Genomic DNA, 72,089 nt, shown 5'->3' with positions numbered 1-72,089 from the left:
ATTTTGATCATCTTATCTTTGCTCTTTGTATACGATTGTATAACAGACATTGGAACAGAAATCTATTTTATTATGATTACAGAGAATAAATACATGAATAAAATACAGATATTTTAGTGCAGCAACCCAGTGCAGTTTTTATTTATCAAAGCTATTTTTCAAAATTAAAGCTGTAGTTTTTGTTGTCCCCTCTTGGCTCCAGGTGGAGAAGATAAAAGCTGAGCAGAGTAAGCTCCCGCCGACCCCTCTGCTGGGCCGTAAGGTGTTTTTGGACCCTCAGGACTCGTCTCCAGCCCGCAGCAGCCCCTCCTCCCTCCTCAGACAGACCATCTATGAACAGGGGGAGCCTCGCGGCGAGCGAGTCACCCAGCCTTCTCCCTCATCCGTCGCTCGCAGGCTGGGCTCCACTGTGGCCAACTACACGCCCATCATGAACGGGGCGGCCACTTACCGTATCCAGGAGGCCAGGAACGCCGGGCTGCTGGGGGTGGCTGCGGGTCTGGGAACCACAGCGGAGCCGAAATCCACTCAGATCAAAGCCCAGATCCAGATCCCCATCATGCAGCAGAAGATGGAGCACATGCATGAGGCAGTGCGCCCCCTACTGGAAAGGGAGAGGGATCGTCAGCAGGAGAACGTGATGGCGGAGGTGGTGATGCTCCAGGAGCCCGGAGGAGGCAGAGAGAGGCTAAACAGCGGGCCGCTGGGCAGCGGGAGCAGCAGGTCAGAGCTTCAGGTGGAGCAGCATCCTCCTCCGAGGGAGTCTCGCCTGGAGCGGCAGCTGTCCAACGAGCAGCTGATCCAGGCGCGGAGGGATGAGCTCCCCCAGGAGGTGTGGAGGGAAAAGGAGGAGCGCGCCCAGAGACGGCTGGAGAGACAGACGTCCAGCGAGCAGGAGGGTCCGGCTCATGCGTACGAGGCCCGCCGGAGAGACAGACACCGACTGGAGCGGCAGGAGAGCAGCGAGCACGATGGCAGGGAGCAGTCGGACCGACGCTCCGGAGGAGGGTGAGACAGCAGAGTGGATAATCCCACTGCGGACATTGTAGTTTTAACTGTAAAGTTTTCTGAAAAGGCCAAATCACTTGAATAGAATATGATAGAATCTGCGAAGTCCATTGTTTTTAATGATTCGGGAGTGAATTACCGTCCATAATTCATCAAACTTGTCAACATCATTTACAAGCGTATGCAAAAGTTTGAACATCCCCAATCAAATTACTTGTTTTGTTGATTTTCTTAGTGGAAATAAGTCCATCCTCTACAGAGTTTAACATTAAAATATTAAATGTGCCAAAATGTTTGCATGTCACATTACATGTTTTATTTTTTTTCCCCCAATATGTTAAATTCAACAAATAAAATTCTGCATTAAAATGTGCAGAAATGTGTTCATGTCATTTAACCAGGGGTGCCAAAACATACCACTGTAAATAAAATTATGAACTTTTATAATGATCATATGATCCTCACAGTCACTCTGACAGACTGTAATACACTACAGGAAGTGTAGGGGGCGATATGGCTTCTACTGTTTCATTTAAAAAGCCTCTATAATGTTCATATGATCCACACAGTCACTCTGACAGACTGTAATACACTATAGGAAGTGTAGGGGGCGATATGGCTTCTACTGTTTCATTTAAAAAGCTCTATAATGTTCATATGATCCACACAGTCATTCTGACAGACTGTAATACACTACAGGAAGTGTAGGGGGCGATTTGGCTTCTACTGTTTCATTTAAAAAACCTCTATAATGTTCATATGATCCACACAGTCACTCTGACAGACTGTAATACACTACAGGAAGTGTAGGGGGCGATATGGCTTCTACTGTTTCATTTAAAAAGCTCTATAATGTTCATATGATCCACACAGTCATTCTGACAGACTGTAATACACTACAGGAAGGTTAGGGGGCGATATTTTTTCTGTTCTTTCACTTAAAAAGCATTCCATTTTAACAAGAGTTGATAAGCTTAACTTAAAACCCTACTTAAAAAGAAAAAATAACCTCCAAACAGCAGCATAATAGCTCTTCACCTTCCTTTGTTGTCTTGACCTCGCTTGACCTTTAGAAGTAAATTTTGTGATTATTGTATTATTCAGTTCTCCTATTGACCATTGCATTTATTTAGTTAGTTATTTTTGAAATTCTTTGTCTTTTGGTCTTATTATTGTTATTCTAATTGCATATTTTAAGTTTTGTTTTGGGGCTCAATGGGGTAAACATTAAAAAAAACATCATTTGTTAATTCATTGTTATGTATTTTGTTGGCAGAGACAAAAAGTCCACCTTAGCTGAGATTGTGGAGCAACTGCAAGAGAGAGAAGCCGCACAAGTGAGTCCACCTTAAATGTCCACAAAATTCAACATTTTTAAAACCTTAAGGGCCCAAATCATGGAGAACCACGTTTAATGTGATCTGTAGATGTTTCCATTCACTCTTAAGTCCATTCAGTCCATATATGGAAACTAAGCTGAAGCAAACAGCCTGTTTTGAATTCGCAAGAACTGATGCAGTTATATAAATCCACCTGTTCAACCTGCAGCAGTTTAGCCCCGCCCACTCACACTAAAGTTATAAGGAGTGTTCCAGCCTGAGGCGCAGTGCAGGACCGCCAGTTAGAACAGAGCTGAGTACAGTACTGTACAAAAGTTTAGGCACCTGAGAAAATTACTTTTAAAAGGCTGTTTGTCTGGCAGTGAAGAAGTAAACATATATAATAAAATGTACTAAAACAATTATAAAATATAATATGCAGTACAAAAACAAGTAAGTAAAATCGTATAAATATTATGAAGATGAAAATGCAGTTGGGGGATGTCACGTTCAGTGAATTAGCCGAGTGACTAAACACTGTAAACAATAACATACGTTAATAGTTGTGCAATATGCCAGGGTGTATAAACAAAGTGGCGGTGCAGTATGTAATATGTATGATTATACACATTGCATAAAATAATATATGGGCCCTTTAACACTGTGACCCGCCCTTTCAGGCTCGTGGAGAGATCCCCCGCCTCCCGAACGGCTTTCCGGAGAAGTCGTCTCGGCCTGACCGGCCCCGAGCCCGAGACCGACCCAAACCCCGGCGGAGACCGCGGCCCAAAGAGGCGACGGCGGGAGAAACGCGGCGGTCTCGATCAGCTCCAGCGCAAAGCAGCCCACCGGTACCCCAACCGCCTACACACACTGCCCAGCACGAGGGCTTCCTCTTCCGCAAGCTCGACATCGAGAGCCAGAAGAAGAGCTCCAACAGGTGGGGCTCAGTCTTCAAACACTGATCAGAGTCTCAGAGCATGAACCCAGCATGCCAACAGCTTCAGTCCGATCTATGCCAATCTGGAATTAGCATGATTGTTGATCCTGTTCTACGCTAACATGAAATTAGCATTCATCGATGCCTGGGATTCTTGCATAAACACGCAAAACATTTACAATCCAAACAAATTCAATGCTTTATTTAGTTATTTTTTATTCTGCCAGATCTCCAGAGAGCTTGGAGAGGCTTGAAAAGAAGCTAACAAAGAAGCTAACAAAGTAAAAGTTTGGTTACATTTTATTTATTTTCCAAAGGAGCAGCCATTTCGAGTTCAGTCCCTGTAGGCCTTAGCAATAAATGAAAAATAAGTAATATTTATAGTATTTTCATGTTCATAAAATCAGGATTATTGATTATATCGCTGCTACACAGATAGTCTGCTGCACCTTAGACCTACTTTCTGCACTATATCCTAAGCTTATAAGCCTTTTTAGCATTAAGTGATGTAATAAAAAATCTCTAAAGAACATATTTAATAATACAATATTAAGTAACTCAAAATCTTTTGGTTATAAACTTTCACCTCTTGTTTTGAGAGCTGCAAGTACATGGGTTCTTGAGCTCCTTCTGGTTTGGGTTCATGACTGTTCTTTCTATTTAAATGATGCGCACAATAGCGACTTGCATACTAACAGCTCGCCTTGTGGAGAAACTTCAGACTGCTAAACGGACACGAGTAGATGAGTTCTAAAGCTACGTCCATGTGCTTTTCATAAAACAAGGTCTTTTCTGCTGTTATAGTAGAGACGATAACAGAATTCAGCTGTAGATGCCTGTCAGGAATTATGAAGTAGTATTTGATTCTTTGATCATCTGAACCATCAGGGCATTTAAACTGTTCAGAACATGCTGAGAATCAGGCAGTATGTGGCAGTCTGGGAAACCCAGAGACCGTGGGGTTTACTGTGACCTAACAGCTTATTAATGCCCTGTAAAAAAATCAATTAATTAACAGTAAAAAGGAATAAAACATTACATGTTCATATTATTTAAACCTAAAAGTAGGTTTGTGATATCGTGTGCAGTATACCATTGTCTGATCACTGAATGATACACCACATTACCTGCTGAGCTTAAACCAGAGAAAATAAATAGGCTTCCTGGTCAAACTTTGTTCCTAGTATGGTTTGGTAACATTTGGTTTGAGTTAGTAGTTCTTGCTATGGTTTGGTAATTTTGGTATGGTTTGGTAGTTTTTGGTATGGTTTGGTAGATCTTGGTATGGTTTAGTAATTCTTGGTATAGTTTGGTAGTTTGGGGTATGGTTTGGTAGTGTTTGGTATGGTTTGGTAGTTTTTGTATGGCTTGGTAGCATTTGGTATGAGTTAGTAGTTCTTGCTATGGTTTGGTAGTTTTGGTGTGGATTGGTAGTTTTTGGTATGGTTTGGTAGATCTTTGTGTGGTTTGAAAGTATTTAGTAGTAGTTAGTAGTTCTTGGCATGGTTTGGTAGTTTTGGTATGGTTTGGTAGATCTTGGTATGGTTTAGTAATTCTTGGTATAGTTTGGTAGTTTGGGGTATGGTTTGGTAGTGTTTGGTAGTAGTTAGTAGTTCTCGGTATGGTTTGGTAGTTTTTGGTATGGTTTGGTAGTTTTTGTATGGCTTGGTAGCATTTGGTATGAGTTAGTAGTTCTTGCTATGGTTTGGTAGTTTTGGTGTGGATTGGTAGTTTTTGGTATGGTTTGGTAGATCTTTGTGTGGTTTGATAGTATTTGGTAGTAGTTAGTAGTTCTTGGTATGGTTTGGTAGTTTTTGGTATGGTTTGGTAGTGTTTGGTAGTAGTTAGTAGTTCTTGGTATGGTTTGGTAGATCTTGGTATGGTTTAGTAATTCTTGGTATGGTTTGGTAGTTTTTGGTATGGTTTGGTAGTGTTTGGTAGTAGTTAGTAGTTCTTGGTATGGTTTGGTAGATCTTGGTATGGTTTAGTAATTCTTGGTATGGTTTGGTAGTTTTTGGTATGGTTTGGTAGTAGTTAGTAGTTCTTGGTATGGTTTGGTAGATCTTGGTATGGTTTAGTAATTCTTGGTATGGTTTGGTAGTTTTTGGTATTGTTTGGTAGTGTTTGACTTTGACTAAAGACTGTGCCAGCCTTTAGCCTTTCAGCTTCGTAGCATTGGAGGAGGAGACCTAGCTAACGGGTTAAAATCTGTATAAAAGTGTAAAAAATAAAAAAATGATTTGCTTTCCTGGGTTAAATTTTTTATAAACTTCTTTAACCTGCAAATTAAATAACTTGCCATTAGCGCAGCTTGCATCTTGCATGACGACATTTTAGCCACCGCTAGCCTTCTTGGTGGACTTGGCTGTGGCAGAAGACCAAGAGCTGCTGTTTCCGAGGCCTGTAAGTACCGCATCACGCGCCACGTTCATGGCTTTGCTTCACTCAGCTTCCGTCAGCCATTACGGTGGAGAACAGCTGCCCTCCATAGCGCCCCCTCAGGCCAATTCACATACCGACTCATTTCACGAATGAGTTCTAGACACAATTCTAAAGCAGTGGCTGTCTTTCCTTTATGCATGCACATGTAGAGTGATGTACATGTGCACCGAATGCTGTTTATGAATGTCTGCATTAGTATCAGCATCACTACTGGCTAGAAATTAACCAGAATCTTGCTCTCGTCTCTTCCATGTTCCCTCTACGTTCCTGGCTGCTCTCCTGCCTCTCCACAAAGGTAAGCCACAGACGTCCGGCGCTGTATTTAAACGGTAATGATCTCCGCAGCTGGTCAGGTTCAGTCCTGCGGGACTGCTCTTCGCTGTTTAGCAGGTGAGTGGCAGTTAGGTGGAAGCTCTGGTGCTCATTGTGGTCTTTGTTCTCTCCCACATTACAGCAGATCTTGGGTGAACCTGTACTGCGTGTTGAATAAGGGTGAGCTTGGTTTCTACAAGGACTCCAAGAACATCACCACACCCTACAACAACGAGCCGCTTCTTAGCCTCAGCGGCTGCGCCTGCGACATCACCAACGGGTACAAGAAGAAGAAAAATGTCTTCACACTCAAGTAAGAACTGAAAGACAAGCAACAGAGCGGAACTGTGAATCTGACAGTGTTAGCATACATTGTAATAACATTAGCTGCCTAGCTGGGTCACGTAACCAGAAATGAGGCAGACTTACCTTACATGATAATAACATTAGAAACCTGTCTAGATAACATTACCAGAAATTAGACAGTCCTGCCAAACAGGCTAATAGAAGTAGTTACCTAACAAGGTAACATTACCAGAAATGAGGCAGTGCTAGCCTGTATGTTAATAACATTAGCTACCTATCTAGGTAACGTTACTGGAAACGAGGCAGTGCTAGCCTATATGTTAATAACATCAGCTACCTATCTAGGTAACGTTACCGGAAACGAGGCAGCGCTAGCCTGTATGTTAATAACATTAGCTACCTAGCTAGGTAACGTTACCGGAAACGAGGCAGCGCTAGCCTGTATGTTAATAACATTAGCTACCTAGCTAGGTAACGTAACCAGAAACGAGGCAGCACTAGCATGTATGTTAATAACATTAACTACCTAGCTAGGTAACGTTACCGGAAACGAGGCAGCACTAGCCTGTATGTTAATAACATTATCTACCTAGCTAGGTAACGTTACCCAAAACGAGGCAGTGCTAGCCTGTATGTTAATAACATTAGCTACCTATCTAGGTAATGTTACCGGAAACAAGGCAGCGCTAGCATGTATGTTAATAACATTAGCTACCTAACAAGGTAACGTTACCAGAAACGAGGCAGCGCTAGCATGTATGTTAATAACATTAGCTACCTAGCTAGGTAACGTTACTGGAAACGAGGCAGTGCTAGCCTATATGTTAATAACATTAGCTACCTAGCTAGGTAACGTTACCGGAAACGAGGCAGCGCTAGCCTGTATGTTAATAACATTAGCTACCTAGCTAGGTAACGTAACCAGAAACGAGGCAGCACTAGCCTGTATGTTAATAACATTAACTACCTAGCTAGGTAACGTTACCCAAAACGAGGCAGCGCTAGCCTGTATGTTAATAACATTAGCTACCTAGCTAGGTAACGTTACCCAAAACGAGGCAGTGCTAGCCTGTATGTTAATAACATTAGCTACCTATCTAGGTAACGTTACCGGAAACGGGGCAGCGCTAGCATGTATGTTAATAACATTAGCTACCTATCAAGGTAACGTTACCAGAAACGAGGCAGCGCTAGCCTGTATGTTAATAACATTAGCTACCTAGCTAGGTAACGTTACCAGAAACGAGGCAGCGCTAGCATGTATGTTAATAACATTAGCTACCTAGCTAGGTAACGTTACTGGAAACGAGGCAGCGCTGGCCTGTATGTTAATAATATCCCAGGTAGCAGCATATATCGGTCTGCTGGCTTGATAAGGTCGGCACCCCACCGACTGTTTGCCACTGCTGGTCTCCCCTCGGACCACCCGGATTACTGCCCTGCATACAAGCTCTAACTAGTTTTTAATCTCCTCAAACAGATTTTAAACACACAGAGACTTTTATTTTAGAAAATAAACTAAGACAAATATTACAAACAACTGAGAGGAAAAAAAACTGACTAGGTCTGATATAAAATGATTTTACAGAAAATGTTGTTGCTGAAACTGTGCTGGATTAAATTAATGTACTGAACTATTTTATAGTAGTAAGTATAACTAAGTATATCTAAAGAAAAGAAGGAAGGAAAATTGAGTAAACTGGACTGCGAGTGGAAAATGAGTGATGATGGGAGGAATTTTGTCTAATACTCTGCTTAAACACTGGTGGATCGCCCTGAAAACACTGAGCAAAACGCCAGTGGGCCGATAGCTTTGCTATCAGAGGGTCAACACTGGTCCACTATCCTCTTGCTATCACAGATTAGCTACCTAACTAGGCAGCATTACTAGAAATTAGACGGTCCTACCTTACATATTAAAAACATTAGCTACTGAGCTAGGTGACGTTACCAGAAGTGAACAGAACTGCGGCCCTCTAAATGTGTCTTTAACAAATATTAAATAAACACACGTTACTTGCCGTCGCCCTCTAGAGGTGACTGCACCTGTTCTTTGTTTTCAGGATCCCTGATACGTATGAGGAGTTTGAGTTTGATGTATTCGATGGTAATAACTGACTTTACTTTCTTATAATCCAGAACTAAAGATGGGAGCGAGTTCCTGTTCCATGCTAAAGATGAGGTAAGATTTCACACTTCTTCAGACTGACATGACTAACCTAACAGAATCTGCGGTGTGGATGATGTAGATGTGAACATAATTCAGCGTAATTTACATTGTGTGCTGGGCTCGGGTGATAAAATAACAATAATGATTGAAAATTCACATTTTTTTATTTCGTTAATGCACACAATGAGTTTTTTCCTATAAAACGTTTGAGCCATTCTGCTCCTCAAAGTCTTTTAAACTTTGAACAGTTGCTACTTCTGTACGTTAGGTGGCGCTGTGTGTTACTTCCTAGACAGGGAAGGAGATGTCTAGCCATTCACTCACAACCAGTGGAACAGTTAGCAAGTTTGCTAGCTAGTTAACTAGCGTTACTATTTTCAGTTAGCAGAGTTAGCAAGTTTTGCTATTTTTGGTTAGCAGAGCTAGCTAGCGTTAGCAGATTTAGGTAGTTTTAGCTATTTAGGGTTTCAGTTAGCAGAGTTAGCTAGTATATAATTTCATTTAGCAGTGTGAGCTAGTGTTACTATTTTCACTTAGCAGAGTTAGCTAAGCGTTAGCTTCAGTTACCAGTTAGCTAGTGTTAGCTTTTCAGTTAGCAGATTTAGTTAGCCTTAGTTGTTGTCAATTACCAGTGTTAGCTATTTTCAGTTAGAGTTATAATCCAAGTTCTCAGTTTATAATCAGAGTTCTTAGTGTATAATTAGAGTTTTTGGTGTACAATCTGAGTTCTCAGTGTATAATCTGAGTTCTCAGTTAATAATGAGAGTTCTCATTGTATAATCAGAGTTCCCAGTATATAATCAGAGTTCTCATGATATCAGAATTCTCAGTATATAGTCAGTTCTTAGTTTATAATAGAGTTCTCAGTATATAATCACAGTTCAAGTATATAATGAGAGTTTAAAGTATATAATCAGAGTTTTCCAAATATAATCACAGTTATCAGATTATGAGCAGTTCTCAGTATATAATTTGTTTTTGATAGTTTTTGATATATATCAGAGTTCTCAGTGTAAAGTCAGAGTCCTTAGTGTATAATCAGGGTTCTCAGTATATAATGAGAGTTCTCCATATATAATCACAGTTATCAGATTATAAGCAGTTCTCAGTAGATAATCAGAGTTCTCAGTTAAAAATCATTTTCGGTATTTAATCCAAGTTCTCAGTATATAATCAAAATTCTCTGCATATAATCAGAGTTCTCAGTGTATAATCAGTTCTCAGTATATAATCAGACTTCTCAGTGTATAATCAGTTCTCAGTATATAATTAGAGTTCTCAGTGTATAATCAGAGTTCTCAGTGTGTAATCAGTTCTCAGCGTATAATCAGTTCTCAGTATATAATCAGAGTTCTCAGTGTATAATCAGTTCTCAGTATATAATTAGAGTTCTCAGTGTATAATTAGAGTTCTCAGTGTATAATTAGAGTTCTCAGTATAAAATCAGAGTTCTCAGTGTATAATCAGTTCTCAGTATATAATCAGAGTTCTCAGTGTATAATCAGTTGTCAGTATATAATCAGAGTTCTCAGTGTATAATCAGAGTTCTCAGTATATAATCAGAGTTCTCAGTGTATAATCAGTTCTCAGTATATAATTAGAGTTCTCAGTGTATAATTAGAGTTCTCAGTATATAATCAGAGTTCTCAGTGTATAATCAGTTCTCAGTATATAATCAGAGTTCTCAGTGTATAATCAGTTGTCAGTATATAATCAGAGTTCTCAGTGTATAATCAGTTCTCAGTATATAAGTAGAGTTCTCAGTGTATAATCAGAGTTCTCAGTGTATAATCAGTTCTCAGTATATAATCTTCTTGTCCTGCAGGACGATCTGAAGGGATGGATCGCCAGTATCACCATGAGTATTAACGAACACGAGGAGATCGCCAAATGGGGGCAGCCTCATCATCCTACTACCTCATCCACCGACGAGGGCACGCGGCGGGACGGCAGCAGGGCGGGCGGCTCGGAGAGGGGCGAGAGGTCAGACCGGGCCGACCGGGGCTCTGAACGCTCAGACAAAGGCGAGAAACCAGAGAAGAAAACAGGCAAGAAGAAATGAGCATTGACTCCACAGCGCCCTCTATCCCTCCGAGCTTATAGTGTTCTAAAACAGGACCTGATAGAAATCGGGCAGCCGGACGTGACAGGACTGCGCTGACAGTACAGAGCGCACTGCGCTCTCGCTGTCCGCCGGAGAGTGGACTCAACCGGCGTTGAGCGCCCCCTGGTGGCTGCTGGAGAGAACGATACTCGGCAGCCAGCGTATGGGCCAAAGAGCGGTAGGGAGAGGTTAAAAAATAAATAAATAAATAAAAATGAAAATCGAGTTCTGAGAGATGTTACAATGACGTAGCTGATGATATTTATTTTTTAATTTGTTGAAAGACGAATCCTATACATGTAAACTGTCTATTTGTATATCGTGTGTCTCCACATCTAACCTTATCTGATCTAAAGCTGAAGAGAATGGAAATATGCCAAAATTTTCTTACAATTTCGTTTTCGTTTTCCTCAGAGGAGCATGTTTGTCTGTTTTTTTGTTTTTTTTTTTCTTTTCCAAATCTTTTGCTGTTTTTATACTATTAACTTATTTGGTTCTTCCAAGTTTTTTCGATTCTCTTCTCGACACTTTGTAGACCACAACGACACGACTGACCATATGATATTGTTAAGCATGTTAAGCAAAACTTTTAACTGGGAATCTAATGGTCTGTTCACAAATAAAGGGAAGCTTATACGCGTATGAGGGTGTGTCGTGCCTCACATGTGCTCTGCATGGTTTCCTCTTTATTTTGGAGAATTACCCATAGCATTGAAGGAGAATTCCACCCATTTTTCAAAAACAATTCTGCACAACTCAGTGTGTGAGATGTAATCAGAGTGATTCAGAGTGGTTTGGTGTGAAATGGTTCAGATGTCTTTACAGTGGTGGTGATAGGAACCAGGGATCCCATTTAGAACATGTTCTATATCTGTGTGTGTAAGAACCACCAAGAGACAATGAAAACTGAAATTTATCAAACGACGGCGATGATGAATCCTGCAGTGCTCTGCTCGTGCACAGCCAGGCTCATTTACATAATGACACGCCCCCAAAATCCATACATGGTGAAAAAGCTGAATTGAAATGTTGAGTAAAAACATTTAGTTCTTACATGTAAAAACACAGCTTTCAATTTAACACGTAGGAAATTAATTAGGAACACTTTGAACATGCAAAAATGGTTCAGTAGTAATTATTCAATCATTTAGTTTCCAAATTATTTACTTTCGGCAATTCAAGTAGTGCTAACTGGGTTTGTACACACTTAAACATTTTAAATTTATTTTAATGAGTGCTAATATTTTACTTGCTTACATTGAATTTCTGACAAATATTGTGGACTAAAAGCTCAAATATGCCAAATCATACGCATGGTGTCATCTCAATCAGTCAGATGTTCCTTTTACATCATTTTACTTCACTTTTACCATCAGACTAAATCATCTGTGTTACCTGTTTGTTCCTCTTCTATACAGTGTAAACAGTGAATGAGGGCAGAAGGTGTTTCTGAGATTTGGACTGATGAAAAATATTGTTTTATCTTTTTTTTTATTCATGCAGAGTGTTTATTTAACTGCTTGCTACCACGTTAAGTGATTGTTTAGGTTGAACTAAAAAATATTTTTACAGTGTCTGAGCACAATATTTTCCAATCATTCCATCAGTTATACTGAAATCGCTTATAATTCTCATAAATGGCTTAAACTGCAATTACACTGTTCTACCACTAGACCACGGTCAAGAGTCATTCTAAATATATGTGCATTCTCACGGTCTAGATAAAAACCAGTAAATCACATCCTGTGTGTGTTGATGTTGATGATGGAAAATAGTGGAAAATCTGAAATAATAAGTTTTCTTTGGGGACTATTTTGCCTCACAGCGCCTGCATGTATCCCTCCACCATGAATGGAGTTTAAGTTCTCTAAACTATCATAAAACAGTGTCTCAGTCATCAGGCAGTGAATTCATAACCATTTCATGTAGGAACTTTCTGTGAGGAGCTTTTAGAGGTGGACATCTGGTTCCTATCAACACCACTGTGAACAGTTCTGACTCAGTAAGTGTCTCTAGAATGGAGTTTCACACCAAACCACTCTGAACCGCTCTGTTTAAGCATTTATGCAGAAAATTTCAGAAATTGTAATTCCTTTTAATGTCCCTTTCCAGGAGATGACTAAAATAACTTGGGTGGCTGTTATATTCTGTGTAAAGTGTTTTTTTTTCAGGGACCAAAGTGTCATATCTGTGTTTCCTTAAAGGGGAATTCCACCAGATTTTTGACAGAGAGAAACTTACAGAGTCAGACTTGTTCACAGTGGTGGTGATAGGAACCAGACGTCCACCTCTAAAAGCTCCCTCACAGAAAGTTACTACATGAAATGGTTATGAATTCACTGCCTGATGACTGAGACACTATTTTATGATTAGTTTGAGAACGTTTAGGCCTTTAAATCCATTCATGGTGGAGGGATACATGCAGGGCGCTGTGAGGCAAAATAGTCCCCAAAGAAAACTTATTATTTCAGATTTTCCTCTATTTTCCATCATCAACATTCCATATAAACTCAGAAGACTCGTGTAGGTTCACTGGTGGTTCTGGATAGTAAATAAAATGTCTGTATTTGTGTTGTAGTCATGGCGACCCCTGGTTCCTATCACCACCACTGTAAAGACATCTGAACCATTTCACACCAAACCACTCTGAATCTCTCTGTTCACATCTCACACACTGAGTTATGCAGGAATTTTGAGACATTTGGTGGAATTGCACTTTAAAGTCCTTGTTTGCTCCAAATAAAAGCAGAAGTGATACTGTGTGGTTAAAGCCACTAAAATAAGGTGTATGTTTGCTCACATCATGCAGGTAATGATAACTCAGGCTTTTCTGTTGAGGCCCTCGTCTTCCTCCTGTCGTACTGATGAGTCAAATCCAACTGCAGTTTGTTTTTAAATGTGCATTTGAGTTGTTTTATGTTCCTCCACTCTGCAGTTTGAAGGCGCTGCATGAAAAGAGAATAAACAGTTTCTTAGCAAGTGCTTCGCCTGTACTTTCACTTTGTGACAGCTGGAAGCCCACACTGTCGGTCAGAAGTTTGGGGACACCATCATTTTCACTGCGAGTGTTTACAGGCATTTATTAATCGGTAACTGCAGAAAATCAGATTTTGTCGGTAATCTGATCAACACGTTTACATGCACTTGGGTAATCAGATAATGGGGAAACTCTGGGTCTATATGAGTCAGACAGTAATCAGATTTCTGCTTTACAACCAGCCAATAAACTCACAGAAGAAGTAATGTAAAAACTTTTTTTTTTAAACATTGCCACTTTACCTGGAAATATGAACAAATATCATCTAGAAGATGAAGAATATTTAAATTCTTCATTTCGTCAAGCATGTATTTGGTTTTTAGCGTCGCTCCAAAAGTGTTTTGCTGCGTCTCGCAGCGACGCTGCTCACTTACTTCCAGTACCGATGTCTGTTTTCACACATGCTCAAACTGAGAAATCCGAAAGAAATCAGGGTAAGAGTTCAAATGAAATCTGATTACTGAGCTAAAATACAGCCTCTTTATCTGAGTTTTTAATCAGATTTCAAGACCTTACTCTGAAGAAATCAGTGTGTGCTGATTACATGACTGTTTGAATAATCAGATAACTGCAGAAATCCGATTGTGATTATTGAGTGCATGTAAACTCACTCACTGCTAGTTTTCAACGAAGTAAGAAAGAACAACATACATTTATGTGTGTGATAGTTTTCCTCTAAATAAACCTGATTAGGCTTTAATATAGTCAAAGCCTAACTGACAATAAAACAAGCTCATTTGTATTAAAGGGACCAGATCCAGTGTTTTTCTTGTATTGTTTTGTTTTTGTAATTCACAAAAATACTTTCTAAACAGGCCACTTTCATGTGTGGGCTGTATGGAGTGAATCTGTAACAGTGTTTACATACTATGTCAAACTTTTATTTTAAAAGAGTGAGAAAATTATTATTATATGAGTCCTATGTTTACAAATCTGATAGTTTTCCTCTAAATAAACCTGATTAGGCTTTAATTATAGTCAAACCCTAACTGACAAAAAAACAAGCTCATTTGTATTAAAGGGCCCAGATCCAGCATTTTTCATATTTTCTTTCCCCCAGTCGACAGCGTAGAAGGCAGGAAGGCAGAGGTGTTACCCACTACACTATACCAATCATACTGGTATTGTATTATGGTATTATGTACCAAAAACATAATTCAGTTTCACATAACTCTCTTCCAACTTCTCTCTGTCCCAGAATGAAATAGGCTGTTTTTGTTACTCCAATTTCCCTTCCTTTTCTGAAATAAAAGTGTTTGATGGTAGTAGTAGTATATAAACATCATTAAAATATCAAAACAAATCCAGTCCACACAGTCCATATATGGAAAATAAGCTGCTGAAACGCCACTGTTTTTGTGATGTCACAAAAACCAGTATGTATCTGCCTATTATCCTGCAGCAGTTTGGCTCCACCCACTCACCCTGACATTATGAGTATTATAGTGTGGGCTGAAATCTTGAATGAGGCAGATCCAATCAGATCAGAGCTAATTTGCATATATCAGTCTTAAAGGCACAGTTACAAAAACGGGTCATTAAATTATGCGAATTATGGCTGTTTTTGATGCACAAACATTATAAATGAGCTTTAAATGAGGGCCCACATAACCATAAATGTATGGTTATGTGGGCCCTTTAAGACTGATGTTCTGATTGGCTGCCTTGTACTTTGCCTCAGTTAAAAAGCAGTCAGGCTGAAACACTCAGTGAGTGGGTGGGGCTAAACTGCTGTAGGCTGAATGTGCAGATATATGTAAATGCATTGGTTTTTGTGATGTCACAGAAACAGTGAATTCTAAACAGGCTGTTTTTGCAGCTTAGTTTCCATATATGGACTGTATGAACTGTATGGACAGTTCATAGTGGGGAGTGGGGAGTGAATCTGCAACTATATTTACATACTGCATCAAACTGTTATTTTAAAAAAGGGGATAAAAACTCAGTTATTCATAATATGAGTCCTTTAAAATATTTTTAAAAGCTGCTGAGTGTCCCCAGATTTGACAGCCAGTGGATTTTGTATTGATGTGATGTTTAAGAGGGTTTTTATGATGCCATACATCCTCCAAAACCGGCTGACCAGGACTGTGTTTGTGCTATGGATGGTTTTTCTATTAGAAGGTTCTATATAGGACCCAAAAGTGTTCTTCTATCATTAAAATCTTGACACCATAACAATAGAAGAACCCTTTTGGGAACCATTTCCAAAAAGATTCTGTATAGAACCATCTACAGCAAATTCTCTGAATTCTGAAGAACCCTTTCATGATACAAGAACCGTTTAATCATGCAAAGGGTTTTTTGAGTGTTTGTGGTTCTACATAGAACCGTCTTCTTTACTAAAGAACCCTTGAGGAACCGTCTTTTTAAGAGTGTAGGACACTATTTAAATGTAAATATAATCAGAGAAGCGTTTCTATCACTTGGTCTTGGTACATGATGATGTAATGTAGGGACACTGTATCACACAGTTTATATGTTTATTGTTCAGAAATGTTTTATGTGCATTAATGTAAAACACTGACGTGGTGGTGGTGTGTTAGTGTGTGTTGTGCTGGTCTGAGTGGATCATACACAGCACTGCTGCTGGAGTTTTTAAACACTGTGTCCACTCACTGTCCACTCTATTAGACACTCCTACCGTGTCGGTCCACCTTGTAGATGTAAAGTCAGAGACGATAGCTCATCTGCTGCTGCACAGTTTGTGTTGGTCAACCTCTAGTCCTACATCAGTGGTCACAGGACGCTGCCCACAGGACGCTGTTGGCTGGATATTTTTGGTTGGTGGACTATTCTCAGTCCAGCAGTGAAACTGAGGTGTTTAAAAACTCCAGCAGCACTGCTGTGTCTGATCCACTCAGACCAGCGCAACACACACTACGTCACTACACCACCACCACGTCAGTGTTACTGCAGTGCTGAGAATGACCCACCACCCAAATTGTACCTGCTCTGTGAGGGTCCATGGGGGTCCTGACCACTGAAGAACAGGGTAAAAGGGGGCTAACAAAGTATCAGAGAAACAGATGGACTACAGTCTGTAACTGTAGAACTACAAAGTGCACCTATATAGTAAGTGGAGCTGATAAAATGGACAATGAGCGTAGAAACAAGGGGGTGGTCAGAATGTTATGCCTGATCGGTGTATTTTGTGTATAGAAAACGTCTTTGCTGTGAACTGAAAACGACCTGCAGTTTGACGCACAAACGAGGGAGCAGATTTGTACAGATAAGTGCAGAGGAAGCTGAGTGGAAGTGATGTGAGGGTGCGTGACTTTTCCGCTGGTGCTTTGCTGCTCCTGCAGTGCATGAGTTTAACTCCGCCCCTTTACAGTCAGTGTACAAGTCCTGAATGAGAGAATCATGTATAAATCATACAAACACTGTGCAGTTATCGCCTTCATAAATACAACCTGTGATCCGTCAGAAGCCCTGTTTTTATTATTTCTGTTTATCTTCAGACACCATCAAACACCTTCTGAGCGTCAGACAGACGATCTGCAGCCCATTGATTTAGCTGCCGCTTATATTCAGTCAGTGATGTATCTAGAACTTCCAGAAGGCCTAGAGTGACATTTTCTATCACATAATTGAAAAATTAATCCATGAGCGCTCAGTAGCAGTAATGCTAACCAACCAGCTCTCAGTAGCGGTAATGCTAACCAATCAGCTCTCAGTAGCGGTAATACTAACCAATCAGCTCTCAGTAGTGGTAACGCTAACCAATCAGCTCTCAGTAGCAGTAACGCTAACCAATCAGCTCTCAGTAGCAGTAATGCTAACCAACCAGCTCTCAGTAGCGGCAATGCTAACCAATCAGCGCTCAGTAGCAGTAATGCTAACCAATCAGCTCTCAGTAGCAGTAATGCCAACCAATCAGCGCTCAGTAGCAGTAATGCTAACCAATCAGCACTCAGTAGCAGTAATGCTAACCAATCAGAACTCAGTAGCAGTAATGCTAACCAATCAGCTCTCAGTAGCAGTAATGCTAACCAATCAGCTTTCAGTAGCAGCAATGCTGACCAATCAGCACTCAGTAGCAGTAATGCTAACCAACCAGCACTCAGCAGCAGGAATGCTGACCAATCAGCACTCAGCAGCAGTAATGCTAACCAATCAGCACTCAGTAGCAGTAATGCAAACCAATCAGCTCTCAGTAGCAGTAATGCTAACCAATCAGCTTTCAGTAGCAGTAATGCTAACCAATCAGCACTCAGTAGCAGTAATGCTAACCAACCAGCACTCAGCAGCAGGAATGCTAACCAATCAGCACTCAGTAGCAGTAATGCTAACCAATCAGCACTCAGTAGCAGTAATGCTAACCAATCAGCTCTCAGTAGCAGTAATGCTAAACAATCAGCTCTCAGTAGCAGTAATGCTGACCAATCAGCACTCATTTAGGCATGCAAATAGTTCTTTGAGTGTTCATGGTTCTTTGTAGAAACAGTCTTTACTAAGGAACCCTTGAAGAACCATGTTTTTTAGGAGCGCATGTGCTTTGATAAATGATCTTGGACTGTTTCCGAATCGTTGAATGAAACGTCCTTTCCTGTCTGCCTTCCTTGATTATTTCTGTCCCAGTAGCATGACTGTTACTCTTTGAATCCACTGGCAGAACTGACTAGCGTGTCGATCCACATGGCTTACAGATCAGGAGCTCAGTCAGGAGAGGATGCAGCCTTGAAGTGTTTTTATTTAGTGGCTGCAGGTGTGGTGCCCAATCTCACATCCCCATCCTGATCTCACTTCCCCTGGGTTCCGGTCACAGTATTCGCAGCCGTCATTTAACAACTCTGGGAACCTCTAAATGCATAGGCAGATACACCGGTCAGGCACAACATTCTGACCACCTCCTTGTTTCTACGCTCATTGTCCATTTTATCAGCTCCACTTACTATATAGGTGCACTTTGTAGTTCTACAGTTACAGACTGTAGTCCATCTGTTTCTCTGATACTTTGTTAGCCCCCTTTTACCCTGTTCTTCAGTGGTCAGGACCCCCATGGACCCTCACAGAGCAGGTACTATTTGGGTGGTGGGTCATTCTCAGCACTGCAGTAACACTGACATGGTGGTGGTGTGTTAGTGTGTGTTGTGCTGGTCTGAGTGGATCAGACACAGCAGTACTGCTGGAGGACATATATTTTACTGAAAAAGCAGTACTAGTGAGTGAGTGCTGATTGGTTAGCATTACTGCTACTGAGTGCTGATTGGTTGGTGAGCAGAGCAGCTCATTGGCTGTGCTCACTGACGTACATGAGGCACCATTTTTGAAGTCCTATAACAGACGCAGATTAATCCAGGCTGCTCGAGCTGCTCTCTGTAGCTTATACATACATACATACATCATCTAAACCGCTTATCCTTCTGGGTCGCGGTGGGGTGTTGGAGCCTGTCCCAGCTGTCATTGGGCGGAAGGCAGGATACACCCTGGACAGGTCGCCAGTCCATCGCAGGGCAGACAGACATACACAGTCACACACACTCACACCTAGGGGCAATTCAGCATGTCGCTCTCTGTAGCTTTTATTACTTTAATAACTGATTGTGCTAATTAGTCGCCCGGACCAGCAGGAAAGTATTCAGTCTGCACCTGACGATAAAAAACGAGTTTAGCGCTCCGGTAGAAACACAATCAGACGCATCAGCAAATCCATCAATGTGTGAATCACTTCTAATCTTAATACACAGAAATAAAATAAACCCCCAAAACACAGTAAGAAGGACGATGTTGGCTTCCTATTTACCAGCTTCTTGTTCGAATTTTCCCGTTCCACCTTAAATGGTGCAGCAGTTACATTCTTGTGCCTGAAGCTGCACCATTTAAGGTGGAACGGGAAAATTCGAACAAGAGGCTGGAAAATAAGAACAACAGCTTCGTGTAAGAAGGTCTAACGCTAATCTATTATGAATATCTACCCGGATTAATGCTATAATTTACTGAGCTACAAAGCTTTAACCATCACTGTAAATAAATAACTACTACATAAAGTTAAGATCCTGAATAGACTATTAAATGAAATGAGCTTAATATAAAACCAGAGGAAAAACAATCACATCAACAGGTTCTCTGAGCTTCATTAACCACACGGCCATATCTACACAAACATCACACAGACATGAGTGTGGATCACTGCGTTCCCTCCGTTATATAATCCTATCCCTCTTTCTGAGTGTGATATTCCTGAAATAGTGTAATTTCGGACAGTATCTTTCTTAAACTGCCGCTCTGTAATGGTACTGAATGCAGTCCAGCAGCGATGTTGACCGCCCCTAAAATGGCGGTGCCGTTGACGTGCCTGGCTGGACCCAACGCGGCATCTAGGTCTGTATATCTGTGGGCGCCTCCCTCATCGCTCCGAGGCAGGAGCATCGCGACTAGTTCGACGCTCCCACACACCGAGGAGCTCATCGCGCGTTGTTTCGTTCAGATTGCTTCGTCCTAGCGAGAGTTATTACAGAATATTCGGGGCCTCTTTCGAGTGAACCTCCCTGTAGAAAAAGGACATTTAATTTATTTTAGTGAATTTTAGTGATTTTAATGACATTTTTCTACTGTCTACAATTAAAGGGACGTTTGGGCAAATTTTTAGAAACTATTTAAACTATTTTTACTTTCACCTCTGTTCATTGAGGACTCGCTCGCGGGCGCCCTCTGGTGTTTTGCAGTCATCTGGCTCTCCTCTCTGCAGTTTCTTTGGCTACAGTTCCACCCCACGGCCGCTCGGGGACGCTGTTGGACCCAGCGGCAAGCGGAAGCCTCGCCTGAAACCGGAAGACCGAAGTGAGGGCTGTGTGCTGGTCCTGTCTGTGTTTATGTCCTGATTTTGTTCGTATTTATTAAATTTACATTTAAAGCCTGGTTTTAATCAGAGCCGCTGCTTGAACATGAACATCTGACCCGAAGGCCGGGATGGCGCGAGCGGCTGGAGAAATTATTCATTTGAACGTCGGAGGAAAAAGGCGAGTTCACACCTTCTTCACCGCCATCCCTCTGTTTTCCTGTCTGTCAGACTGTTTTCACTCCTTAACCGGCCTTTTTACCCTTTAACCACTTTAAAACGCGCAGTCTGCTCCTAAAGATGATTATCAGACCCACTGTGCGCAGAAATGCGAGTCTCAGGTCCGTTTTGATTCGATATTTGTCGGTATTGTCGATATTTTTAAGCTGCTACTGCGATACGATTAATCGATAACAATCAGAACTGCCGGTGTTCTAATAAATTGTCCTATCCATCGAGTGGTCCTACTGGGCATGCGCATATAGTTACTATAGCCTAGTAAATTAACGTTTTATTGTGTTTTCTGTGTCAGTTCAGTACAGATTCTGCTTAATATTAGCACTTATTCCCTGATTTAGATGATCAAAATATCCTAGTTATTCTTTTAACGCTGGCACCGTCTTCTATTAAGGTGTCAAATTATCCTGCCTATAGATTTCAGTGCTGGCAGCATTTTCTGACCGGGTCATTCAGGCCATCAAAATATCCTACCTACAGTTTTATGTAGAGTGCTACCTAAAAATATGCGGTCTGGTAGGACGTTTTGACAAGGCAGCGCAGTTCGTCAGAACACCGGGTTCCCAGATTAAAGGAGAATTCCACCAAACTTTCAAAATCCCTCTATAGTTCTGTGTTTGTATCTGTCATTCAGAGTTGAATAGCTCCACTCCAAAGTGTTTTGCTGCATCTCGTGTCTGATCTCACACATGCTCAGACTGAAAAATCTGACTACTGAGCTAAAATCCAGCCTCTTTATCAGATTTCTTTATCAGTTTTCTAAATCGGAGTACGGTGTTTACATGACCGTTTGAATAATCGGGTAACTGCAGAAATCCGATTGTGATCGGATTATTGAGTGCATGCGTACACACTCAGTGATTCCAGCGTTGGTGAGGACGTCCAGAAGGATTGTATGGTAAAATATGGTAAAAAAAAATCCACCACTGTGAACAGATCTGACTCTGTAAGTGTCTCTAAAACGGAGCGTTTCACACCAAACCGCTCTGAATGACTCTGTTTACATCTTAACCACTTAATTATGCAGGAATTTTGAAAATTCAGTGAAATACCCCTTCAAACCCTGATTGAATGTAAACTTTCAGATTAAGATGATTTTTTTTTTGTTGTGCAAAACATTTGTAATAATGCAGCGAAAAATATATGTAGAAGATCTATAGTAGGTGAACAATTATAAGGCCTATTAATTTATGTGGTGTTTTCATTATTTTTCTGTTGAGCCGCTAATTTATATTAAAGAATTTCATGTTCATTTAAATAAATGATGAGATGCAAATTATTATTATTTCATTTTCCTTCACAAGTAAATTAATTTAAATTGTTTTTTATGGTTACCTTAATAACAGCCGTCTGTGAAGTTATCGTTGTTAATAAATGAAGTAATAATAGAAACAAGCCCAGATGGTAATTATATAATAATAATATTAGCATCAGGAAAAATGGAGCTGTACACTCTTTAAAAAGATGGTTCTTCAAGGGTTCTTTAGTAAAGGGAATGGTTCTGTTTAGAACCATGAATTCTATGTAGAACATTTCATGCTTAAATTGTTCTTTGCATGGTGAAATGGTTCTTCACATTGATGGAGAATGTGTTGTATATGGTTCTATACGGCACCAAAAAGGGTTCTACACTCTTGAAAAAGATGGTTTAACAAGGGTTCTTTAGTAAAGAAATGGTTCTGTAATAAACCGTGAGCACTCAAAGAACCCATTGCATGATTAAAGGGTTCTTTAGATTGATGGAGAATGTGCTGTAGATAATTCTATATAGAACCTTTTTGAAAAAGGTTCTATATAGCTGCCAGAAAGGGTTCTGCTGTTTTACGATGTCAAGCTTGCATACATTAGAAAAACCCTTTTTATACAGAACCTATACAGAGCCGACACGTTCTCCATCAATCTGAAGAACGGTTTCACCATGGAAAGAGCCCTTTAATCATGCAAAGCGTTCTTTGAGTGTTCTAGACGGAACCATTTTCTTTAAAGAACCATCTTTTTTAAGTGTGTAGTTTCTCTAGCAGGACCAGTCCACCCTAAAGAGCTATAAATCACATTAATCTCATCTCATCAATCAACTCCTCAGGTTCAGCACCTCCAAGCAGACTCTGACATGGGTTCCAGACTCCTTTTTCTCAAGGTTGGTGCTTTTCTAATCATTAACCTCTTCACTCAGGGAAACGTGGTTCTTTACGTTCTTCACTTTACTCTTCTTATTAACTTACCTGATCTCTGAATGTCGTCACTGCATCTGTTCTTAAATGCTGTGAGGTTTCTATGATCTCTCCAGTGGTTACTGACATGTTTCTAGGCTGTTGCTATGGTATGCCAGGTGGTTGCTAGGGGGTTACTTTGGTATCTCAGGTGGTAACTAGAGGGTTGCTATAGTATCCCAGGTGGTCGCCAGGTGGGTTGCTTTGGTATCCCAGGTGCTTGCTACGGGGTTGCTTTGGTATCCCAGGCACTTGCTACGGGGTTGCTATGGAATCCCAGGTGGTTACTAGTGGGTTGCTATGGTATCCCAGGTGGTCGCTAGGGAGGTGCTGTGGTATCCCAGGCGGTCACTTGGGGGCGGGGTGCTATGGTATCCCAGGTGGTTCCTAGGGGTGGGAGCTATGATATCCCAGGTGGTTCCTAGGGAGGTGCTGTGGTATCCCAGGCGGTCACTTGGGGGGTGCTATGGTATCCCAGGTGGTTGCTAGGGGTGGGGGACTATGGTATCCCAGGTGGTTCCTAGGGGGGTGCTATGGTATGCCAGGTGGTCGCTAGGGGTGGGGTGCTATGGTATCCCAGGTGGTTGCTGCGGGGGGGTGCTGTGGTATCCCAGGTGGTTCCTAGGGGGTTGCTATGGTATCCCAGCTGGTTGCTGGGCAGTGTGAGGTGCTATGGTATCCCAGGTGGTCGCTAGGGGGTTGAGGATTATAGTTTTTAAATGAAAATGTCTAAATAACTGAAAGCAGATTTTTTTTTGTCTTGAACTAAATTCTTAAAAAGATGATACTTCAGTGGTTCTTTAGTAAAGAAAATTGTTCTATATAGAACCATGAATACTCAAAGAACACTTTGCATGATCAAAGGCTTCTTTGTATGGTGAGAGGGTTCTTCAGATTGATGGAGAACGTGCATGAACGTGCTGTAGACAGTTCTGTATAGAACCTGTTCGAAAAGGGTTCAATATAGCACCAAAAAGGGTTCTTCTATTGTTACAAGCCTGACATCGCAACAATAGCAGAACCTTTTTTGGTGCAAAATAGAACCCTTTTCAAAAGGGTTCTATATAGAATCACCTACAGCACATTCTCCATCAATCTGAAGAACCCTTTAATGGTGCAGAGAACCCTTTAATCATGCAAAGTTCTTTGAGTGTTCGTGGTTCTATACAGAACCATTTTCTTTACTAAAGTAAAAGGTTCTTTAGTAGCAGAAGCACCATCTAGTTTAAGTATGTGTAAATGTAGATGCTGGTCTCTCACCACTAGGGGGGGCTGAATGAAAAGACTACAAGTCTGGAGTCTATTAAACTGTACTGGTATGTGAAGTTATTACTTGTTGTTCTGCTGATCCTGAACACTTTTAAGTAACTTCTGCAGACATAATTTGTTTAATGTGCCTAAAAACTGACATTTTAACATTTCCTTTTTTGTTTAGTCTCTTGAGTGGACGGATATCCACGTTAAAAGATGAAACAGGAGCGGTGAGAGTGTTTCATTTCCTCTTTTCTCATATCTAGAACGTTGGTTTCGTTTTCATTGCACCTGTATTTTTAACTCAGTGTTGTTATTGTAATTTTCCTGCTGTATTTCTGCTTTTAGATCTTCATAGATCGAGATCCTTCTCTGTTTGCCCCCATTCTGAACTTTCTGCGCACTAAAGAACTGCATCCCAGGTAACTAACTGGACATATATTGTTACCTATTCCTGCTCATTTTTCATATTTTGACAGAATATGAAAGTACCAGCTGCTCTTTTCATTGTATTACCATTTCATGATGACCAAACCTATAGAAATGATTCAAAACTACTTGGAAAAACGTCTGGTTCCATTAACTCCCATTCAAAGTTAAGAAGGTTTTTTACTTCTCCTGTAAAGTAGAGGTTTTGTACCGATAGCGACAATATGTCATAATCATACAGAGGCATAATGTGCTTAAACACTATATGGACAAAAGTATTGGGACACCTACACCTTACCCTTACAGGAGCCTCTATGAATCCCATTCTAAATCCATAGGCATTAATATGGAGTTGGTCCCCCTTTGCAGCTCTAACAGCTTCCACTCTTCTGGGAATCTTTGCCCATTCATCCAGAAGAGCATTTGAGAGGTCAGACACTGATGTTGGGCGAGAGGGTCTGGCTCACAGTCTCTGTTCTAGTTCATCCCAAAGGTGTTTGAAGAGGTTGAGGTCAGGGCTCTGTGAGGGTCAGTCAAGTTCTTCCACACCAAACTCACCCAGTCAGGCCTTTATGGAGCTGCTTTGTGCACTGGGGCTCAGCCATGCTGGAACAGGAAAGGTTCTTCCCCAAACTGTTCCACAAAGTTGGAAGTGTACAATTGTCCAAAATGTCTTGGTGCTGAAGCATTAAGATTTCCCTTCACTGGAACTAAAGGTTCTAGATCAATCCCTGAAAAACAGCCCCATATCATCATCCCTCCTCCACCAAACTCTACAGCTGGCACAGTGCAGTCAGGCAGCTAACGTTCTCCTGGAACTCGCCAAACCCAGACTCGTCCATCAGACTGACAGATAGAGAAGCGTGATTGGTCACTCCACAGAACACGTTTCCACTGATCCGGAGTCCAGCGGCGGCGCTTTACTCCACTGAGCTCATCAGTACGACCCATTCTACTGCAGTGTTTGTCTGTCAGGACTGCAAGGCTGTGTGCTTAATTTGATCCACCTGTTATAAATGAGTGTGGCAGTTAGGAAGTTTGTCCCAGTACTTTGGTCTTTGTAGTCTACATGCTTTCATGTCAGTGTTCAAAGTAACCAGTACCTATTATTGTCTTTTCTGTACTGTAAAAAAATGTAAATAATAATGAATTATATTTCTGTAGCACTTTTTATAAACACTAGGTTAAAAGAAAAACATTTTTAATGTCTTCCTATTGATTCATCTCCTGAATGTTTACCTGATCAGACGTTTTTACACAGTTATGCTTGTAGACGTAGTTTTAATGATGCTGAGGATGAGTGTTGCGATCTGAGGTGAGAATCTGCTTGTTAAATATTTAATGACTGTAATAAATGTGTCTGCACTGTTGCAGGTCTATCGATGTGCATTTATTGATGCATGAAGCTGAGTTCTATGGAATCACTCCGTTAGGTAAGACTGGTTAGAAAGTTAGAGTGAGTTTACAGCAGTGTTGCACAGCACCGATACTGATCTTATTACACAAATCGGATATCAGCCAGACGCGTCTGATACTGTACACGGGAAAGTTCCTGCATGGGGCTTTTATTCTGACGCACAGCAGCACAGCCAGTTTATTTATTTATTTATTTATTTATTTCTCCCCAATTTAGTTGTCTTCAGTTACTCCCGCTCGTTAGGACTCCCGATATGTTTAATGAGGGTGCTTTATTTTGAAAATCTTCAAATTAAGCGTCAGCTAACAAGACGAACAGCGTGATTTATGCTGGCGAATAACAAACACATCTGCAGTTTTTAAGCTTCATGAGTTGCTCAGCAAAGTTTTGAGGGTTAAGCTCACCTTTTCTTTGAATGTTTAGATTTACAGCTTTATTATTGCACTGAAAAGTTTACACTGGAATTATAATCACTGTTTATTTTGCTGTAGCATTATCCAGAAGCATATTAATAATACATCACTCGTCTTTCATCCTTATTCATTTTCATTTTTACTACTATTTTGCTCTAGTTACAGCCTCGTTTTAGACCCAGTGTGGTATACAGAATTTGAATAAAATAATAAAAACTTCTCTTGTTTATAGCTTATGCTGTTGCCAGAGTCTGAATTTAGACTGTCTTCTGATCTTAAAACATTATTAGAAAGCACAATATTTACACATGTAGGCATAATTATAAAGCGACAAAATATGACCATATTCCACTTTGATTCAGGTGTAGCAGCAGCATTCAAACACAGCATGACCTGCCTCACCTTATTTATATCGTAAAACTGCAACACAGATCACATTTGGAGCATCCGGTTCCAGTCTGTCGTCCCTAATATTGCTTCAGTCTGAACTAACCTGCGCTGCATTTGTACACAGCAGACACAACGAAACACGTTAAACAAGGTCACTGTGGAGTCCAAACTACAAATAACCCGTCTACTTCACAGCATAACAGTTTCTCACTGTATACTTTGAAGTTTAACTACATTTAAGCAGTAGAACACAGAGGGAGTGTGTTGTCGTGAAATATCATCACAGCTGTGATTTGGTCACCGTAGATCATCACAGCCGTGATGTTATTGGTGATAACACACTCCTCGAGTGTTCTATTGCTTTAATACAACAGTTAAATAAATACAGTAATAAATTAATAAACTGGGCCGTGAACGCGGCGTTTAATATGTTTTAATGTTCGCAGTTCCTTCACCAAATTATAGTTCCTTAACGAGCAGCTTGTTGCTACGTCAGAGTAACGAGCTCCGCCCACTCACTGCACAGCCGGCAGTTCGTTCTCCAGCTCCTTACACTAAATTCCCAAACTGTCATCACCACTGAGCAGCTTTTCAGTCGGCAGCTGAGACAGAAGAACAGCTAAACAACCTGGAATCAGCCAGAAATGAACCCAACACCATTCGCCAAACGTGTAGTCTGATCTTCAGAGTCTGACCAAATCAGACTGAGCCATAAAACTGCCGCAATATCAAGTTCAGCTCAGTTTTGTCAGTTTTTTCCAGATCAGTATTAATGTTGTTTTGTTCCAGCCAGTCTGTAAAGCATCTTACAGCCCATTTAGTTGGCGAATGGTGTTGGGTTCATTTCTGGCTGATTCCAGGTTGTTCAGCTGTTCTTCTGTCTCAGCTGCCGACTGAAAAGCTGCTCAGTGGTGATGACCGTTTGGGAATTTAGTGTCGTTTCATCTTCAGAGTCTGACCAAATCGGCTGTCGGTCAAATGTGATCTTAAAAGTATCCGTTTTCTGTTTGTGGCAAAGTAAGAAGTAAAACGTTCAAACGTCTTGAGCGTCTCCTACAGCTGTCAAAGTCGTTGCTTAGCAACAGCGTCTCAGCGGAGTGATACAGTGTTTGTGAAAAACCTGTGATGTTATGGTGAAATAACAGCACAGTTAGAACGCCTCTCAACCAATCAGCTTGCATGGCCGGAACTTACTTACTCCACTTACTTAATTACTTACTTTATATCTTACTCCATATCTTAATTACTCCAAATATTAACTTTAAAATTGGCACCAATATTATCATTTTCAAAAGCCAGAAACTATGCAGTTGCCAATCCTGTATATATAATCTTGAAATTTCTGCTCAGTTGATTGGATTCTGTACTGAAAGTCCTGAGTGTTTACGAGTTTGTGTGTGTGTTTGTTTGTGTTTTCTCGTCAGTGCGTAAGCTGCAGCTGTGTGATGAATTAGACCGATCGTCATGCGGCACAGTGCTGTTTAATGGCTACCTGCCCCCTCCAGGTGAGCGGTCACTCTGTACAGGAGTTCACTGTCTACACGTAGACATTCTGTACACTGCTGTTCAAAAGATCAGAATCACTTATATACACCGAGCAGCAGCTTCACCTCCTTGTTTCTACACTCACTGTCCACTTTTTCAGCTCCACTGACCGTATAGTTTCACTCTGTAGTTCTACAGTTACAGGTGGACTGACAAGGTAGGCGTGTCTAATAGAGTGGACAGTGAGTGGACACAGTGTTTAAAAACTCCAGCAGCACTGCAGGCATTATGCAAGAGGAAAAAAAAAATTGAAATTGAGAACTGTTAATAAATTTGAAAATAATCGAGATTTTACTTTTTTGCAATATCACCCGGCCCTACCCCGAGACAAACACTTTGAGTATCGCTGCTTTAAACGGGTCTAATTTTGATTATTGATGTCTCAAAAATGGGGACAGATTTATTTTTGTTTTCTTGTTCTGTTTCCAGTAATAAGTAAACTGGTTTGTGTTTGAATAAGGTTTTCCTGTGTGTGTTTTAGTTTACCCAGTGAAGCGCAGGAACAGACACAGCGTGGCGGGGCCTCAGTTTATGGGTGGTCGAGCTGGGCCGTTAGAGAGAGCGCCCGTCAGACGCAGTAACACCATGCCACCCAACCTGGGCAACGCGGGCATTCTGGGTAAAACTGCTACAGAGGAGAGAGTGACAGGTACCAGATTATGTCTCTCAAATATTCCCTTCTACTGTATTGTTGCTGTCAGATCAAAACCTCCTTTAACATTCAAAAGCTTAGAATTATTTGACAGTTTTTATTTTATATGTTACAAAGTTTAAATATTACAAAATGTTCACCAGAATCATTTTTAGATGTTTTGTTCAAAATTTCAAGAATTCTGGGAACAAGAGCTATTTAAAGGATAAATAACATATCATAATTATATGTATACATTCTTTTTTTTTTTTACAAAACATATGTTGTCCATATCCTTCTTCTGGCTGCTAAATATTCTGTACTATCTTTTTTTTTCTTATTTCAGGTCACGGTGCAGATCCTGGAATGGTTCGGATCATATGTGGACACCACAACTGGATTGCTGTGGCCTACGCTCAGTTTGTGGTCTGTTACAGGTTAGTGTCGTCCTAATGGTTCTGTACTGCTAATAACCAGAGCTCTGCTCCCACATCGTGGGAAACTGAACTTTCACAGTTTTGATGTATGTTTCTATGTCACAATGGCCAGCACATTCAGATATATCCACCTGCTCAGTCTGCAGCAGTTGAGAGGTTGAAAATTGGTCATGTAGAAATGAATTCAGACCATGTTTAACCTTTACAGCAAATGTCACAAAGGAAAATAAAATACTAGAAACTGGGGGATATGTGGGAATGTAGGCTATCGGCCTGTTAATGACTGGATGCATAAAATCAGTTCAGAAATGTTTGTAGCTATTCACAGTAAGCACAGATATAATAGTCCAAATTTTTATCATCAGCGTTTACAGCTGTAAATTTGATTAAAAAGGATTTTAATGTTCATATGATCCACACAGTCACTCTGACAGACTGTAATACACTACAGGAAGTGTAGGGGGCGATATGGCTTCTACTGTTTCATTTAAAAAGCTCTATAGTGTTCATATGATCCACACAGTCACTCTGACAGACTGTAATACACTACAGGAAGTGTAGGGGGCGATATGGCTTCTACTGTTTCATTTAAAAAGCTCTATAATGTTCATATGATCCACACAGTCACTCTGACAGACTGTAATACACTACAGGAAGGTTAGGGGGCGATATGTCTGATTTAAAGTCCTTCTCTCTGTATTTCAGGGTGAAGGAGTCGACAGGCTGGCAGCAGGTGTTTACGAGTCCCAGGCTGGACTGGCTCATCGACAGGGTGGCACTCAATGCCAAGGTCATGGGTGGGTCTCTGGGAGACAACGACAAGATGGTTGCTGTGGCATCAGGAACCGAGATAATATTATGGGCTATCTGTCCTGACGGCAACGGCAATGAGATCGGTAATTATTGGTTTTAAGTTCTTCAGGTGCTGTCAGTTAACATTTTTACACACAAGCCGTATTCGGACGGCATTAACTGTACACGGGAAAGGAATATTACCACCCAGAGTCGTAACGGGGGTAATTTTCTCTTCACTCCTTAAATGGTCAGGGCCCACAGGCAAACCCAAAGTTTCATTACACACTTCTATAACCTAAGAATAGCTCAGCCAGTTTGCACTGAAGTCCCTGTAATTACTGAATAATAAGTCCTAGCATGTAATAAGCCTGGGATTTTAAGGGGTTAAAAGGTGCTCAGTGATTTTATTCCCCTTCAGATCTCTCATGTCGGTGTGTTTATATACTATATGGACAGAAGTATTGGGACACCCCTCCTTTGTACTGAGTTCAGGTGTTTCAGTCAGACCCATTACTAACGTGTATAAAATCAAGCACACAGCCGTGCAGACTTGATAGACCAACCCTGGCAGTAGAGGGTCGCGCTGAAGATCTCAGTGACTTTAAACATGGCACTGTTATGGGATGCCGCCTCTGCCACAAGTCAGTGTGTGAATTTTCTGCCCTGCTAGATCTGCCCCAGACCACTGTAAGTGCTGTTATTGTGAAATGGAGCAACAACAGCTCAGCCATGAAGTTGTAGACCACTCAAACTCACAGGGTGGGACAACCGAGTGCTGAAGCGCAGAGTGCCTATCCTCTGTTGAATCATCACTGAGTTCTGAATTGCCTCTAGAAGCAACATCAGCAAAAGAACTGAGCATTAGGAGCTTCATGAAATAGGTTTCCATGGCCCAGCAGCACACAAACCTAAGATCACTAAGCGCAATGCAAAGCGTCGGATGGAGTGGAGTAAAGCGCCGCCACTGGACTCTGGAGCAGTGGAAACATATTCTGTGGGGTGACCAATCAGCTTCCCTATCTGTTAGTCTGATGGACGAGTCTGGGTTTGGCGAGTGCCAGGAGAACGTTACCTGCCTGACTGCACTGTGCCAGCTGTAGAGTTTGGTGGAGGAGGGATGATGATATGGGGCTGTTTTTCAGGGGTTGATCTAGAACCCTTAGTTCCAGTGAAGGGAAATCTTAATGCTTCAGCACCAAGACATTCTGGACAATTCTATGCTTCCAACTTTATGGGAACAGTTTGGGGAAGAACCTTTCCTGTTCCAGCATGACTGAGCCCCAGTGCACAAAGCAGCTCCATAAAGGCCTGACTGGGTGAGTTTGGTGTGGAAGAACTTGACTGACCCTCACAGAGCCCTGACCTCAACCCCATCACACACCTTTGGGATGAACTAGAACGGAGATTGTGAGCCAGACCCTCTCGTCCAACATCAGTGTCTGACCTCACAGATGCTCTTCTGGATGAAGGGGCAGAAATTCCCACAGACTCTCCAACATCTTGTAGAAGCTTCCCAGGAGAGTGGAAGCTGTTAGAGCTGCAAAGGGGGACCGACTCCATATTAATGCCTATGGATTTAGAATGGGACTCATAGAGGCTCCTGTAGGCGTGATGTGTGTTGTGTTTGTCATTATAAATTTCGTGCCTCAGTCACATGCTTCATATCTTTTATTCCAAGATGCTAAAAATAACACTGATATTTAATGGTAGAATTAACTTTAATGTCAAGGATTATAACAAAAATAAGACAGGAAATGTGAATGAAGGCCGTGGTTTTTAAGTTGACCTGTTTATCGGTAAAGCTGTTCTGTAGACCACACAGTGCCGTAATAGCTGCTGCTGAGTGTGCAGTCCACTCTGTACAGTCTGTACTCTAAACAGTGCTGATAGACGAGCTCCGAGGATAACCCTAATCCCCACCCCCTCCTCTCTGCGTGCTGCAGGTGTGTTCAGCCTCAACGTTCCTGTAGAGGCTCTGTTCTTCGTGGGGAATCAGCTGATTGCCACCAGCCACACGGGGAAAGTGGGGGTGTGGAACGCTGTGACCAAACACTGGCAGGTCAGTTTACTCGCTTTCTTCAGCTCAGAATAAATAGCACATACTTAAAGGACCCAAATCATGGAAAAACAAAATGTATAGATTTTTTTTAATTAAGTTTGACTCTGTTTTAGTGTGTAAACATTGTTAGTCACTCCTCAGACCATATAAGGCCCATGTGTCAAACACAAGACAGTCCTCTCTGGCTTTCAAAAGTGTTTTAATTTTCTATTAATATTAGCCCGTTTCACAGTGTGCTGCACTACAGTCCCCAGCATGCACTGCAACGTTATGCGCACTCCCGACTCTCGTACTCCAACAGCAGTCTATGGGACAGTGGTTACACCTCAGTTCCACATAATTCTGCACAATTTCACATCAGTCATATCACCAAACTCACTAACTGCATTTCAGCTGCAGTTCAACCAACATAAACACTTAATATCAGCTCAGAAACTGAGCCAAAGTCTGAATGAACTTGCAGCAAAGAAAAGATGTTGGGTGTCTTGTTCAAATACATAGGTAGGTTTAAAGGACTGAGCTTCTGGGGACATTTAAATATTGAATATTTTAAGTGTCTGTTTAATATTTCAAGCTCTACTACAAGTGCCTGTATTTTACTACTGACATTTCTGTGTATTTTGAATAAACAGTGGTCAGTTTTGTAGCACAATATTGTTTAAAAATGAAATATTTTTTTTTCTCTGGCCCACAGATTTGCTGAGAGTTTTTAATGTGTCCCCTTTAGTGGTTGAGTTTGACCCCTGATATAAGGCAGCTAGGCTGCAAAAACAACCTGTTGTTTCTCTGATGTCATGAAAACCAACACATTTACACACATCTGCCTATTCAGCCTTCAGCATTTTAGCCCCGCCCACTCACACTGAAGTTATGTGGAGTGTTTCAGCCTGGATATCTTATTGAATGAGCCATGATACAAAGCAGCCAATTGGAGCAGAGCTCATTTACATATGTCAGTCATAAAGGCACATGAACAAAAACAGTCTGTTTAATTGTAACAGATAGACATAGGTTGGAAAATGATGTACAGATGGATTATGACTGTTTTTGGTATATAAACCACACAAATTTTTATTAGTAAAGATGTCAAAAAAAAGGCCAATCAGGAAAAAATACTGTATAATAAAAAACATATCACTGCTCTCGGAACTTTACAGGACAAGGAAAAACATTCTTAACTTTTAACAGAAGTCAATGGAGAAACATTTTATTATTAATTTTATTTTATTAATTTTGGAGCATTTCTGTTGGTCTGTTCATCATAAAATGTTAACACAACATAAAGGACAACTGCCTTTTTCAAATTATGTCAAAAAATGAAAAACGACAAAAATGGAGATGTGAGGTTTTGTCCTGACAGCAGCAATATACTGTGTATCAGCTGTGTGGCACTAGTTGATATTACCAAACATCGCAATATTTTAATAAGCGTCTGTTATGCTAATTATCATTCGTTCATTTTTATTTATTCATTCACTTTGTAGTCATTCTAATCTATGATACGTGGATGGGAGTATGCAAATTTACATTTACAGCATTCAGCAGACGCTCTTATCCAGAGCGACTTACAAAAAGTGCTTTGTCTATCCAGAGAAAGTATCTTTGCTAGCTACCAATAGGTTAGAGAGAAAGACAGTCCTGAGCTCAGATACTGCTAGAATCAGAAGGTCATTATAGACACCTAGAGAAAAAGGAACAGAGTTAAACACAGAGCAATGCAATACAACACAACACAACACAACACAATACAATACAATACAACACAACACAATACAACACAACACAACACAATACAACACAACACAACACAACACAACACAATACAATACAATACAACACAATACAATACAATACAATACAACACAATACAATACAACACAACACAACACAATACAATACAACACAATACAATACAATACAATACAGTACATAAGTGCAGTACAATACATTACAATCAATACTTAATTCAGTGCTCATTTAAATGCTGTATAAACAGATGTGTCTTCAGTCTGCGTTTGAAGCCAGCGAGAGACTCTGCTGTACGGACAGACAGAGAGACAGGCAGGCAGAGAGACAGACAAGTAAACAGATAGATAGATAGATAGATAGATAGATAGATGGATAGAGGAACAGACGGACAGACAAACAGAAAGACAGACGGACAGACACGAACAGAGACAGAGATAGGCAGACAGACCAACTGACCGACAGACCGACAGACTGACAGAGAGACAGACAGGCGTGGATAAAGACACAGACACACAGACAGAGACAGACAGGCAGACATACCGATCGACCGACCGACAGACAGACAGAAAGACAGACCTAGAGCTGGGCGATATGGCAAAATGTAATACCACAATACTTCAGGAAGTTTTTACAAAAAATGTCACAATATTTATTTTTCTGACATCTGATCATTTAGAACCAACAAAATAGCACCACATGTTTAAAATACCTTCAAAATCCATAAATTTGATGATTTATATTCCACATTTCACACACTGTACCGCACTAAATCCAATTAACCAGGACTAATTAAGAGACAGCCAATGAGACAGCAAATGAGACTCGGTACCTGAGATCTGCTCTCCAGTAGAGAGTAAAGTGGACGAGCTCGTCCAGAAGTGGTGCCAGTTTGGCAGCATTTTAGTTGAAAACCAAACGAACTGATAACCACTGGATGTGAACAGTGTTACATGATGTACTTGTTATTATTATGACTAATTAAGGAATGTTAGAGGCTTTTATTGTCGTCTAAGTGTGCTCTGTCACATAACGCTTACTTATGTATTATTCACTCTGTCCTCTGTTTACACACATCACAAAACATGCCTTCTCCCCTTTGATGTATCGTGTCTGTGCTGTGTGTAAATAAGTGCACTGTGTGTATTTATGTCTGTTTATTATGTGTACACAGGTGAGTGTTTCTGCAACTGTAGCGCCCAAATTACTCCTCAGTCTGTCTGTGTTGCTGTCTGTCTAACGGCCGGTTGGTCTATCTGGAGCTGGGCAGTATGACAGGATGTATCTTATATATGTTATGGAGTATATTCTGTACATCATCAGCACTAAAAATCACTTCCCAACTCTGTTTGATTAAAGAGAGCTTAATTAGTCCTGGTTAATTGGATTTAGTGCGGTACAGTGTGTGAAATGTGGAATATAAATCATCAAATTTATGGATTTTGAAGGTATTTTAAACATGTGGTGCTGTTTTGTGGGTTCTAAATGATCAGATGTCAGAAAAATAAATATTGTGACATTTTTTGTAAAAACTTCCTGAAGTATTGTGGTATTACATTTTGCCATATCGCCCAGCTCTAGGTCTGTCTTTCTGTCTGTCTGTCGGTTGATCGGTATGTCTGCCTGTCTGTCTCTGTCTGTCTGTGTGTCTGTGTCTTTATCCACGCCTGTCTGTCTCTCTGTCTGTCTGTCGGTCTGTCGGTCAGCTGGTCTGTCTGCCTATCTCTGTCTCTGTTCGTGTCTGTCCGTCTGTCTTTCTGTTTGTCTGTCTGTCTGTTCCTCTATCTATCTATCTATCTATCTATCTATCTATCTGTTTACTTGTCTGTCTGTCTGTCTGTCTGTCTGCCTTTCTCTCTGCCTGCCTGTCTCTCTGTCTGTCTGTTTTTCTGTTTGCCTGTCCGTCTGTCCGTCTGTCTGTGTCTTTATCCACGCCTGTCTGTCTGTCTGTCTGTCGGTCAGTTGGTCTGTCTGCCTATCTCTGTTCGTGTCTGTCCGTCTGTCTTTCTGTTTGTCTGTCTGTCTGTTCCTCTATCTGTCTAACTGTCTGTCTATCTGTCTATCTATCTATCTATCTATCTATCTATTCATCTGTCTATCTGTTTCCCTGTCTCTCTGTCTGCCTGTCTGTTTTTCTGTTTGCCTGTCCGTCTGTCTGTGTCCTTATCCGCGCCTGTCTATCTCTCTTTCTGTCTGTCCATCCGTTCGTCCATCCGTCTGTCTCTCTGTCTGTCTGTCGGTCAATTGGTAATTGATCTGTCTGCCTATCTCTGTCTCTGTTCGTGTCTGTCCATCTGTCTTTCCTCTATCTATCTATCTATCTATCTATCTATCTATCTATCTATCAATCTGTCTATCTATTTATCTATCTATCCATCTGTTCATCTGTCTGTCTGCCTGCCTATCTCTCTGTCTGTCTGTCTCTCCATCTGCCTGCCTATCTCTCTGTCTGCCTGTCTCTCCGTCTGCCTGCCTATCTGCCTGTCTGTCTGTCTGTTTCTCTATCTAGCTGTAATAAGTTCAATTTATGTTGCGCCTTTCAAACCCAAGGACGCTTATCTGTCTGTCTGTCTATCTGTCTGCCTGTCTGTTCTGTTGTTTACTGACGGACACACCAGTAACAGTAAATCACAGTCTTTAACTGATCTGATTTAGGTTCAAAATAGACGTTCATAATATCTTTATTTTGTTTAATAAAGTCTTCCTGCTCTCTCTGCAGAATCAGGATGTGGTTCCCATTAACAGCTACGACACCGCCGGCTCCTTCCTCATCCTCGGCTGCAACAATGGATCTATTTATTACATAGGTCAGTACTGCTGCAGCACTGAGTGGCCACTTTATAAGAAGCTCCTACCTTGTACTCACACTCACTGGCCATTTTATTGGAAACACCCACTTTATAGGTGTAGAGTTACAGACTGAAGTCCATCTGTTGCTGTACAGTTTATCAGCCCCTCTATACCCTGTTCACCACTGGTCACATTTTTACATCTGATATCTGATAAGTTAGAACAGACCAAGTGGTGCCACATTGTAAAAATACCATCAAAACCTATGAACACTGTGGCCTGTATTGAACATTTCACTCACTGCGCTGCAGTAAACCCAGTTAAATGCTGGTGGATGTGTATTTGTGAGGTTGTGTGTGAGGGTTTATGTGTATATGTGTGGTTATGTGCGTTTGCAGACGTGCAGAAGTTTCCACTGCGAATGAAGGATAACGATCTGCTGGTGACGGAACTGTACAGAGATCCGAGCGAGGACGCCATCACGGCCCTCAGCGTCTACCTCACACCCAAAACAAGTACGAAACGCACACGCCAGTCACACACTGACCTCTCACACACAGTACTGTAGCAGTGCTATTAAAAAAACCCACACACACCAGTACTAAAGCAGTCCTGCATAATAATTCCTCACACGTACGCCGATCAGCTCTAACATTAAAACCTCACTCACTGTCCACTTTATCAGCTCTACTGACCATATAGTTTCACTTGTAGTTCTACAGTTACAGACTGTAGTCCGTCTATTTCTCTGCATACTTTGTTACCCTGTTCTTCAGTGGTCAGGACCCCCACAGTGTTTAAAAACTCCAGCAGCACTGCTGTGTCTGATCCGCTCGTACCAGCACAACACACACTAACACACCACAATCTTGCCTGGTAGCCCCATGTACGTTTATGACTGTAGTTTGATTGTACAGATCTTTGCATTGTTGTTTGGATTATGTTTCCTGTAATGAAATATCAAAGATAAATGAATTCGTTTGTGCGGTCTGTAACATCAAATAATCAAACCTGATATGACGGAGCTCACAGAAGCAGCCTGATTATCAGACATGTCAGGAAGTGACTTCCTGTGTTCTGAGTGTGGACATGCTGATAGATTTTGTGTGTGTGTGTGTGTGTGTGTGTGTGTGTGTGTGTGTGTGTGTGTGTGACAGGTGACAGTGGGAACTGGATTGAGATAGCATACGGCACCAGTTCGGGTACAGTGCGCGTGATTGTGCAGCACCCAGAGACGGTGGGCTCCGGACCCCAGCTCTTCCAGACCTTCTCTGTCCACCGCAGCCCTGTTACTAAAATCATGCTGTCAGAGAAACACCTCATCTCAGGTGCAGTAGCTCATTTGTACGTTTTTTTTCCTTTCCACATTGAAAGCTTGGGGTCACCTAGTGCATTTCGGTCTTTTCGAGGCATAATAAAAGGCATCAGTTGCGTTAGCAAAGGCTTTATTTATGCTAGCTAGTAAAAGGGGCATTGATAACAGGCTTGCAAAATAAGCATCATGATATAACCAGTATAACCAGTATAACAGTAAACTATTTCGCAAGCCTGTGTTGTCCAGCTATTATGAACTGACGTGTAGTTTCACATGCATGTGTGACAGTAATATTAAAATGAAATGTAAACATTTAAGACAATAAATAAACTTTTACTCCTGAAGTGAGAGAGCAGTCAGAGCGCGGCGCAGGAGGGAGAAGAAGAAGGAGAGACAGTACAACATGGAGGGAAAGAGAAAGAGCATCAGAAAGATTACTGAAATTCATTAGAATTAATACAAATTTCTGTAGTGTTAATTTGTTGTTTATTTCTCATCGATGGCTTTAGTGTTACATGACTTATTAAGTGTTACATGACTTAATCTATTTAGTGTCTTATAGGCCTTTCACCAGATGCACAGTTGTGCCCCTATGACTGATTGGTAAGCGGAGGGGTACGGCTGTTCCCCGTACAACAAGTGGTCTAGAAACGCTTTATATTTATATATATAACATTTTATATATATTACATAATGGTACATAGCTGCCTGTCTTACACTAATTAAACATTGTGTAAATTAATAGTTTGGCAAAAAATCTGTTTTACAGTTTTACTCTTATCATAAATGTCAATCAGCCAAGATGTGTTTAGTGTCCTGTGAGTACATCCCCAAAACTTCCCTCAACCCACTCCAACTGCATCCAGGTCTTCATTAAGGGGGTCCAGACTTGTAAATGTGGTTTAGGACACAGTATGACTTACTCTGCACGTGATGAACAGAACTGTAGCTGAACGCTGTGGGCAGACACGTAAGACCAGGGTTTGTTAACCAGTGGGCCGTGAATCACCCTGTAGTGGACTGCGGGTCTGTACTCTGTTGAGGCAGTAGTTTGTCGTGGGCCAGTAACGTCACTTTAAGTTGTAAAAATCGAAGTGGAAAAAGGATTAAGAATCAAAGAATCAAATGTTTTCAAATTATAACGTACAAACGTACTAATAAAAATGTTGCAGTAGACTAAATAAACGTCATCGGCTGCGTCATCCAGACAGTTAGAGAGCCAGAGATGGCGAAGTTTCTCAGGGCGCTTTCACACCTGCCTTGTTTGGTGCGGACATATCGGACATTTTCTTTAGTTCGGCCCGTTTTCACGTGTGTGAACACTCCACCCATATTCAGGTCTGAAACAAACAGCTGCAAAAAAGAAGGGAATTCATCAATCAAGCTTACTTTCCTTTTCTTCTTGCAGCACATCAGCGCTGTACTGTCAGTAAAATCCGCCTGTTTTAAAGTCCGACTCTTACAGAGTCTCATTTGCTCTCGTATTGTTCCTGCTGCATTAACTGCTGTAAATTAAAATAATCTAAATAGATGCGTTTGATTAAAAAAAAAACCTTAATAGACCTTATAAGCAATTATAACAAATAAATGAAAAGGACAGTGACCTGTTCCTTGCCAGATATTGAGCCCACATTCATCTGCACTATTAAAGCTCAGATTTTGCTGGTTGCTGATCTTTGTTTTCTCCATCGGTCAGCATTAAACCTGTCAGATATTCATATTTATCTGATAGAACCAGCCACTGTTGCCCTTTTATTTATGTTTATTAATGGTTTTTAAAATGGTAATTCATAATAAACTCATTTCAGACCATTCATGATCGTGTATAAGGGTAGTCTTATTGTGATATGGTAACAAATTTGGAAACCATTCCTTTAATTTAATATCAACAGTAAAAAATCACAGGAAAGCAAGGTGTCCCCAAACTTTTGACAGACAGGGTACACATGCATTTATTTACATGCGTCAGACTAATGACTCACAAACTCCTGCATGTTTGTTTGAAGCTCGCACGCTCATCGGAAACTCAAAGTGTATCTCGTCATTAAATCTGCTACACTTGTTCTGACGCCGGTGTGGTATTTATAAAACACGGGCCCGTAGGTGACGCGAGGGCTCATTGGGTTGACTCTATTTTGGGTGTGCAGTGTGTGCAGACAACAACCACGTCCGCACCTGGACCGTCACGCGTTTCCGAGGCATGATCTCCACCCAGCCCGGCTCCACCCCCCTCACCTCCTTCAAGATCCTCTCGCTGGACGACATCGACGGACACGGAGGCTGCGCTGCTGGCACTGAGATCGGTAAGCAGGCTGGAATACGGCGCATTTCCATGGAAACGGCTGTGTGTACCAGGTTCTCTTGCAGAACCTCAAAGTGAAAGTTTGATGAAAAAACTGACATACCAATTTAACCCCCCACCACCACCCACACTCCCACCACCACCCACACCCCACCACCCACACTCCCACCACCCCACCCACCCACCCCACCCACACCCCACCACCACCCACACCCCACCACTACCAGTTTTGGCCCTGAAGCTGTGAACTCAATGTAGCTAAGAAGTAATGTAGCTTACCAGTTATTATGGTGCTAATTAGATGTGTAAATCATCACACACTCGACTCAAACTGTGTAGAGTTGTCAAGTTGGGTTGCAACGATACACAAATTTCACGATACAATATGTAATTTGCAATAAGATTTAGTTTTTGCACATATCCAATTCATACACATTTAGACATGTCCAATTTTATATGTTTTTAAATATATTAATACACGTTGTTATTCTATATGCATTTATATATTTCCGTTTTCATATGCATTTTACTTTATTTATAAGTGTCCAATTTATATATATTTATGAGCACATTTAAATACGTTTTTAAAATGCATTCATTTCCGTGTCTCTCTCAGGTCCTTACGGAGAGCGTGATGAGCAGCAGGTGTTTATCCAGCGTGTGGTTCCTGACACAGATAAACTCTACGTGCGACTCTCCTCCAACGGCAAGAGGTGAGACACGTTCACTCAGCAGATTCCACACTGACCTATTACAGCTTCCTGTCCTGCTTTCAGTTCAGTTTAAGTAGGTAAAACATGTTCACACGTTCAAAATACATTCACAAGCACAGTGCCCTCCATAAAGCGTCTCCAAAGCTGACCAAAAGCCTAGAATCAGGACTAGACGCTGAAAACTCTCTAGTATCTGCACTAGCGAAGCAATTAAACACACCTGAGTCATCATAAGCACATTGGCCCAGTCATTATGGTGCCTTGAAATGGGGTGGGTTGCGTAGGTATGGAAAACGCTATAATTTCTGCACTGTAAAACTAAAATGTATTCCAGTACACTTCACTTTGATTTAAAATGGAGTACAGAGGTAAATTAAAATAATATGCCTTCGTCCCAAACGTCCTGGAGGGCACATATCTAATATACCCGGACCCTCTCCCCCTCTGCTGGCAGGGTATGTGAGGTGCGCTCGGTGGACGGCACCTCCATCACTGCGTTCGTGGTCCACGAGTGTGAGGGGTCCAGCCGCATCGGCTCCCGGCCGCGCAGATACCTCTTCAGTGGCCATGGCAACGGCAGCATCCAGATGTGGGACCTCACCACGGCGATGGAGATTGCTGGGAAAGTGGACATCAAAGGTGAGGGGCAACTGTTATAAAAGGCCGAAAACATGGAAAACTGAATTTTCTGATACTGTGTAAACACTGTTAAATTTCAAAGGTCCCCAGTCCAGAAAGCCCTATATGGGATCCAAGCTGTCAGAACCGTCAGCGTGATCGTGATTCACAACCGTAACTATGTTTTACAAATGAAATTTTACAAAAAAATATTTTTACAGACATTGCCGTTTAACTCCACCCATTACGTCTAAAGTAGTTTGGCCCCGCCCACTAGGCCTACAGCCGTTTAACCCTGCCTGTTCAGCATTCAGCAGTTAAGACCTGCCCAAAATTTTAGTGTTGCGCCGATACCAATATGGTCATGGCAGAATCTGTAACGGTAGCGTTTGGTGTGAAAAACACACTAACAGAGCTGCTTACATGAACGGCTGAGCCGCTTCTTTCAGTACCATTCGTCTGCCCCTGTGTGGTCACTCACAGTGAGTTAATGTTACTGAGGGAATGGAAGGAGCTGCCGGACTCTCCACGTAATGATAGCCTTAGCCTGGATTTAGCCTTCAGCATAGCAGCCCGCTACCCGTGCCTGTGCGCCCACTATCCCCACCTCTGTCGGTCAGCTGTATCCCTCAGCGGTGGGGTCTTGCGGCTCGTCGCTTCAACCAAGCCAGAAAAAACACTGCAATACTTAGACAGCGTGAACGATGGTGATGTTTACCGAAGTATAATAATAAATAATAATAAAAAAAGTTTTTCTAAAGCATCTAATAAATATAATCCAACTTTTATTCATGCTGAGTGTGATTTGTGATGCAGAACATAGTTTTTACCAAAATAAAATGTTTTAAAAATGTAAAACATTTATAACAGAGTTATAGATTTTTTGGACTAATGTGTATATGTATGTATGTGTGGTAGCTCTGGGAGGTCCTACAGAAGAGGAGTTGTTGGAGCTGTTGGATCAGTGTGACTTGGCATTGACCAGAACACCAGACATGAGTCCAGCTGCTTCGCTGACGCACTCCACCCGCAACTCCACCTGCAGGTAAACACTCACATAACGCTAAACCAGCGTTTAACAGTGAGCACAGAGCCGAGAGGGAGGATCGGGCTGCTGAGCGCTGCGTGTTACAGCAATGTGAATTCACAGCACTGAACACTGAACACCTCTGCATGTTTAATGCACTGTTACTGCTTATTTGCTGAGTTTAACATATAAGGCGGGGAGGGGTGTTACCAAATATTTTAATAGTGACTGTTTCGGTGGTGAAAATTACTACTAGCAAACACAGCTTTGATCATCTGTACACAAAACATCATAACATTTTTATTAAAATACAGTTAATTGCAGAAAATACAGTGGAATCTAACTGCTCACCATGTGGCCATGAGGGACAGGGATTCAGTGTCACTTCCTTCTCTAAAATGCAGGGGCGTGGCTAGAACAAGACCCCGCCCACAGACTACAACTTTGCGTTTCAGTAGTGACATGAAAACATGGGGCAGCAGTTTTGCAATTTTTTTTTTTTATTTAAAAATGAAACCTCAAATCTAAATATTTCCGTAATTTTTCCATAATTTTAAAAGAAATCAAACAAAAAAATTGCAAGTAATATTATAATATACAAGTGTAAATTTAGAGGTTAGAGTACAATAAGTGCCCTATAAATGATGATTTTGTATACATATGGACTATAACTATCTCTATTAGTGCCTTCAGTTCAATACATCGGAACATAATCCTTGTAAATATCTAAGATCTGAATACTTTATTGTTTATTTATTTTTTATGTTTGTTTGTTTCTCACTGTTGTACTAATTTTGTAGAATGGTTCATATGATTTTTTGCCATTCTTCCTACTATGTTACTGATTATTTATCACGTTTCTCTCTGTGTTTCTCTGCGACTCCAGTCTGCAGTCCCAGCTGAGTGAGAGCAGCCGTGGTGGTGTGAGTTCTGCTCGCCCTGCGATCCCCCACACAGGAAGTCTTCCCCGTCAGGTCCCTTTTCTTCCTTTCGGCAGGCCGCGGGACCTGCCGCCTCACCTGGGCCTCAGCCAGTGCTCCCTGGCCAGCAGCGCCAGCGGCAGCGGGAGTCCACACCCGGGCAGGGCCGTCCAGGAGCGGGACAAAGAGCGAGACGCTCTCCGCAGAGGCAGCTTCGTGGAGCGCTGCCAGGAGAGAGCCAAAAACTCAGACTTGGCAGGTGCAGAGGGAGGTAGGCGGAGCTTAGCTGTGTGTAGTGAGCTGGAGGCACGTTTGGGCTTCAGAGCGCACACATCAGCATCTTTATCAGCATCATCATCAGCTAGAAGACCTGCAGTGCCAAGCCCCGCCCCCTCGCCGGTCAGTCCTGTGCGGTCGCAAATGCCAGTGTCTCCGAGGCGAGGCCCGACGTCACCAGTTAATGAAGTCACACCTCCTGAGGCGGGACCTAAACCTGAAAGCCCCGCCTCCCCACCACCCACCAGCCCTAAGCCACATATGAACGAGACCAGCTTCTGATTGGCTGCTTTGGAAATGCTGCAGCACGATTGGCATCAAGTGACGAGTTAGTGGAGTCGGCGCACAGTGGGCGGGGCCTAAATCAGCCTATCCCGGCTCCCCAACCCTAAACTGCAAATAAACAAGACCAGCTTTGGATTGGCTGCTTTGAAGCACTGCTGAATGATTTACATTATCTGTAATGATTGTCAGTGACCGATTAGCGAAGCCAAGAGGCGGGGCCTACACCAAAGCTCCGCCTACCAACCAGCCCTAAACCACATGTACCTGAGACCAGCTTCTAATTAGCTGCTGTGAGTTACTGCTGAATGATTAGCATCATCTGTGGATGAGTGTCAGTGTGTTAATTACTGATTAATGAAGCCACGCCCTGGAGGTGGTGCCTGTACAAAAGCTCCACCTCTCCACAAGCCTTGACTTGTATATTATTGAGGCAAGCTTCTGATTGGCTGCTTTGGAAGTTGTGCTGCATGATTTACATATATCTGTGGAGCATGGTCAGTGATTGAATAATGAAGCCACGCCCAAGAGGCGGGGTCTGCAGCAAAAAAAAACCCGCTCCCTTCCTGCTTTGAACCACAGATAAAAGAGCTTCTGTTTGGTTGCTTATAAAGCAGTCCAGCATTTTTGACATTGTTTGTGGATTACTGTCTGTGACTGACTAAGCCACGCCCCAGGGGCAGGGCCAAAGCTCAAAAGCCCCGCCTGCACGCCACTCACCAGCCCTAAGTCAAATATGAACGAGCTTTTGATTGGCTGCTGTGGTGGTGCTGCAACATGATAGACGTTGTCACTGGATGATTGTCAAGTCACTGGTTAGTGAAGCCACGCCCTGAGGAGGGGGAAGCTCCGCCTCCCTATCAGTCCTAAACTACATATAAATAAGATCAGCTTCTGATTGGCTGCTTTGAAAGCAGTGCAGCATTGTCTCTAGATTAGTGTCAGTGGCTGATTAAGCCACACCCTAGGGGCAGGATCTATACCCCAAAGCCCCGCCTCCTCTCCACCCACCAGCCCCTAAGCAACATATGAACGAGGACCTGCCTCTGATTGGCTGCTCTGGAAGTGCTGCATCATGATGAATATTGTCACTGGATGATTGTCAATCACTGGATAGCAAAGCCACGCCCTGAGGTGGGGGAAGCTCCGCCTCTCCTCAGCTATAAACTATACATGAACGAGACTAGCTTCTGATTGCCCGCTTTACAAGTACTGCAGCATGATTGACATTGTTACTGGATGATTATTGGTCCGTGATTCGTGAAGCCACACCCCCAAGGCAGGGCCTGGAGTGAAGCTCCGCCCACACCCCCACCCTGAACTGCATATAATTTAGGTCTACTTCTGATTAACATTATCACTGGATGATTGTCAGGATGAGTAAATCCACGCCCTGAGGCGGGTTCTACGTTGAAGCCCCGCCTCCCAATCCTTTCTAAACTATTTATGAACAGGCCCAGCTTCTGATTGGCTGCTTTGGAAATGAAGAATGATGGACGTGGTCATAAATAGTCCAGAAAACATTAACAGCATTAACTACTGTTGGCCACGTTATCAGTGTTTTTAATGGGCATCAGTGGAAAGTAGCAGCGTTTAATCTGGATACCTTTATTGAAACTGCATTTAAAAAAACTTCAATTATGTCTTCCAGGACTCAGAATGATTGATGCTCAGTATTGCAGTGTATCCCTCTAACGTTGCATGTGTGATGATGTAATGAAGGATTCATTGCCTCATTTGATGCATGAGTGAAACCATGAGTTTGCGTTTCCATTTCAGCCACGATTCGACTTAAATCTCAGAATCATCATCTCAGAAAAGCCTAACAGGCTCTTCTTGCATGTATTTACAGAAATGACTGCTCTGTAAAGCGAAGACAGATATATAACGTACATAATCATGTTACACAATAAGGAAAGGTGTTGCATTAAAGGGGAATTCCACCAATCTGAAAAAATCTCAAAATTTTTGCATAATTCCAGCGTTGTGATGTAAACAAAGCCATTCAGAGTGGTTTCATGTAAATTGGCTTGTCTTAGAGAAAATTACAGACAGTGGTAAGGAACCCTTTTGTGCGCCATATAGAACCCTCTATATAGAACCGTCTATAGCACATTCATGCACGTTTCCCATCAATCTGTAGAACCCTTTCATGATGCGCAGAACCCTTAATCGTGCAGATGGTTCTTGGAGTGTTCATCGTTCCACATAGAACCATTTTCTTTACCAAAGAACCCTTGAAGAACCGTCTTTTTAAAGGTGAACCATTCAAATGTTTCATATTAATAATTGTTATTCGCAGCAATTTATACACTGCAGAATGAAGTGTTCTAAGCTACACTCCTAAACAGATGGTTCTTTAGTAAATTGAATGGTTCTGTTTAGAACCATAAGTTCTGTATAGAACCATTTCATGCTCGTCACTATATACTATGGCTTTTGAATGAATAATGACCTGTGCATAATTATAAAGCGCCTATATTACATATTAACAGTTATAAAAACGTTATAAACAACATTTAAAACACTGAACACTCTGAATCTCTCTGATTACATCACTCACTGAATTAAGGAGGAATTTTAGAAAATTAGTGGGATTCCCCTTTAATTTACATCACTGTCGACTGCGCTGAATGCTTTTGCAAACTTCTGTTGTTCATTGTTATTAATTTCATTGTTATTTTAATTTTATTAGGATAAATCTGAGGGACGCGGCTTTACTGTAGAAATGTCATCCCTTTCAGTTTTGAGCGCCGCGGCTGTGGAAGTTTGGAGAATTGTGTTCATTTTGTAACCACAATAGTTTTCAATGTGTATTAAATATTTGATATATGGAGTTTTTCATACGTCAATGCAAACAAAATCAGTGTGATGTTCAGCTTTTCTTCATTTTGATACATTTTTTGGGCTAATATATGAAATATGTAAGTTCATTGTCTTATTCTTTATAAGAATCATACTCTTTACTATAAACATCATTTTAAATGCCGCCACTGAGTGCTTTGAGTAAAGTGATATTTTAGTTTATTCTTTGTTATAAATAACTTATAAGACACTTGTAATCTAGAAAATTCTCCCAGGTGATCCTGGAATAACATAAACAGACAGTGTTTTAAATGCTGATATAACTGCTAATAATTATTATTAGTGCTTTATCATGTTCAGATCACCATCCGTTTAAACGGCATTATAGTGTATTTCACTGCTGTTGGAACAAAACCTTGTACCTCGTTTTTCAGTTTTTGACATCATTTTAAATTGTCTGTTGTTCTTTACATTGTGTGTAAATTTCATGATGAATGGTCCAAAAGAAACGACCCAAAATAACTTGGAAAAAGTTCTGGTTCCATTGACTTACATTAAAAGTAGAGTAGGTTTTTTCCTTCTCCTGTAAAGTTACCATTTTGGAGATACGAGGTTTTGTTCTGACAGCAGTGGTAGCAGCTTTGTGATGCATCATTGGAGTTTTTAAGTGTTCTTACAAAGCATTGTTAGAGTTATAAGCATATTTATAACTGTTTATGGATGCACGCTTCATAGAAGCCTTTAACAGCCCTGGATTTGTGATCAAAGTGTTTTGTAGGGAATTATACAACAGTTAGTCTCGGCCACACGAGCTGATTGGTTGAGAGGCGTTCTAACTGTGCTGTTATTTCACCGTAACATCACGTTTTTTCACAAACACTGTATCACTCCACTGAGACGCCGTTGCTAAGCAACGACTTTGACAGCTGTAGGAGACGCTCAAGACATTTGAACGTTTTTACTTCTTACTTTGCCACAAACAGAAAACGGACACTTTTAAGATCACATTTGACCGACAGCCGATTTGGTCAGACTCTGAAGATGAGACGACACTAAATTCCCAAACTGTCATCACCACTGAGCAGCTTTTCAGTCAGCAGCTGAGACAGAAGAACAGCTGAACAACCTGGAATCGGCCAGAAATGAACCCAACACCATTCGCCAAACTAAATGGGCTGTAAGATGCTTTACAGACCGGCTGGAACAAAACAACATTAATACTGATCTGGAAAAACTGACAAAACTGAGCTGAACTTGATATTGCGGCAGTTTTATGGCTCAGTCTGTACTTCAAAAGGCGAAGCTTACAGCAAACTGTGCAGCGAGTGGGCGGAGCTCGTTACTCTGACGTATCAACAAGCTGCTCATTAAGGAACTATAATTTGGTGAAGGAACTGCGAACATTAAAACATATTAAACGCTGCGTTCACGGCCCAGTTTATTAATTTATTACTGTATTTATTTAACTGTTGTATTAAAGCAATAGAACACTCGAGGAGTGTGTTATCGCCAATAACATCACGGCTGTGATGATCTACGGTGACCAAATCACAGCCGTGATGTTATTTCGCAACAACACACTCCCTCTGTGTTCTACTGCTTAAATATAAGTGTGCTTACTAAGCATTGTTAGAGTTATAAGCGTATTTATAACTGTTTATGGATGCAGCTTCATAGAAGCCTTTAACAGCCCTGGATTTGTGATCAAAGTGTTTTGGAGGGAAATAACAGCTCAGAAACCTTCGAGAGCATCAGGGGCCGAATTCACGAGTCATTAAGAGAAAACTTGTGAAGGTCATTAAGACAAACACTAAGAAGTTTATAAGAATGATCTTAAGAAAATCTTCTTTCCCAGAGGAAAGGAATTCTTTCTTAAGATCGTCTCAGAGAAATAAAGCAGATCTCAGTATTATATTAATGAAGGATCTCTGATTTCTGAGCTGTTCCTCCTGAACCTCCTCAGGAGAAAAGAGGAGATTAACACCAGCGTCTCACTGTCAGACGTTCTGGTGATGAAGGAGAAAAGCGTGAGTTCTCCCTCTGCACTGACGGACTGCTGAGAGGGTTCTGTGATCTAGAACAGAGCTGTATAAGAGAACGATGAGATCTCACAGTGTTCTTATGGAGATATTACTCAGCTGAGGCTGGGCTGAGACGAGTCAGACTCTAAAGAGTTCATCCACATGTGGGACAACATTTTGATCAAAGAGAGAAAAGCTGAGTTTTATTTCTCAGGAGCCGAATTTCAGAATCAGGAGAAAACGGCTTCAGTCTCACTCTGATTTAAACTGGACTGAACTGTGTCCAGGAGAAGAACCTGAGATCAGGAGCAGATCTCATTTAGAACATCTCATGTTCTAAATTAGATTCCCTCAGAGGAGCAAATGGAGGAAAAACATCAAGCGTATAAAAAATTAGCAAACAAAATCTGGAGGTGATGGAGGAAGAAACAGTCAACAGGAAAAATCCTCCTTAGAAAATATGATAATTGTGGGTGACGGTGGAAAGCAGGAGACGAGCACGAGGAGCAGCAGATGCAGCATCCGAGTTTGATATTTGAGTGTGTTTACACGCAATAATCTGATAACTGCAGTAATCCGATCAACACGTTTACATGCACATGAGTAATCAGATAATGGGTCTACATGAGTCAGACAGTAATCAGATTTCAGCTTTACAACCAGCCAATAAACTCACAGAAGAAGACGCGACGTAAACTTAACATAAAACTCAAACTCAAACACTTTCAGCGCCACTCCAAAAGTGTTTTGGTGCATCTTGCAACATCCACCGTCTGATCTCACCATGCTCAGACTGAGAAATCCGAAAGAAATCAGAGTAAGAGTTCACATGCACTGAGAAATCTGATTACTGAGCTAAAATCCAGCCTCTTAATCAGATTTCTAAATCGGAGTATGGTGTTCACATGACCATTTGAATAATCTGATAACTGCAGAAATCTGATTATGATCGGATTATTGAGTGCATGTATACGCACTGATTGATTTAGAAGCTCATCTCGTCAACTTTCTCAGCCTGAGACGAGTGTGAGTCTGTTTTTTTTCTTGTTCTTGGAGTAATAAAATACTTAAGGAAGTAACATCATCCTTAAGACGTTATTTGAAGAATAACAGTTTCTCATAACCTTTTTCTTAAGACAAACGCAAATTTAAGAAGATTTTCTTTTTTAAGATAATTTCGTGAATCCGGCCCCTGAATTTTAGTCTCAGTCAAAAGGCGGATAAACGGCAGATCAGACTGAATGATGCTGGAGTGTCAAACTCAACCACTAAAGGGCCGTATCAAAAAATCTAATTATTAAACTCTCATCTGTGGGGCAGAGAAAAAAAAGGTTTTATTTAATTTTTTATTAATGTTGTGCTGTAACCCACACTGAGCATTGTTCATTCAAAATACACAAAAACTTCAGCAGTAAAATATAAGCACTTGTAGTAAACCTTGAAATATTACATGAATATATGAAATAATCATAATTTAAATGTCCCCAGGTGTTTGGTCTTTCAAACCTACGTATTTGCTTGAACCAGACTCCTGGCATCCTTTCTTTGCTGCATGTTCATTAAGAGTTGGGCTCAGTTTCTGAGCTGCTGAGCTGACGTTCAGTGTTTATGTTGGTTGAGCTGCAGCTGAAATGCAGCTGGAGTGTTTGTGATATGACTGATGTGAAACTGTAGAATTGTGTAGAATTAAGATGTAACCACTGTCCCATAGATTGCTGTTGGGGTAGGAGAGTCTCAGTTCTAAGGGCACGAGGCGGAGCGGAGTAAAACCCCCTTCCCTGTGATAAAACCACTGTAACATACGGCCTCAGGTGGCTCATTGCTTTAAAACGGCAGCCAACATAAAATATAAAATACACAATTTTTACAAAATATTTAAAGTTATTATTAATAATAATCAACATAAGTATTCTGCCAAGAAATGTAGTTCTTTTAGAGTACGGTATCGTTGCCAAGCAACCATGGACCACTGAATGAGTATGGTTTGGTGGTCCATACCTCCATGTGTTTTTTTTACTTTTGTCGTAAACACAACACTGTTTAAAACAAAAACCTTCACTTTATACGTACTTTTTAGTCACCAAATCACCACTGCGAGTCTTATTTAGCACCAATCCAGCGGCGCCCTCTTCTCACACTGGGGCTGAATCTCAAACAGCTCCCTGCTCCCTACATAGTGCACTACAGAGGAGTTTAAATACTGGATCCTGCAGCCCAACAGAGCAAAATACAGCTAAGAAACAGTCATTTGGGATTCAGACGCATCCACACTCGATAAATGATGCACCTTTTGGCTGTAGAGGCTGGAATTTCTACACTTTTCTAGCTAGAACACTATTTAGGGAGTATGGAGCCGTTTGGGACTCAGCCTGGGTTGAACATTTGAAGCGTGTGTCATTCAAGTGACATGTTTTAGACTTTTCTACTGCAGTTTTACAGTGAATCACACTGTGTTTTAATTCAAGCCTGTGATATTAATGATGGAGTTGTTTAGGCTGTTTAGGACCAGAACAGTCTGTTTTGTAAAATAAAATATACTGGATATAAAAATGATACTTCTTCAGCCTCGTCTCTCACTGCGCTCCGCTGCTCTCCTCTGTAACAGGCTTGCGGTCTTTAAATAGGCCGTTTGAAATGACGGTTTGGTCAGCGTCGCTGCTTTGGCTTTTTCCTCCTGACCTGCATTAGATACACTGCATGTGTGCCGTATTACCTGCATTACCTCTGTACAGGTAACAGTGAGAGGTGGAGTCTTGCTGTTTTACAGGCGGCTGCTTTCATAACACTGATAGTTACGTCTCACTCAGCAATCAGTGAACCAGTCAGAGCTGATCTGGAGTTACTCTGCCCAGCAGAAGTTCAGCCTTTTTAATACAAATGAGCTTGTTTTCCTTTTCAGTTTGCAGCAATCAGAGCACACATAGAAATTACATTCAAATAAATATCTACTAAATAGACCATAATTCTCTTTAAACCGGCTCTAATCCTAACCCTAACCTTAACTTCAACCCAAACCCTAAACCCAACCCCTTACCCTGGTCCTAGCCCAAACCCTAAACCCAACCCCTTACCCTGGTCCTAACCCAAACCCTAAACCCAACCCCTTACCCTGCTCCAAGCCCAAACCCTAAACCCAACCCCTTACCCTGGTCCTAGCCCAAACCCTAAACCCAACCCCTTTACCCAGGTCCTAGCCCAAACCCTAAACCCAACCCCTTACCCTGGTCCTAACCCAAACCCTAAACCCAACCCCTTACCCTGGTCCTAACCCAAACCCTAAACCCAACCCCTTTACCCAGGTCCTAGCCCAAACCCTAAACCCAACCCCTTACCCAGGTCCTAACCCAAACCCTAAACCCTAAACCCAACCCCTTTACCCAGGTCCTAGCCCAAACCCTAAACCCAACCCCTTACCCAGGTCCTAGCCCAAACCCTGGTCCAAATCCTAACCCCAACCCCACCACTGTTTAGAATCAGCTGAGTTTCAACAGAAAGTTTAACAATTTGAACATCTGTAGAGAATCTATAGCAGACAATCCAAATAAAGTAAGACTGAAATATTTGAATAAAGCCAAAAGTCACACCCACTTTCTCCCCTTGGTGTGATGTCAGCACTCAAACCTTTCAGGTCTTTTGGTTCTAAGGTCCACCTTGGAACCAAAAGAGTTTCAGTATGAGCTTTTAAACAATAGTTTGGAAAAGAAAACTGACAGATTATTTAAAACCTGCTTTTTATACCAAGAAGATGCTGTGATGAGCATTAAGAGTGTTGAAAGTCACTATACCCTAAAGTAGAGGTACAAATACAATATCACGATACTTCAAAAAGGGATTTTTTTTGTTATTTAATTAATAAGTAACAGTGATGTGACGCGCTGCGGCTCTGAGCTCATTAACTGGGAGCCTAATGTGACTCATACGCTGAAATGCAGGTGGTGTTCTAGCTTTGTTGTGAGTTGAAACGTTCTTGTTGATTAACACCTGTTGTTGCAGTGTTAAATACCAGCCCTGCCCACTTTCTGATGTTTTGGGTATTTTTAGCCTGAGGCAGTACAATTCACAATTCAGCTCAGAGGGCCGTTCCAGTTTCTGTATAATTAAATGGTTAAGATGTAAACAGAGTGGTTCAGAGTGGTTTGGTGTGAAACGCTCCATTCTAGATAAACTTAGAAAGTCAGAACTGTTCACAGTGGTGGTGATAGGAACCAGACGTCCACCTCTAAAAGCTCCCTCACAGAAAGTTCCTACATGAAATGGTTATGAATTCACTGCCTGATGACTGAGACACTGTTTTATGATCGTTTAGAGAACTTAAACTCCATTCATGGTGGAGGGATACATGCAGGGTGTTGTGAGGCAAAATAGTCCCAGAAGAAAACTTATTATTTCAGATTTTCCACTATTTTCCATCATCAACATCCCATATAAACTCAGAAGACTCGTGTAGGTTCACTGGTGGTTTTGGATAGTAAATAAAATGTCTATATCTGTGTTGTAGTCATGGCGACCCCTGGTTCCTATCACCACCACTGTAAAGACATCTGAACCATTTCACACCAAACCGCTCTGAATCACTCTGTTTACATCACAAACACTGAATTATGGGGGAATTTTGAAAAGTTGGTGGAAGTCCCCTTTGTTACGTCTGCTGTTGACTGGTAAATACTTCTGCTACCATCTATTTTTTCTCTTTTTATTAAGATGTATCAGAGGGATGTGGTTTTGCTGTAGATATTTAATCACTGCCATGAAAATATTGAAAATTGTAATAATTTTTTCAATATATATTGAATATTTGATATGGAGTTGGATTTGTTTTTCACATATATCAATGCAAATTATATAAATGTAATGTTGAGCTTTCTTCATTTTGATTCATTGTGTTTAGACAAATGCTTACTAAAGTATATATAATTATCATAAAACACAAAATATACACGAGTATCATATAATACATACTGAAAATGATTGTGAACATAAGCTCACTGTCATTCATTATAAGACACATTTTAACTCATTAAATAACTGAGTAGTGTAGCTTTTTGTGGAAATGATGACGCAAGAAAAAGTAAAAAATTGCAAAAATAGTTTATTTACATATAAATAACCAAAATGCAAAGCATATTTAATAAATAAGACAATAAATAGTGAAGCTGAATAGTGGTGGCGTGACTATGATGTCATTTGACATGTTTCTGTTGCAGCAGTGTTTTTATTTTTTGGTGAGAACAAAATTATTGACCTGAATCAAACATTAACACTAATATTAATAACCTAAAAACGCCTCCAACAAAAGAATATGTAGTCATAACTTAGAAAATAACTTAATAGCTGCTACAACAAATAAATCTCACATTTGAAAATTCATTAAATAAAAAAACAATAAAATTCACTTTTATTCAAATTACAAGTTGCAGTTTGAAAAATAACAACCCCGTTTAGTGGTAGGTCAGCTCCTGGAGCGCCCTGTCCAACATATATTGGTGTTTTCCGAACCCTTCCTGAGTTGAAATGGGTGGATAAGAGCAGGCAAATGACTTTATACTGTATTGTTTGTTAAGGGTGGGCGATATGACAAAAACATCACAATAATTGTACACATTTCCCTGATGCATGATATGTATTGCAATATTTAATCACTTTGAGGTTGATAAGTTGGAACACACTTTTTTAAGAAGGAAAAAGAGAAAAAAAAATCAAACAGTTAAATAAAATGAGGTGATGTCATAATGGGCTGCCATCAAATCAGCTACTTGTTACTATGCAGTTACTACACTTTGGTTGTTGTCTACAGGCTCTCTGTAATCAGTGCTTTTTATTGATCCATGCAGTTGTTGTGTTCTAGAACATACCCATCATATACTCAGCAAATTGTGATGTAATTTATCACAATAATGTATCATATTGCCCACCCCATACTGTGGATTATGTATCTATTATTTGTTTGAACAACACCATCAACCTAATACAATATAATCTAAACAGTATTGTTAATTCTAATGCTGGTGTACTCCAGGGCTCCATACTGAGACCCATTAGATTTTCTCCATAGAGAGTTCTTCAGTCTGTCTGAATGTTTTTCAAGTAAGCGGCCTGCAGGGGGAGCCGAACATTTGAATTCAGACGTTCAGATAACTTCCACTGCCAGCTTCCTGGGCTTGGCATCATTGACCTTTGCCCTAATTCTGGCCGCCTAGCTGGACCTTTCTAAAGCTGCGTCCAAAACAGCTCCCTTTTATACATATGGTGCACTTTTTGTGTGTAGAAGACCACTGCTGTACCAGACCATTGACCAAGACCGTTGTGTCCTGTGTAGCACACTATATAGGAAGCAGGGAGCCATTTGAGGTTCAGCCTAAATCTTGGCGTCCAGCATCTCCAGGAAGAGCTTATGCATTGGGACGCGTCCCTCCATGTGCAGACGGCAGAAGCACTGGACGGCTCTCTGGGCGGTCTGTCTGAGCAGGGGGAGGGTCATCAGGAGCCGACCGGCGCGATGGGGCTCGGAGGGACGCTGGACACTCTCATAGTCCTGCAGGGCTTCGTGGAGGCCGTCCTGAAACCGCAGCACCGCGTCCCCACTCTCAACGTTCTCAGCGTCTGAAGGAAAGAAATCCGTGGTCAAGGTCACAAAGGGCGCCAATCAAATTTAGACAATTTCTCCCAAAAATTTCACCCAAACGTAGTGAATCAGCTGTGTCTGGTGTCTGAAGTTTGCTCCTTTCATTTTAGCACTGGAGCTACGAGGCTATATGTAGCTAACAGATAATAGGAGCTTATACCCCACCAATTAGCATGATGCTAACTCAGCAAACCTGAATTAGACTTGATTATGTGATAACAGTATGACAAACTGTTATTTTTTTAAAAAACCTGTGCTATACGTTATAGTTTTGTGCATTTTTCTAGATTTTTATTTATTTATTTAACATTTTTACAGAATGTTCTACACAGCATCTAAATTCATGTGTGTTAATTTCTTAAAAATGAAAAAAATATTAGAATATAATGTATAGATTATGTAGCCACAAACTTGCATAACATTAATTTCAGGGCAGTTAACATGTGAACTATACAGGGAATAGTAAGTGAGTAAATGAATGAGTGAATTATGTGACATGGGGAATTGTGACTGAGTGAACTATACAGGGCATAGTCAACGAGTAAACAAGTGAATTATGTAAATGAGTGAAGTGAACTATGTAGAGCATGTAAACGAGTGAATTATGTTGGACATAGTGAATACATGAGTGATTTGTTGAGGGCATAGTGAATGAGAGTAAATGAACAAGTGAACTATGTAGGCAATAGTGAATAATTGAACAAGTGAACTATGTAATCAATGGTAAATAATTGAATAAGTGAACTATGTAGGCAATAGTGAATAGCTGAACAAGTGAACTATGTACGCAATAGTGAGTAACTGAACAAGTGAACTATGTAGGCAATAGTGAATAACTGAACAAGTAACCTATGTACACAATAGTGAGTATTTGAACAAGTGAACTGTGTAGGGCAATAGTGAATAATTGAATAAGTGAACTATGTAGGCAATAGTGAATAACTGAAAAAGTAACCTATGTACACAATAGTGAGTATTTGAACAAGTGAACTATGTAGGCAATAGTGAATTATTGAACAAGTAACCTTTGTACGCAATAGTGAATAATTAAAGGAGTGAACTGTGCAGGCAATAGTGAACAACGTGAACAAGTGAACAATGTAGAGAATAGTGAGTAATTGAACAAGTGACCTATATACGCAATAGTGAGTAATTGAACAAGTGAACTATGTAGGGAATAGTGAATGACTGAACAAGTAACCTATGTATGCAATAGTGAATTAGGTGAACGTGTGAACTACATAGCGCTTGGTAAATAAGTGAATGAGTGAACTATACAGGGCAGAGTCAACATGTAAACTATGTAGGCAATTATGAATGCATGAACAGCTCTATTTTATAGGTAACAGTGAATTAATGAAATGGAGCACAACGTAGAACATAAATGAACCAGTGAACTGTGCAGGTTACACTGAGTGAGTGAGTGAAGCAGACAGGGCACAGCAAGCGACCGAACAAGTGAAGTGCACGCACAGTGAACGAGTGAGCGAGTGAAATGTTTGGCCAAGGTCGTGTGGGGCCCCCGGCTGTTTGGGTGAAGGCCTGTTCAGGTGTTAAACACGCTCTGTTGTGTTTGTTTGAAACCGTGTCGGATCACATTGTTTACCATATTTATCCTTTATTTCTGCTTAATGGACTGAACAGGGACGTCTGCTTGGTTACCGTCTTTAGAGCCGACACAGACGGACCTTTTTATTCAGGAGTGAAAGCAGCGTTTCCTCTGACCACGCAGCCCCTGCAGGCTGAGAGGCCAGGCTAATGGGTTTAGGGGTCCTGCGTTAGAGCCCTGGCACTGAGTGGGGGCGGGGTTGGGGCTTGGATGGATTTATTGATCCGGCTGTGGGCTGGAGCTGCTCCTCACTGTCCTGCTATTGATTGCTTTTTCTCCTGCCCACTGACTCAGAATTAGTGAGTATGATTCAGTAACGGAAAACAGATTTTGGAGGGAAAAAGAGGCCTAGGATTCCCCAGAGCCAACTGAACTGTCATATTTAAAGAGAATTCCATCTTATTTTCTTATTTGTTTATAATTCAGTGGTCATCGTTTATAGTAATAGAAACCAGATGTCCTCTAAAAAGCTCAGAATACATGTTCTGTCCATTTCTATTGGATGGTTCTCGAAGTAAGAGGTTCAGTTTGGTGTACCTGAGTTGGCGAGGGCCATGGCCTTCAGCGTGACGGCCTCCTCCTGGCTGAGGTTCAGCTGTTGGTATTTTGTGGTCAGATGTCTGAGAGGCGTGTAAAGGTCCAGCAGGCCGGCCGCTCTGGCCTGAGCTTCGTTCAGCCGCAGATTCTCCGCAAACTGCAGCTCCTGAGGACAACCCTGAGACCTCCAGACCACACACAGCAGCAGAGCCTCCATCCAGCCACTCTGCAGCAGAGCCATCTGATCCACCAGAGAGAGCGTGGAGAACCCTGAACGATGGACAGGTCAGTTAGGAAAGGGTTCAGTTTATTTTTCTTTTTATTTATTAATTTTTTTTTTATCAATCACATTATTTTTCCTTTTGTTTACACAGTTTGAAAATGCCAAATGCCTTTTACAACGTGTTCATGATGAATGGACCATATAAATGCTCCAAAATTGCTGCTCCCTTTTGCCGTGGGCTGGAGGTTAGGGAACCAGCCGTGTGACCGGAAGGTTGCCGGTTCAGTCCGGGGGGGGGATTAGATTTTGTTGGCCAAACTTTCACGTTAATGAAAGGACTGAGAAACAGTGCTTAGGTGATAGACAGCAGTGATCTTAGAGAAGTGTAAGATACCTGGGATGTGTTTGGCCCAGCCGATCATGACCAGGAGCTCCCTGTTTAAAAGGTCACATAAGGTCAGCAGGGTGTTGAGGTCAGTGTCTTGGATGGAGGGGTCCGGGGACGCCCTCAGCGGAGCCGGCTCAGACACCAGAAGCTGGGAAATGACCTTATTTCCTGGAAAACATACAAATTTGATCATTAAAAAGAATCATGACGCTCGTATTTACTCTCATCGGCCATTTTATTAGAAACACCTGCCTCATAGGTGCACTTTGTATGTTTATGGCCGGGTTTGAGACAAATTTTGATGTGAAAAAAGTCTGTATCTCTATCAGCTGCTCTACTCCAGCTCAAATTCCTGAAGATAACAGGACATTTGTGCCACAAGTTGCAAGATAAGAGTCTCTCTCACGGTGTGTGGTGGGATTTAAACCTGTGTTATCTCTCAGTGGAGCAGCATTACAGGCCTCGGTCAGCTGTGCATGACTGCAGCTCTAACAGTTCAGAGATGCCAGGCAGAGCGGAGCAGGCAGAGGACCATTTTAATGAGTGCTGGAGTCGCTCCCACCATCTCCCACCGAACCCCTGCTAGATGCAGCCTTTATTCATCTGCCACTGTAGATAGAATCCACATCTATCTATTCTAAGCAAATTTTAAAAATGTGCATAAAAACACATGAAATGTGAAAAAATGCCATAAATGTAATGATATTTACTGCCAGATGAAAAAAATGCAACGTCAGGACTGACGTCCACAGAGGTTCGGTGGGCAGCAGCAAATAATACATGCACTCTTGAAAAAATGGTTCTTCAACCATTTTCATGCTCATAGCGTTCTTTGCATCAAGAAATGGTTCTTCAGATTAAAGGAGAAGGTGTTGTATATGGGTCTAAGTAGAACCTTTTTGAAAAAGGTTCTATATGGCGCCAAACAAGGTCCTTCTATTGTTACAATGTCAACAATTGCAAGAACCTTTTTTGGTGCTATATAGAACAATATAAAACATCAATCAGAAGAACCATTTCACATGCAAAAAACCATTTAGGGATTCAGAGGGTTCTTTGAGTGTTCATGGTTCTATGTAGAATCATTGCCTTTACCAAAGAACTGTTGAAGAACCATCTTTTTAAGAGTGTAGTAAAGAGATTATAAAGGTTCTGTAAAAAAAACGCCGGTCTTGTAGTCAGAAACTGACCAATGATGAATAGAGGAGGCTGATAAACTGTACAGCAACAGATTAACTACAGTCTGAAACAGAACACCTACATAGAGGGGCTGTAAGGTGTTTCTAATAAAGTGGCCAGTGAGTGGAAGCACAAGGTGGGTGTTTCTAATAAAGTGGCCAGTGAGTGGAAGCAAAAGGTGGGTGTTTCTAATAAAGTGGCCAGTGAGTGGAAGTACAAGATGGGTGTTTCTAACAAAGTGGCCAGTGAGTGTAGGAGTGATTTAATGAGTAAAAATGGGATTTAACTGGGAAACGTTTGAGGGCACTTACGGACTGATTTGACTGGATGTATGTAAGGTGTTTTGATAAAGACGGACAGGCTGGAGTCCACTCTCCTTTTATACTTCTGCCGGCCTCCTCTCACTCGATCCATACGCACACCTGCACACATTAACACACATCATTAACACACAGTATTAACACACATCATTAACACAGTAATACTGGACTGATAAATTTGGGTTCCTTAAAACAAGCTTGATTTCTTGTAACTGAAAACCAGCCCTAAAAATGGTATTTGATGATCTAAACACAGTGAACTAGGTGTGTAAAAATGCATAGAAATAAAAGTAATAATAATAATAATAATAATAATAATAATAATAATAATCACATTCTCAGTCTGTTTTCTGTTTTTGAATGTAAACAAGTTTTAAATCCCCGGTTTATTATATCCAAGAGCTTATTATGCAGTAACTACATGTGCTACAAGGCAAACGCTATAGACGTGTGTAACTGACGTTTAGGCCATTTAAGGGGATAAAAGTAATTCTGAGTTGTACCAAAATAATCCAATCCAATCAAATTGTGAATCATTTGAACTGTTTGAATCACTGAATCGTTTCTTAACGAGCCTTAATCAAACTGATCTGCTGTGAGATTTACTCTGTAATGGTCTAATGATAAAGTCTAATGACCAGCTCACCCTCTCTCATCATGCCGGCCCGCAGACACTTCTGGAAGCGGCAGGCCTGACACGCTTTCCTCCGTCTCTTCGTGATCTCACACTCGTTCACCACCGGGCAGCTGTACTCGATATTTCCTGGAACATCAGCACACAGACTAATAAATACAAATCAATAAGCAAAAAATAATCGATACAAACTGCAAAAACAATAAATACAAACACTCTGAAAAATCTGAACTTTCTTTGATCACATCTTACAGAGAGACAGAAGGACAGAGAGATAGACACATAGACAGATTGACAGACAGACAGACAGACAGATAGACAAGCAGACAGACAGACAGACAGAACTGTAGGCTAGGCTGAAAGTGCAGAAGACACTAACCACTCCAGTCTGTTCAGTTCAGTCTCTGTAATATTGATTTGGACATTAATGTTCATATCAAAGCTGTTAAACTGTCCAGGCCGTATAAATCAAAGCTGGATTAAAACCGTATTGTTGCGCTTTAGTCTGACAAGCTGAGCTTTCACACAGAAATCCATAGAGAGCCAGACAGTGTCTGTATTGATTTAACAACGTCGCATAGCTTCATAACCACAGCCACGTTAAACAAACACAGCAGCTTCCAAGACAAAGAGTATTGATGAGTGTCCATCACCCATTACTGCCCACACACACAGTCCAGGCTGTTGTTTTTGGGAGGGGGGGTTTTTAATCAATGAACTCTGCTCTAATAAAAAGAGTCCCAGTCGGAGAATCTCTGGGATTCAGGCTTTACTTTCCAGCTGCAGCGCTTCATCAATATATTGATAACCTCCTCATATAGTATTAAGACTTTAATAAGCCTGATCTGCCCGCGGGCAGTGCCAACAACATAGACACCCTAAGCGTCCACTTCGGTTTTGGGTAACAAAGAGCAGATTTATTCGTTGGGTTTTCCAATAGCTGTTAATTTTACCTCAGAATAACCTGATCAGAATCAGTTAAACGAGCCCCGTCAATATTTACACACCATCACTGCGCTCATCACACACAGACTCCAATAAACGACCGTCAGTAACTCTACCAGGGTACAGTCTTTAAGAGTAGAGGGTCCTAAATGGTTTTGCCTTGGATGTAACGTTCTAGATAACCCTTTTTTGCGTTTATTTTGTACTGGGGGAAAAGTCGAAACAGGTTCTATATAATACCCAAATGTTTCTATGACCTGTAACAATAACCGAACCCTTTTTGGTAGAAATGTAAATATATTAGAAAATATATTATATATTATATATTATATATTAAGAAACATAAAATAATTAAAAAAAAATGTTCTTTCAAGAAATATATACAACGTTCTTCGTCATGCAAAGAACCATTCAAGCATTTAAATGGTTCTGTGAGTTGTTATGGTTCTACATGTACATTCTTAAAGGTTCTATGACTTGTAACAATACTGGAACCCTGGTGATATATAGAACCATTTTTTAAAAGAACCAGTTAACCAGGCCAAGAGTCATTTTTGTATTTAAACGGTTCTATAATATGTTGTCACAGTTCCATACATACACACTGTCTTTACTTGAATAACTATGTTTTAAAGGTATAAGAAGGAATTAACATTCCAATTGAATTTTATTATATATATATATATTTTATTTATATACTTATATATTATATATTCTACTTATTTAATAGTATTTAATAATTTATTTATAATTTATTTATTTATTTATTTTTGCTGTCACACAAAAACTTTTTAGCTACTTTTTTTTTTGGTTTTTGACATAATTTGAAAGTGTCTGTTGTTCTTTACATTGTGTGTGAATTTCATGATGAATGAACCAAAAGAAACGACCCAAAATTACTTGGAAAAAAGTCTGGTTCCATAGACTTACATTAAAAGTAGAGTATGTTTCTTCTTTCTTCTGTAAAGTTACCCTTTTTGGGATATAAAGTTGTGTTCCGACAACACTAAAATATATGTATTTGTATGTATATGTATGTGTGTATATATATATATAAATACATAGATAGACACACATATATACTTGAGTCAGTTATTTGACTGTAACACACTGAGTCTTCACACGAAAATCAATCCCAGCTCGGCTCCAGGCTGGCAGGACACTGTTAGCTGAAGTGTTTGAATACAGTATTGATCACTTCATTAATTAGGACCGGCGCTTTTCTCAAATAGCCTGAACCCCCCTCATTCACCCCAATGCACACTTGTACAGAGTCTCAGCCCACTCACACCGCCTTCTATTGAAATTTCAGTTTTCGGTGTGCTAGTCCTCAGTTAAGCAGGAATAAATCCGTACAGCAGCTCTGGGCTGTGCTCAGTGTGTCTCTGTAGAGGGTGTGTTCACTTATTCACACTTAGAGAATCATGGAGTTTGACCGGGAGTGTTCACTGAGGACGTTTGGTTTGGCCTGCCAGAAAACTCACCCCCTCTTAAGAGATAATTCATTGAAAATTTACCCCTAAGAGAACAAACCTGTTTGAATACTGCATATATTATATATACACATATATTACATACATATATATAAGTTATATGCATATGTATAAGTTCTTATTTCCCTCATAAATATGTATAACAGACAATCAAACACAAACAATCAAAATGCTGCTCGTCACTATGGGAGTGAAAGAATTGATTCAATTATGATTCTTTTAGGAAATGATTCAGTGATTCATGAGTTGATTCGATTACTCTGGAAAGATTCAGAGCTAATTTTAACGTAATACACAAAACTGTTTAACTGAAGTGTTTTAAGAGACTGAAACACATTTTAAACCTGAAACTGTATTAAACATACCTGCTTTCTTTGTTTCTATACTATTTGTATGCTGTTTTTCACTAAAGACAAAAAGTTTGTGCACCCCTGATTCAGAACAATGTTACTTGGTTACTGAACAGTAAAACACTGTCTGCAGATTTTTAGCAGAAAATGATTCAATCAGCTTAATACAAACCCGATCACTGCAGTGATGAAGTGCCTTATTTATCACATACACTCTTAAAAAAGATGGTTCTTTAGTAAAGACAGTGGTTCTATATAGAACCATGAACACTCAAAGAACCATTTGCATGCTAAAATGGTTCTCTGCATGGTGAAATGGTTCTTCAGATTGGTGGAGAATGTGTTGTGTATGGTTGTATACAGCACCAAAAAGGGTTCTGCTATTGTTGCAAGCTTGACATCGTTACAATAGCAGAACCTTTTTGGTGCTGTATAGAACCCTGACAGTGGCTCTGTATAGAACCATGAGCACTCAAAGAAACATTTGCGAAACCATTCTCTATCAATCTAACGAATGGTTTGTTAGATTGATGGAGAATGTGTTTTATATGGTTCTATATAGCACCAAAAAGGGTTCTAATATAGTTGTGATGTCAAGGTTGTTACAACAGCAGAACCCTTTTTGGTGCTATATAGAACCATATAAAACACATTCTCCATCAATCTAACAAACCATTCGTTAGATTGATAGAGAATGGTTTCGCAAATGTTTCTTTGAGGAACCATTTTTAAAAAGGTTCTATTCAGAACCATATACAACATATTCTCCATCAGTCTGAAGAACCGTTTCACCATGCAAAGAACCATTTATGCATGCAAACGGTTCTTTGAGTGTTCATGGTTCTATATAGAACCACTCTTTACTAAAGAACCCTTGAAGAACCATCTTTAGTTGCTGTGTTTTCTGTGCAGTCACCTTGGATGGTCCTCTTGAAGAACGCCTTGCAGGCTTCGCAGGACGCGACTCCGTAGTGGTAGCCGGACGCGAAGTCCCCGCAGACCAGGCAGAGGCGTTTGGGTCCGGGGTTCAGGTTGGGGATGTAGTCTCGGCTGAGGACGGAGTGCGTTTGGGCAGCGACCTGCAGGCCAGGGTGTTCCTCGGCGCCGTAGTGGGCGGGGTTAAAGGTGGCCGTGCTGCTGGAGCTGGGCGAGTCCGGGTCCAGAGAGTGACCCTGAGAGAACAGGCTGTATGCGCTGCTGTCCGATGTGCTGCTGGGGCTGAATGGAGCCGTGAAGGGGGGGCTGAGGGGGTCCACCTTCACCCCCTGTTCCCGTGGGGATGGGGGGTCATCAGTGGACGAGGGGTCCAACAGACTGTCAGTCAAACACATGCAGAACACTGTTAGCTACTGCGGGAGTGAATCTCTGACCTGATTCTGTAGGACATGATTCAGTGATTCACTACTGAGTTGATTCGCTTATTTTGGTATGATTCGGAATTATTTATTAAATTTCTAACATGAAACACTATTTAATACTATTTAATACTAATTTAATACTATTATTTCCGCATAGAGACATAGTCTTATGCAAAGGTTTGTGCACCCCAGCCATATTATATATATAAAATTCTTTTTTCCCCCTACTTTTTGTACAGCGTACTTGCGTTTGCTATATACATTTAACTTAAATATGGCATATTTATGCTAATTATAGTACATAGTTGCTATTTTTTATGTTTAAATTTTTTCCTAATATGATTCCAGCAAATACATAACAATTGTGCATTCTTTGTAGCGGATGTGCACTTACTTACAAAACATGACGAACTTTTGCATAAGACTGTAAAACACGAACCGTTTGGTGTATATATTGGTGTATATTTTTATGCATCATCAAATGTAATCAAACAGACATTTTCCTTTTTTTGTAGCATTAAACAACATTAGCTGTAGCTTAATTAGACATTGAAACACAAGCGAACACAATGCTAATCTGCTGTAGTTACTGTCGTCTGAAAACAAAACAATCAAACTTTTAAAACTTTAGTGCGCAGCTTTCACTCTGGTGGCAGTTTTAAATGGAAATTTAAATGCATGAGACTATTTATGTTTATCTGTAAAAATGCAAACATCCTAAACTTAAGTGAACTTTGTGATGTGCATTAAAGAAGGAAATCATGAAACAGAGTAAATTGGTGGACATTCAAATGCACAATAACATAAACGTAGATTGCCTCTTTATTATTTTGAACTATACTGCAACCTACAAACATTAATAATTTAGAGGGATTTTCTAATTTGAGTGTATTGTTTTCAGTTCCAATGCAAGTTTAAAATCAACATTTACAAAATCAAACACTTTTGGTTGATATTAAATGCATAGTATTTATTGTAACTTAAAGAAACTTTTTAATTAAATGTAATCTTTTAGTTCTGGTGGTAATTTGCAAATAACTTTTCCATAATCATTAGATTTGGCAGATGCATAACAGAATTATTTATGAATTTATTTAATTATTTACTTTACATTCCACATTACATAACGGTGGTTATAGCTGAATAAGATGTACAGTCGTATATTGTGCTCCTCTGCTCAATGTTGTTGTTGAGTGTTAATAAGTTACACATCCTCTACAGAGACACACTTCTGCACATTTTAATACACAATGACTGTTTATTTGCTGAATTTAACATATTGGGGAGAAAAATAAAACAAATTAATGTGCAAAAGTTATGGCACAGTTTATATTTTATGTTTTGTCCCAATATGTTAAACCCAGCAAATAAATAGAACCTGAAATAAAATTAAATTTTGCAGAGAAATGCCACATTTATGTGTTTTCCTTTAGAAAATCAACCTTTTGGGGGCGCACAAACTTTTGCACATGACTGCATATGGCACACATATGTGTCATTCTTTCTTATTGATTGATAAATTACTGATACAGTGTACAGTGACCCTTTCTCACTCACTGACAGCACTAAATGGTCTAAATCGACAAATCTATGACCGTTATTATTAATCACTGTAAGTGTCTCAGTGTCGTACCTGTTTTGCTGGTTCAGGAAGTGAAAGTCGTCACTCAAGCAAAACTCCTTCAGCTCCATCATCCAGATTCCACGAAGAGAGCTCGGAGGTGAGAGGAGAACGAAGACAGGAGAGAAAGGAGAGAGAGAGACAGAGAGACAGAGAGGAGTGCTGACACACTAAAGCCGGCCCGCTGGAGCCTCAGGGCTATTTAACCACTGAACTCTGAGGGAGGCGGAGTCTGGAGCTCTAATCCTCACACAGGTGGGTGAAACCTTCTCCTGCTGGACCAAATCCTCCCACGGTGAGACTCGGCTCAGTCACTTCATCACTGATCTCCTCATAAAACAGGAACATCCTGCATCCTTTTACTGCAGGGGTGCGCAAACTTTTAATCACAGGGGGCCAAAGTGTAAAGCTTGTGGTGCATCAAATAGACAAAACAGTATACAAACAAAGAAGGAAGGCAGGTTTTAAATTTAGTTTTTATGAATGTATTTTATAACATTACACTACTTTTTTGCTACTGAAATACTCAAAAACATCACTTTAAAATGTAAATCAGTATTAAGTATAGTATAGTATAGAATAGTATAGTACAGTATAGTATAGTATAGCATAGAATAGTATAGTATAGTATAGTATAGCATAGTATAGTATAGTATAGTATAGAATAGTATAGTATAGCATAGAATAGTATAGTACAGTATAGTATAGTATAGTATAGCATAGAATAGTATAGTATAGTATAGTATAGAATAGAATAGTATAGTACAGTATAGTATAGTATAGCATAGAATAGTATAGTATAGTATAGTATAGTATAGCATAGTATAGTATAGTATAGTATAGAATAGTATAGTATAGCATAGAATAGTATAGTACAGTATAGTATAGTATAGCATAGAATAGTATAGTATAGTATAGTATAGAATAGTATAGTATAGCATAGAATAGTATAGTATAGTATAGAATAGTATAGTATAGTATAGCATAGTATAGCATAGTATAGCATAGAATAGTATAGTATAGTATAGAATAGTATATATAATATATACAATAGTATAGTATGTAGTAAAATATGTTTGTTCTCTGATTGGTTCATGAGGGTACAGGCCAAATCAAACACCCTCATATGCAGCCCTGCTTTACTGCATGGTGTTGCCATAAAGCAACAATTACTCCTTATAATGTTTGGCCTGATTACAAAATAAAAGTCCTGGTTGTTTCTTATCCTTTGGGATACTGAAGGCTTCATGTGGAATATGATGGACTTTCATCTGATCAAAGGCCTTCTTGTTGCAGTTTGTACTGCTTTTTCCCACACTATCACACGATGTTCTCAAACTGTGTATAGTTCAATATTTATAAACATTAATATTCATAGTTCAATAAGAACAGAAACACTGTGGGAATTTAACATCTCTTTTTCATAAATTAAACCAGTTTAGCTGCTATAAGTTTGATACAACACAATAAAATGTAGTTAATGCAGTTGTTGCCATGTGGAAATGCGATCTGAAATTAGAGTAAATGTATACACTGCAAATTTTATCAACATATTTATCTTCATATGTCTTTCTATATTCTTAAAATATTAATGCATATATGGTGGTTATGCATGTTTTTGTATGGTTGGATGATGAATGTACTAATGTGACACAAGCTGTTGCCATATGGCAACAAAGAAGCAAAGTACCCCACTTAAAATAAATAAATAAATAAATAAATAAATAAATAAGTATTTCTCAAAATTATGCAATTTAGCAACAAGAAAACATTTTGTTTCAATTAAAAATGTTTAAATAATTTATTTAAAAACTAACCGTTATTTGGGACAAATTTATAGTATTAATACACACAATTAACCTGCCCATATTTTTATTTTGAATAATGTGCTTTAAAAGGCCTAATTCTGCACTATTAGTACTCTCTCTAGTTGTATGTATGTGTGTGTGTGTGTGTTTGTGTGTGTGTGTGTGTGTGTGTGTGTGTTTGTCTGTGTGTGTGTGTGTGTGTGTGTGTGTGTTGTGTGTGTGTGTGTTTGTCTGTGTGTGTGTGTGTGTGTGTGTGTGTTTGTGTGTGTGTGTGTGTGTGTGTGTGTGTGTGTGTTTGTGTGTGTGTGTGCTGTGAGGATAATTACAGTTTTAGTTAAACAGGTATGTTGTGTGTAAATAGATACATTTCCAGAACCTGCTGTGTTGAATCTACTAAAATAAACCGGTCCGATCAGCAGCGGTGCAGCACTTCCCCCGACCCGCTTACAGCGCTGTTTACGCTCAAAACAGACAAGTTTCTGCACTGGAAACAACGGCCACCCTGCACAATAACACACACTGCTACACTGACTGACCGCAGAGCAGCCACCTCAGTTTAATCAGTCATACTACAAATAATCAGTTACACTGTATATACATGATCAGCTATACTGTATATACTGTTATACTGTGTATGTATAATCAGGTAAATTGCATATAATCAGTAACACTATATAATCATTATACTGTATATACTGAGGTATAGTGTATACATAATCAGTTACACTATATATAATTAGGTATACTGTATATAATCAGCTATACTGTATATATTAAGTTACATCATAATTACACTGTATATAATCAATTATACTGTATATAATCAGGTATACTGTATATAATTAGTTATACTGTATATACAACCAGTGACACTGTATATAATCAGTTATACTGTATATAATCAGGTATATAGTACATATAATCAGTTACACTGTATATAATCAGGTATATAGTACATATAATCAGTTACACTATATATAATCAGGAATACTGTATATAATCAGCTATACTGTATATATTAAGTTACACGGTATACATAATTACACTGTATATAATCAGTTACACTGTATATAATCAGGTACACTGTATATAATCAGCTATACTGTATATACTAAGTTACACAGTGTATATAATCAGTTACACTTTAAATTTAATCAGGTATACTGTATATAATTAGTTACACCATATATCATCAGTTACACTGTATAATCGACTATACTGTATATAATTAGTTTTATTGTGTATACAGAGTAACACTGTATATAATCAGTTACCCTGTACATAATCAATTATACTATATATAATCAGGTATACTATATACATAATCAGTGACACTATATATAATCAGGTATACTGTATATAATCAGTTATAATGTATGTTATACTGTATAAATAAGCAGTTAGATGACATATAATCAGTTATAATGTACATAATCAGTTATACCATATATAATCAGTTATACTTCATATACTCAGTCACATTTTAAATATTGAGCTGATCTGTTTTCAGAATGACTGAACTGAGCTGAAATATTGAGTATTAATTAAGTACAAATACATCACTAATAGTCATATTTCAGGACAGGAAACCAGTCAGGTGTGTGTTAGAGATCCTCTGGGTAACAGAGGCCTCAACAACAGGAAATACAAAAATATATTAGCTTTTAAAAAAGACACAGACATTCTGGAGCGTTATTAAGGTTCAGTTTTTCAGTTCTGTTTTCTAGTTTGCTTCTGTAGTGATTCTTAGGTAAATCTGCTTTGACCTGTATTTGAACAAAAACAGAACAAAGACATGCAATCTCATCAGCTTCACTGTTTTTGTAAACATACGTTCATTGTGAAATTGATGCTGACAGCATGTACCAAAAAGGTTGAGACAGGAGCAACTTAAGACTAGAACCGTGAAATGTTCAAAAAATAATCCTAACCCTCACCCTGACCCTAACCCTAACCCTAATCTTGACCTCAACCCATATCCTAACCCTCATATGTTTTTGAGATGTTACTGAGAGTGTTTGTTTCATCTAAAAGGACCATTAAAAATAAATGCCACAGCGTTTTTGTATCTTTTTAACTGTGAAACACGTCAAACAGAATTTACTACTCACTGCTTTCTGTTTTTTTAACTGGGCTTATACGTATAAAACCTAATATATTAAATTACATTTTGTATTGTTTTTGTTTTAACTATTTACTGGCCTCTTAAATAACAACTTAAACAGCCCAGACATTTTTTCTTATATTATATTTTTCCTAATGAGATTTTTCTGTAGTTTTTATGCACCAAAAACAGAATTTATTTTTACATGACCTCTTTTCGTCCTCTAGAGTTTATCAGGCCGTTTTTGTTGCTGTGCCTTTAAGAATGATATATGCTAATGAGCTCTGTTCTGATTCTCTGATTCACACCTTTACATTTACATACAGTTTAGCCCCGCCCATTCCCGCTGTAGGATGAATAGCCGGATGTATGTAAATGTGTTGGTTTATGTGACATCACAAAAACAACACATTCAGTATGAGCTGACACATGGACTGTATCGACCGGTATGTTTTGAGACTTTAACAGTGTTTACACCACATCAAACTGTTTGACTGAAGTAACATGAATTCAAACTCAGTTTTCCATGATACGAGCCCTTTAAGAAGGAATGAGAGGCTACATTTCTGCTAATCCGGAGCGTAAAGGTGTGAAGCGCTGAGGACGGAAGCGTTCGGCGAGTGAACTGGACGAGTGGAAGAAGTTGAGAGAGATAAAGGGAGAATCAGTGGGTCAGGCAGAGTGCAGCGTATCACGGATTACCTGCGGCAGAGCCGAGTGTCTGTGTGGGCACGTCGGTGATTAGCTGTGTGGTGATGCCAGGCCTGAAGATTGTAGATTTGCTGAGGTGACACTTTCGAGTGCACACGCTGTGCCACAGTGAAGGGCTGGAGCATCACACCACCATCTAATGCGCTCAGAGCGCTCCGTTATATAACCCCCCACCATGGCCTCTGTCACCAAGAGGTTAAAAACATTAACCATAACTGCAGATCCACCAACCTGCTTATCTGCTGAGTCCGTTTATCAGGATGTTCTAGACAGAGCTGGTCCTGACCTCCCTGGGGCCCAGAGGAAAACTCTGCAAAGGGGTCCTCCTACCTGACCCATGAACCATGTAAACCATTTGCGATTGCCACACAGTCACACCTGACACCCCAGTGCTCCCACTACAATCCTCCACCCTTTAAACCAGTCTGCTCCACCTGTCGCTCTAAGAATAAGTAGACAGAACAGAATGAGGTACAAACAATATTTATCAATAAATATTTACTCGTCTACTGACAAACTGAAGCTCCTGAAAATTATAGATGATACTGTTATTATTTTTAATAGCTGCTATCAGGCCCATTCAAGCTCTTACCTTTATACTTTCCTTTTATTTTCAAATATCAAAATACAAAACATTTTAAACTCAATATTTAATCAATAGTCAATGTCAATCCATTGCTTTCTCTTCTGCATTAGTCAGAGTTGTAACTAAAGCTTTAGGGTCTGGTACAGGGGTCGGCTACATGCGGCTCCAGAACCGCATACGGCTCTTTTACTGCCCTGTTGCGGCTCCACAGCTGAATCAGATTAGTAGGTAAAAATAAAATAATCCTCCTTTACGGTAAAATAAAGCTCTGCTGATCGTTCAACACAGTTTAACAATAAATGGTCTTAAACTCTGGAGTTAATGTAGAACTGCTAATTCACCCTTTAACCCTGAAGATCAGCGCAGACTGCTGGTCACCATAGCAACACAGACAACAATCTCGTCTAGCTAGTAGCTAACGAAACGGCAAAGGGAGAGATTTAAGATGAACATCAATAATTTGGAGACAAATGGATTTATTTGTGTTTATAATCGCTCCAGCTGGTTTCCTGATACGTTTAATCTGCAACGAGAAACTGACAAACACTAA

The 72,089-nt window shown here is 40.4% G+C and overlaps 3 protein-coding genes across 3 annotated transcripts in view; 2 read left to right on the top strand and 1 right to left on the bottom strand.

Moving 5' to 3' along the window:
* Positions 1 to 11,243, top strand: part of LOC118817988 (spectrin beta chain, non-erythrocytic 4-like) — a 109,419-nt gene extending 98,176 nt beyond the window's left edge. The window contains exons 32-37 of the mRNA XM_036585063.1: positions 203 to 1,008; positions 2,285 to 2,345; positions 3,008 to 3,267; positions 6,167 to 6,334; positions 8,467 to 8,509; positions 10,323 to 11,243. Of these exons, the coding sequence (XP_036440956.1) occupies positions 203 to 1,008; positions 2,285 to 2,345; positions 3,008 to 3,267; positions 6,167 to 6,334; positions 8,467 to 8,509; positions 10,323 to 10,559 (1,575 nt within the window). The 3' untranslated portion in view covers positions 10,560 to 11,243. The remainder of the gene's footprint in view (positions 1 to 202; positions 1,009 to 2,284; positions 2,346 to 3,007; positions 3,268 to 6,166; positions 6,335 to 8,466; positions 8,510 to 10,322) is intronic.
* A 9,168-nt stretch (positions 11,244 to 20,411) lies between these two features.
* On the top strand, positions 20,412 to 47,171 carry shkbp1 (SH3KBP1 binding protein 1). Its single transcript, XM_036585064.1, has 18 exons — positions 20,412 to 20,603; positions 22,743 to 22,796; positions 24,305 to 24,350; positions 24,469 to 24,542; positions 25,924 to 25,982; positions 28,194 to 28,274; positions 28,796 to 28,963; positions 29,292 to 29,382; positions 30,088 to 30,278; positions 32,121 to 32,236; positions 36,702 to 36,789; positions 37,171 to 37,287; positions 37,930 to 38,100; positions 40,235 to 40,390; positions 41,006 to 41,102; positions 41,557 to 41,741; positions 42,639 to 42,765; positions 43,634 to 47,171. Exons 1-18 carry the CDS (start codon positions 20,554 to 20,556, stop codon positions 44,223 to 44,225), a joined length of 2,463 nt encoding a protein of 820 aa, XP_036440957.1. The 5' UTR covers positions 20,412 to 20,553; the 3' UTR covers positions 44,226 to 47,171.
* Positions 47,172 to 55,406: 8,235 nt separating this feature from the next.
* Positions 55,407 to 66,486, bottom strand: esrrd (estrogen-related receptor delta). The gene is made up of 7 exons (XM_036585065.1): positions 66,343 to 66,486; positions 64,268 to 64,665; positions 60,576 to 60,692; positions 59,921 to 60,031; positions 58,437 to 58,598; positions 57,820 to 58,089; positions 55,407 to 55,651 (listed from the first exon to the last, which is right to left on the bottom strand). The coding sequence occupies exons 1-7, from the start codon at positions 66,402 to 66,404 to the stop codon at positions 55,407 to 55,409; spliced, it is 1,365 nt and encodes a 454-aa protein (XP_036440958.1). The 5' UTR covers positions 66,405 to 66,486.
* Positions 66,487 to 72,089: the final 5,603 nt, after the last annotated feature.

The sequence above is a fragment of the Colossoma macropomum genome, unplaced genomic scaffold, assembly GCF_904425465.1.
Source record: "Colossoma macropomum unplaced genomic scaffold, Colossoma_macropomum, whole genome shotgun sequence".
Lineage (NCBI taxonomy): Eukaryota > Metazoa > Chordata > Actinopteri > Characiformes > Serrasalmidae > Colossoma > Colossoma macropomum.
This window is presented reverse-complemented; position numbering and strand designations above follow the sequence as displayed.

What these genes read in the sequence shown, in the direction of transcription:
- shkbp1 (XM_036585064.1), top strand. Translation starts at nt 20,554, where the DNA reads ATGGCGCGAGCGGCTGGAGAAATTATTCATTTGAACGTCGGAGGAAAA. An exon ending in CTGTGACCAAACACTGGCAG is followed by an intron (nt 32,237 to 36,701) that starts GTCAGTTTACTC and finishes CTCTCTCTGCAG; the next exon opens with AATCAGGATGTGGTTCCCAT. An exon ending in CTCTCCTCCAACGGCAAGAG is followed by an intron (nt 41,103 to 41,556) that starts GTGAGACACGTT and finishes CTCTGCTGGCAG; the next exon opens with GGTATGTGAGGTGCGCTCGG.
- esrrd (XM_036585065.1), bottom strand. Translation starts at nt 66,404, where the DNA reads ATGATGGAGCTGAAGGAGTTTTGCTTGAGTGACGACTTTCACTTCCTG. An exon ending in TTCCTGAACCAGCAAAACAG is followed by an intron (nt 64,666 to 66,342) that starts GTACGACACTGA and finishes TTTGACTGACAG; the next exon opens with TCTGTTGGACCCCTCGTCCA. An exon ending in GGCCGGCATGATGAGAGAGG is followed by an intron (nt 60,032 to 60,575) that starts GTGAGCTGGTCA and finishes TAATGTGTGCAG; the next exon opens with GTGTGCGTATGGATCGAGTG.